Genomic DNA, 72,089 nt, shown 5'->3' with positions numbered 1-72,089 from the left:
TGTAAAGTATTTGTGCAATAAATCATACAATACCACCATATAGCACCACGAAAATACACCACACAGTGTTTAGAAAAATATATAATATTTATCTGGATAAATGAAAGCCAAAACGATCAAAGATGCAATAAGTAAATGTAGAGATATCACTGAAAAGTGATATAAAGTGTCTTAAGTCTTTTAAAAGCAAACAGAGTCTCTTTCAAGCACAAAGTACCTGGTTTGCATGAAAAATCTCCGCAAAGGACCGCAGAGGAGGAGAAGCATTGAAACAAAAGGGTGTGTGTCGATTTCTCAGGCCGCACGCGGTGATGCGTTGTTTAGTTTCCATGCAGGGACAGCTGTGCATCAATTTCCGGCGCTCAGTAATGGATCCTCTTCGGGTTATGGGGTTTTCAGACGCCCCGGGGACGGTGCATGGATTTCCTGCACTGGCAGGACGAAGTCACAGGAGCTGCGTTGATCCGGTGGGCGTTGCGTCAAATGTTTGACCGCATGGCAGGCGCTGCGTCGATTCCTCTCTGGAAGTCAGGTTGCATCATTCCGGCTTGGCTATGCATCAATCCAGTGGCTTGTGCGTCTAATTTCCGGTCGCTACGCTGGCACTGCATCGATCTTCTTGTTGCAAAGTTGGGCTGCGTCGTTCCGGTTTGGCGTGCAGTGAAATTTTCACCACGGTGCAGACTGTGCGTCATTTCTGCCAGGCTGTGAGTCGAATTTCACCACACAAGGACTCCTTCTTGAAGAGATGAAGGCGGTCATTCCGACCCTGGCGGTCATAGACCGCCAGGGCCGGGGACCGCGGATGCACCGCCAACAGGCTGGCGGTGCATCCAGGCCAATTCTGACCGCGGCGGTAAAGCCGCGGTCAGAAAAGGGAAACCGGCGGTTTCCCGCCGGTTTTCCCCTGGCCTGAAGAATCCTCCATGGCGGCGCTGCCTGCAGGGGATTCCGACCCCCTTCCCGCCAGCCTGGTTCTGGCGGTTTTGACCGCCAGAACCTGGCTGGCGGGAACGGGTGTCGTGGGGCCCCTGGGGGCCCCTGCAGTGCCCATGCCAATGTCATGGGCACTGCAGGGGCCCCCTAACAGGGCCCCACAAAGATTTTCAGTGTCTGCATAGCAGACACTGAAAATCGCGACGGGTGCAACTGCACCCGTCGCTCCCATTCGGAGCCGGCATCCCCGTGGAAGGGGGTTTCCCGCTGGGCGGGCGGGCGGCCTTCTGGCGGTCGCCCGCCAGCCCAGCGGGAAACTCAGAATGACCGCCGCGGTCTTTTGACCGCGGTACGGTCTTCTGGCGGATCAGAATGACCCCCGAAGTCTTTTTGGGCCTGAGACTTCAGGGAACGGGAGGCAAGCTCTATCCAAGCCCCTGGACAGCACTTCTTCACCTCAGCCAGAGAGCAGCAAGGCAGCAGGGCAACAGCAAGGCAGCAGTCCTTCACAGAAAGCAGTCAGGTGAGTCCTTTGGGCAGCCAGGCAGTTCTTGGCAGGATGCAGGTTCTGGTTACAAGTTTCTTTTCCCGGAAGTGTCTGAGTTGGTAGGGGCAGAGGCCCTTTTTACATACCCGAATGGGCCTTTGAAGTGGAGGAGACTTCAAAGAGTGGCTTAGAAGTGCACTAGGTCCCATTTCAGTTCAATCCTGTCTGCCAGGGTCCCAGTAGGGGGTGTGGAAGTCCTTTATGTGAAAGCAGGCCCTCCACCTTCCCAGCCCAGGAAGACCCATTCAAAATGCAGATGTATGCAAGTGAGGCTGAGTAACCTGTGTTTGGGGTGTGTCTGAGTGAATGCACAAGGAGCTGTCAACTAAACCCAGCCAGACGTAGATTGTAAGGCACAGAAAGATTTAGTGCAGAGAAATGCTCACTTTCCAAAAGTTGCATTTCTAAAATAGTAATATTAAATCCAACTTCATCAGTCAGCAAGATTTAATGTCACCATTCTGGCCATACTAAATATGACCTTCCTACTCCTTTCAGATTAGCAGCTACCACTCAACCAATGTATGAGGGCAGCCCCAGTGTTAGCCTGTGTAGGGGCAGGCCTCACAGCAGTGTAAAAATGAATTTAGGAGTTTTATACTACCAGGCCATGTAAACTACTTAGGTACATGTTCTGCCTTTTGCCCACATAGCACCATGCCCTATGGGTTACCTAGGGCATACCTTATGGGTGTCTTATATGTAGAAAAAGGGGAGTTTTAGGCTTGGCAAGTACTTTCAAATGCCAAGTCGAATTGGCAGTGAAACTGCACACACAGGCCTTGCAATGGCAGACCTGAGCCAAGTGTAAGGGGCTACTGAAGTGGGTGGCACAATCAGTGCTGCAGGCCCACTAGTAGCATTTAATCTACAGGCCCTGGGCACAGATACTGCACTTTACTAGGGACTTATAAGTAAATTAAATAGTCCAATTGGATATGATCCAATGTTACCATGTTTAAAGGGAGAGAGCATATGCACTTTAGCACTGGTTAGCAGTGGTAAAGTGCGCAGAGTCTTAAAATCAGCAAAAACAGTGTCTAAAAAGTGGAGTGAGGCAGGCAAAAAGTTAGGGGTGACCATCCTAAGACTGTCAGGTCTAACAGTTACAATTTTGAAAACTTCCTTTTTACAAAGTTGGCATTTTTCTGCTCTTAGCTCTGTGTGCCTGCAGCCTGTCTCCAACCTGCCTGGGTTGGGGTGGGGTGACATTCCCTCTAGAATCCCACACACAAAGGAAGCTTATTTGTGACTGATGGACCACTAACATCCTGATGGGCCATCCCGGGGCAGGATGGAAGGAAGACATTGCCTCACACTTACACCTGAATAGGCTGTGTCCTGTCCCCACGCAGACTTCTTAACCCCCTGTAGTAAGTCTGGAGCAGACTTCAAAGGCACCACTGGGTATAAGAAATGGACTTCTGACCCTTCCAACACAGCTACTTCTGGACCCATGGATACTCTGACAGGAAGATGGACTGCTGTGGTGCTACAAGGACCGCTACTTTGCTGAACTGCTGCAATGGAAGAACTGCTTTCTTGGTGTGCTGACCTGCCGCCTGCTGCCCTCCTTGGCTGGGTGAGAAGGACTGGACCCACATCACTTGATCCCAGAACCATAGTGATTCCAGGGGCTTGCTGCCTTGCATCCTGTTTTCTGAAGTCTAAGGGGCACAAAGACTGACGTAAAGCTGTATGGTCCAATTCTATTTTACGTAGGTCCAGACTCCATATTGGATAACAGAGATTGCCATCTTCTCAATCTTAGACAGTGGAAATCACCATGTTCCCTGATTTATGCAGAATCATTATCATGTCTGCCATTGAAAGCAGATATCACCTGACCTTATCTTTCTTGAAACTATGAAAGCTTTAAGCCATTTGATTAACAACATAAATACAACACTTAATGCAACCTTCGTCTTGGTCAAATGTTTACTTTTTATCAGGTCAAGGTTGAAAAGAACACATACAATCATTTAGCCAAATATTGTAGTGTGAATTGATGTCATTTTACCGTATATGTTCGTATGTGCTCGACCTGCTAAGCGTCATTTAAAACCTCAAAATGACAATGAGGCTGTTGTTAAAGTTAAAGAGAAGTCTACAATGGAAAGAAAGAAAAAATTATAAACACAAACATAAAGGCCACTGGATCAACCGCTTCTCAGGAGTCCGGCAGAGGGGGTTATAACTTAAAGAGACCACAAAAATTAAAAAGCCTGAATGTATCAATATCTTTATAGCTTCTCTACACATTCTTTTGAAGACACTGGCAGTAATAGAACGGAAAGGGGGAGTCAGTCGCAGTACCACAGAAAGGAGAAGTACAGTAGGACAAGTGAAACATGATGCAACACTGATGCCATCCTAAAGGGGGACTAGAAATTATTAAATTCCATTCTAATCACTTAGTAAAGAAGAAAATTGCATTTTGTGACACCCCCTGCCACCAAGGTTTCTGACTGTCAGCCCAGTGGGAAAGGTGCAGCAGCGTTGCCACAGGCTCATAAGAGAGCCTGCAGCAATGCTGTCACACGCAGGGGGCACCAGTACCCTTGAAATGTGCACTGTATGTCCAGCAGACAGTTCGGATTTCAAGGGTGCATGGGCAAGGGCAGTGCAGGAGCCCCCATGTGGAACTGCCATGAAAAGGCTGGTGGAGAACAAGGTTGTGTTCAGCAGTGCGGCACTGAGTTCAGTGCTGCCCTGGCTGATTACAACCAACACACTTGTCAGCCAACTGGGATCTAGGATTCTGGCGGGAATGGCGGTAGGTTGTCCGATCTGCCTGCCAATCTCATAATGTGGCGGTCGGACGCCACAGCTGCGGCTGTCCGACCACCACTGCGGGTCTGGCGGTCCTATGACTGCCAGACTCATAATCGAGCCCTAAATCTTATAACAGACATATACATATAAACACTCAATAAACAACGAATATTGGACTTCAAAATGCATTCCCATGAAATTCATTGCAAGAATCAGTTCAATTATTTAAAGGCGTATATATTGCATATAACCTGAGGATGATTTGACGATTTCTCTGCCAATTACCTAACTTGTATGCTCTTAATCCCTGGTTAATGCCCCTAGAAGGACTCAATATCTAGGTGTCAAACAAATTGCATAACTTCTTGTTTTGTTTTAAATTTTCAATCAATTTTTATGCAAAACCAGAAAAAGAAAGCAAGCAGAAGAGAGAGCATAACTAAAAGTATACAGTAGTGTTTTACCACATTCTAATCCCAAATAGATATTTTAAAAAACACATACCAAAGGTTTTTATGAAAAAAATTAATTCAATGTGACTTCTTTCCTGATGTACAAACCCATCAACATCATTGTTCTGTTGTACTGCTTCACAAGACTGAGATTATATAGAATCACAATGTGATGTCCAGCCAAGTTATTTAATCTGAAAATGCAAGAACATTTATTTAAACATTAAACGAAATATTAAAGAACAAATCAGCTTCAGTAACGTCTATTCCTTAAAACATAATGTAGCACAAGAACATCTCCGTTAGTGTGTCGCTATTCTCTAACTTAAAATGTAGCATTCCCTCAATTACCTAATGGTACAAATTGTATAACAAATTATATCCCACTTTTTCAAACAAAGAAAGACCTTGTGTTAGAAATATCATTTACTGTTGACTGAAGCAATCAATATTGGTGAGTTCACAACACTGCCTACTCCAACAATTAACACACAACTATAGAACTCAGAAACAAAAGTTACCAGTTGAGTAGGTTCTGGGATTAGCACTGGTGTTGTCCGGTGCGACAATCTTTTTTGGTGGCCTCTATAACCTCCTTCTTGGATTCCCTCACTACCACCTGGCAAAAGTACCCCTGATCTCTCCATAGCCCATCTCTCCCATACATTTCATTTGTTTTTAAGCACAGGTAAAGGTTGGCTCTACTAATCCACTCAGCTATCCACCTAAGATAAACATATGTTCTTTGCAGCAGGCATATTAACCGTCTGCGCTACTTTATGGTGAGATAAAATTGCCACTAGACAAAACTCCATCTCTGTCTCTAGCAGGAACATTAATTAGCAGAATGTTCTTGACCTTTTTAGTGCCACTGGAAAGCTGTACGCACAAGGAACTCCACAGCATGTGCTTTTGAAATTGTGAGTTATTGCTAAACATAGCGCCCACCCTCAGACCAGTACCCCCACACCACCACCACTAGGGCAGCACCCATTGCGACCACACTCGTCATACCGCCCCAAAGCTGGCCCTGCAGAAATCAGTTAAACTACATGAACCACTCCTATGCAGTAATGCACTGAAAGAGCGTAGCTTATATAACCTATATTAACATGAGATGATTATAAAATAGTGTGCAATAATGCTGCATAGAAACTCTATCAGTAAGTTTTGCTTAAACGTGTATCTGAAATGTGATCACAGGGAGTGGCCGTCAATGTATACCTGGACTAATGAAAATGACTAATGTTTATGAATTATATATTAGAGGATAGTTTTACACTAATTATTAATGATTATGTTATTGAGGTTTTGCTAATAAACCTTGTAGGCCTTAAGTTAGCATGAGCCGAAGCTTAGCTGCCTGGCTCTCATATTAAATGTATTTTTCCTAACGTGCAGTGTGCTGACTCGCAAAAGGACATGACCTCTTGTTTTCTTCAAACTAGAAGCTGAATGTAACCATAGTAGATCCGTTCTCATGAAATTCATATTGCTTGTAGAAAGGTGTTAGCTAAAATGCAACAGTGTAGATTAATGTAGTGTACAAGGTCGCTCAAACAGGTACAGACAATGGAGCTACTGACCAAAAGATGTGCAAAGAATTACAGAAGGATGAAATCATACCGGACGTGCTACCTCTGAAGACGTCAATCATATGGACCAATAAACTGTCTGTGAACTAATGTGGGGTGAAAGATTTTATGACATAATCCGTTTCTCATTGGCTAAAGATAGTGGGGTACAACATCCATCCAATTAAGTTTTAGGGGAATGTACAACGAAAAAGGGATAAAAACCCATGACACGGGGAGCCATTAGAGAATTCGTTAGGGAAATGCTATTGATTTGATCCAGAAACTTTGTCACTCTGTTTGGTGACTCATTGGTTTTACTTAAACTATCCTTTTCCTTAGATTGCCCATTCTACACTGTACCTCCTTATGAGGGAAGTGCCCGTTTTTCACTGGGAGCTGAGTTTTGGCTGATGGCGAATCAACTGATGTCCTGAAGACTGAACCTGAGTGCTGACCCAAACCTTGGAGGGTAACTATGACAATGAAATTGTAATTTGTATGTTTGCTTTTCCTTTCTAGGTACCAACTGCTTAATTTTGACAGAGACCATAGCTAGATGTTTTCCAAATTGGTGTTCTAAATTGTTTTGCATGAAGCCCAACATGCTTATGCTAATCAGTGGTTAGGACAGGGGTTCACTATACCGATGCAAATAGACAAAGACTGAATCTATGCTTTGTTGAACTGACGCGTTGATGACACTCTGCTGAAATCGACCTATGTTGACGCTGTGTTATGTTCTAATAATTGCGTTCCTTGCTTTGATGAAGTCTTATTCGAGTTGCCAAATGATGACAATATTATTGAGTGTTTTGGTTTTGAGATTAACACACATGCTTTTAGAATTGTAATCAATAGGGAAGAAACTTCATAAAATTCTACTAAACTGGTGTGGTTATTCATGACTGCAAGGTCATGGTAGCGTCTTGGGTTGATTAATGTCTTTGACTAAAGTGAAATGTATTGTTGTAATAAATATTGATGATATTATTGACGTATTGATTGACATATTGATTAGCTATCTCGTCCTAAGGTATCTCTCAACTGGGTCAAAAGATTCACGCGGTTTTCTAAATCGCCTGAGACTGCCGTAGCGGGTCACACAACTCTGAATACTTGTATACGCTACGTCCTAAATAATTAATCTACTTATTTCAACTTTGCCGTATTTCGGCTACAGCAGACGAGTCATGTTTTCTCTGTTTCCAAGTAAATAACTCGTCATGGTCACTACTCTGGTCCATCTAAAAATAAAAAAGAAATAAAAAATAAAAATAAAAAATTATTTTTTTACCTATTCTATCACTTTTAGATTAATTTCTCCACAGCTAAGCTGCTCCTGTTTAACCTTTTCACTATCCATTGTTTGTTACATGAGATGGACTACATTAAAAAAGTTACCACTAGGGGGTTACCATGTTTCTACACACCGCCTGTTTTAGCATTCGCCCTTTTTTCTTTTCACACAGGCTTACCATGGTCCTCAGACATTTCGTTCATCAATCGCTATATTAACTTACAAGACAGTAGCATTTTTCTGGCATTTTGGAACATCGAGTGAAATTCTTAGCTTTAGGTATGCTCTTCCCTCCATCACCTAGTACTTAATCCACTATATTTTTCTCGTCCTTGTGTTTATGCTATACATGCTTCCGACTTCGCATGTCTTTTTCTTGATAAATCAATATCTTCGCTACACGCTCATTCTGATACACGGTTTTTCCTTAATCTTTTGCATCACACAAGCACTGCGGTTTCTTTTGCTTTTTCTTTGATTCTGGAACCCTGACCCGGGTGGGTTCCCCGATGCTGGCAGGAGCGCTCTAAAGCAGTTTGCGCCCGACCACTGGTCCGTGTGGTCCCAGGAAGCGCGTTTCCTGATAGGGAGGGCTGACTCTGCTTTGGGAATCGGTTTGCACACGAGAGAGACGAGAGACGAGAGAGACGAGAGACGAGAGGAGCTCAGGCGTACGGCGCTGGTGCCGGGTGGCTCGCGTCGCGGTTGGCTCACCGCGAGTGCAAGTGTGAGCGCGAGGTGCGCGGCGTCCGGCGTCCAGCGCACACGGTCTGGGGGCACTCCCCGTGTTAACAGGAGAAAACAGCCGCGGGAAGCCGGGAAGCTGAGAAGCCGAGTGACCACGGTCCGGGGTGCAGAAGCTGCTGGCAGGGGGAGCAGCTTCCGCGAGCAGGCGAGTGCGACCAGGGCTGCTGCCTGTTTTTCACCAGCGCCGTCACGGTGCGGACTACGGCGTGGTCACTAAGTAAGCCAGTAAGCCAGTAAGCCAGAAGGCAGAAGCCAGAAGGCAGTAAGCCAGAAGGAGCACCAGAGGAGTACCGGAGTCCCAGAGCACGAGAGGAGCACTAGAGGGGTACCAGAGGAGCTTGGAGCTTGGAGTTGCTCCCCTGCCCTGCCCTGACCTGCCCTGCCCTGCCATCACATGGACTAGGTGAAGCCAAGGAGATTATTAAACTAGTCAGAGGGAGCCAGAAGGAAGGCCGTCCCCCTGTGGACCTCCTGTGACCTCCAACAGCCCCCTCCTGGAAAAAGACGCTGAGTGGGAGAACAGACCGGGTGAGACCAGGACTGAGACCAGGACTGACCAGGAGAGACCGGGTAAGCAGACTTCGTGGGAAGGGGGGGGGTCCCTGTCCACCATCCCGGCCATTGAACCCCTCTCCCTCTCCCTGCTCCTGCCCTCGGCTCCGGCATCGGCGCCACGTCGTCTCACCCAGCCTTACCCAGCCACGGCCACGGCCACAGCCACAGCAACAGCTCTAGCCATAGCCCTAGTTGGCCTTTGGCCTTGGATTGGGATTTGGACTGGGACTTGCCGTTGTTGATTGGTGGTCTCTTCTAAGACCAAGCAAGGAAGGAAGGAACCCAGTAAGGAACCAAGGAGCCAAGGGGAGGGGTGCGGTGAGTGGTGGGTGGTGAACGGTGAGCAGTGAGCAGTGAACGGTAACCGGAGGATGGTTGGGACAAGAGGAAAAACAAAGAAGGCTAGGGAGGCCAATAAGGCGTTCACTCACCTAGCGGATTCCCAAAGACCAGAGCAGGAGCAGGAGCTCAAAGTCTACAAAGTCTAGGGTTAGACCAGAACCAGGATCAGGATCAGGACCAGGACCAGGACCTGGACCAGGACCCCAGAACCATCCAGCAATCCCAGGGGGGATTCGCAAACCTAGGTGAGGACACAGCAGACACAGCAGAGGGTGTCCAATTCGGGTCTCCCGCCAACAAAAGCGATTCCGAGCCAGGAGAAGAGTCAGGCGGGACATTAGAAGTGGTGACACTGCCTTGCTTGCCAGCCCATACTGACTCTGACGATACAGGGGGTGCCCTACCGAATGCAGGAGAAACTGTAGGCGGAACTGTGGGGGGCCTTCTAAGTCCTCTGTGCAGGGGACATAAGTATACACCGACACACCCGGGCCCGGGTGGATCTACGGGAGTAAGGAAAACTAGACCAAAAACAAACACTATCACTAACTATTACAACCAAGTGAACTCGAACTCAGAACAGCCGCAAACGCAAAGTCCCAGAGCCAGTGGCCTCCGATCACAGCCACCGGGGGAAGTGGGTGGCTACAACATGGGGGGGGGTGAACTGGAGCTACCAGCGACCAGGCTCCAGGATACTCGCCCACTTCAGCAGCAACAGCAACCGGCTGGTTTATCGCAATTATTCTGCCCAATGAGTAATCCTCTTGGGGATGGTGAAGTGGAGTTAAATAACCCCCCAAAGTGGAGCAACTTTTTGGGAGAGCAAAGAAAAAGCAACGATTCACCTTATCCTGACCCCCAAACGGGACTATTGAACTCCGGGAATTTTTCACTAACATCCTCTCCACAATGTGCCCAAGCAGAATTCACAGCACTCCAAAATGTAATGGGTCCAGAAACAGACTGCTCACCATCTAAACAGACCCATAAAACCCCAGCGCCACAGCTTCACTGCGGAAGACAAATTGTTAAAACTAACTCAATGCTGGGCAGACTCAACAGTAGTTCTTTCAGTCTGGAGCTGTCCTCACTCGACAACTCCGTTATTGGCAACACAGACCCTCAACTAAACAGCATAACATCAGAAGATCTAAACTTCCTGGAAGGTAGTATAATCATAGGCCACAGAGGAAAGGAAGGTAAAAATCCAGAAGGTCAGATAACCAACGAACAAAGTGGCATTGGAGACGACCTCTCACTAGACCAACCAATTCTTAGTATCATGAAAGTTATATGTGCAACACTGGGCTCAATCGCAACAACAATCATGGCCCAGTCTCAAAAATTTGATGATCAACTTGAACTGACCAAACAACTTACATCCTCAATACAGTCTATAGATTACAGGATGGCCCTAGTAGAGGGCGTAATTAGGGAAAACCTGTTGCACCAAGCAGTGGCCGATAAAATGGACAAGTTGGATGGACAAGTTTGTGGACCACTGCTGGAAAAACTATTGGAAGTCCCAAAAGTAATCAAGGACATAATCGAAGACTGCAAACATAACCTTAAAAGCACACAGGGGTGCATTCACGAGTTAGGAAAAACAGAATCTAGTTTAATTGAAGGGCCAGCAGACAAAGAAAATATAGAAAGTCACTTCGGCCCAGGACGAGAGAACTACCCAGATGTAAAAAATCAGACACCTAAGAGGGAGAGAACAAATGGAAGTCCTGAATTTGGAAGCAAAGTCCCAAATACAGTAGAAAAAAGGCCACCGGGTAAAAGGCCTCAACTAACAGGCAGATGGAAAAACACATGGAAGAAAGCTAGAGGAAAAAAAAAAGCACCAGCAGGAAAGGCCTTAAATATGTTACAACAGATAGGCCTAATAGGAGAAATAAGGAACACAGGTGACGAGAGCGCCCAACATCAGTATAAAGATAAAATCATTAAGTCGGAGATCTTTGAGAAACCTACTGATAAAGTGTTTAACTTTATAAATAAAAATCCCGGATTATTGTGCGACAAAAGTTGCACTCACCATTCCCATATAAACCGCATACCCACTGGCCCCAGGGGACACCAAGCATCTGGGTATGACTTAGACAAAGAAAGGTGGTCCGGAAAAAACCCTGGAACAAATCATGGGATAAATGAGGTAAATGATCCTCCAGCCAACGAACAACCCAAATGGAGCCCAGGAACATCCAAACCCAGCATTTGTATCGATAAGCACATCCCAGCTACAAAAACTGAACATTTAGTTCAGGTACACTACTCAAACATAGTAGAAGACCACTACGGAAAATACCAGCAGCCTCCGAACCCCCTTAGTGAGGGGGCAGAACAAGATAATAGCAAAGGCGAAAATAGAAGGGCAGAGACCCCAGAGTATATACGAAACGGACAAAGTATAAGAACAACCATGCGCGTGGACAACACAACAGCCCCAGTTCCCGCACCCCGGACAAAGGCAAAATATTGTTCTCAGGGCAGCCCTGGAAATTATAATCTCAGCAACCAGCCTGGGTGGATCACTGATTCGCCTGCACCATCGCGCCCAGCACTGGACCTGGAAACCAATGAAATCAAAGGAAAAAGGGACAATTGGCCTCCAAAAAGGCAACCCTACGAAGAACAAAGGAACAAAGAAGTGCAACAGGGGAGGGAAAAAGGCCAGGTAAATCGAATATCTACTAGTCGGGCAGTTACCACCCAAGACAGACAAAATGAGAACACCCAACTCCAAGGTAGACTGTCGCAGGAAGGTGGCGGGCACACTGTGATCCGGTCTGAAACAACTAAAAACCCCGAAGCCACGATCTTGTTTATGCCTGAGTACTCCTCAAGAGGAAGTCACGACATCCTGAATAGGTCTAACATCTTATGTCTTGTTAACTCCCTGCCAGCCTTACAGAATGTAACAACTAAAGATCTCCTTTCAGTAAGATTCATACCAAAAAAAGAATTAGAGAACGGGGAATTAACAGAAACAGTCTGGGCCTCACCTTGGATAGCAGAACAGATCTTAAAATGTTCAAACACGATGAAGACCTGGGGAATATCCATTGCTACTCCGCAAAAAGAACTATTTCCAACAATACTTCTTGAAAAAGCTACAGACCGAAACATGATGCGTAGGCAAGAGGCAAAAGGCAATTTCGGCTCGATACTTCAGGGAGCAATCAGCTCCAAACAACAACTCCCTGAACGAATAAACTTGAGTAACATGAGGTTCTGCCTGGTAGCTAATTCCCCTAGAAACAGTAGGGGTAATTCCCCACAGTTACAGAATTGCAAAGAGCAATCATTTAAAAGCTCGTAGCAAAAAATGGATAACTCGAACATAAAAAATAAAACCAGTCCCATATTAAAAATTCTAAGCTGGAACATAGCAGGTTTAAAAAACAAAATGGAAGATAAAGACTGGGTTGAATTCATTAAAAAACAAGACATCAGCTGCTTCCAAGAAACTTGGTCTACACTTGCTATTGACCTAGATGGGTTCGCCACCTTCCACTCACCTGCAATTAAGCAAAAAAAAGGAAGACCCTCGGGAGGTCTGAGTATTTGGATTAGAACTTCATTACTGAGGAACTCCGTAGTAACTCACACCGTACAAAGCAAGGGAATCCAGACGCTCGCAGTCAAATACGAGGAATGGTCACTTGAAATAGTAAATGTGTACTTCCCACCTATCAGCCGGGCTCAAGTTACGCCAGGGGTGCGGCTCCTTAAAGAACATATCCTAAACAAAAGAACTATGGATCGGAGGAACCTAGTACCAGGTCACATGAACAATCGCTCTCTCCAACCTTGTAAAACCTTTTTATTGATATGTGGTGACTTCAACACTAAACCTCATTCTATCCTCTGGGATGAACAAGTAGCAGAGGAAGATTATGCTTGGAATATCCCAACGCCTCTTATCCAACGTTGTAATGACTCCAAGAAAGGAGAATTAATCTTTGAAGCATTAATAGAAGGAGGACTTCGCACATTAAATGGGAGAACAAAGTCAGATAAAACCTTTAAATCTACCTTTCGAACTGGAAAAAGGCAAAGCATAATTGACTATATGGCAATAAACATCGAAGCCTGGCATTACGTCATCGATATGGAAATAAGGGACAGAATCGAGAGTGATCACGACCCACTGCTAATGGAGATAGTCCATCCGGACACGAGCCCAGGGAAGGCGGAGTCTCCATTCAACGGAAATAGCCTAACAATAACTATGAGACCAAACAGGAAAAACATATTAAGGTCAAATGAGGATGAACCTTATATGAGTGTTCCCAGCCAAACCTGGTTGTCATCACTTAGCACGTTCTTAAACCCATCAGATAATGACGCTATACCCCTCCTGCATAACTTTAATAATTTGCTACTGCAAACAAAAAAGGAAAAGATCAAGCATCCTCAAATCAATCCTAAAATGATGGAGGGCTGGTTCGATGAAGAGTGTTTAAAGCTAAAAAAGACCTTATCACAAGCACTGAAGAACCGGCACTTGAATGATTCCAACGAGCAACATTTTCATGGATGTAGGCAACAGTACAAAAAATTATTAAGATACAAAAGGAAGATATTTCCACATAAACTTTGGAAAACTTTACTGCAAGCAATAACGGCAGGGAACTCCAAAAAGTTTTGGGAGATAGTCAGGTGGGGATGCGAAGGCCCCCCGAAAAACCTAGAACTGAATATTAACCCTCAACTTTGGGTAAAGCACTTTACTGCCTTGTATCAGGAAGCGGCCAAGACAGAACCAGGGATGACCATTAACTCAAACATCCTCACTCAAGGGCTGGGAGGCAGAAATCAAAGATCAAGCAAAGTATCTCCTCTTCAAAAGACCCACGCAGCATCTTCAAATTGTCTTTTTAGATTGGTAAACGGAACCCAGAATGTACTAGTCTCTAACGAATTTTCCAGCACAAATTCCACGCAAGTAGCCCACGTCATTCCACGTGCAATGAAGTTAATACCGGAATTTAGTGAAAAAGAGATTAAACAAGTTATCCTCCTTCAAAAGCCGCATAAGGCTGCAGGCCCAGATGGCATCCCTTCAGATGCTTACCGTAACCAGCTAACGTTATGGTTACCTGCTCTAGCCCGTCTATTCAACAGTGTTTGGCATTACGAGGTAATCCCTCCTTCTTGGAAGGAATCAATAATCGTTCCAATTCACAAAAAAGGGCCTCGGGACATGGTGAGCAATTATAGACCTATCTCACTGCTTGATAGTGTTGGAAAGATTTTTGCCAAATTGATTCAGTCGCGTCTAGACCAATGGCTAGAGGACGGAGATTTAATATCAACACACCAAGCTGGTTTTAGGAGAGGCCAAAGTACAACAGACCAACTTTTTAAGCTAAACATGATCTGTGCTAAATACGCCACCCTTAAAAACAGTCCATTATACCTGGTCTTTGTGGATCTCCAAACAGCCTTCGACAGCGTAAATCGCCAAACATTATGGCAGCTATTGTCGGACATGGGCATACAGGGAAAAATCTTAAGGCTGCTAATTCTATTGCATACAGGAAACACTGCCAGGGTCAGATATTCTACGAGAAATTATTATACAGCCAAAATTCCAATTGAGCGAGGTGTAAAACAAGGCTGCGTTTTGGCCCCAACCTTATTCAATTGTTATATAAATAAAGTAAGTCAAGTTTTGAAGGAATTAAATCTGGACGTGCCAAAACTAGCCAATGAAAGTATACCTATCTTGCTCTTTGCTGATGACGCCGTATTACTGGCAAGAACAGAGATAGCAATGCATGGTCTACTTAGGGGCTTCGAATCTTTCTGTACCTCAAGGAGCATGGTAATCAATGAGGGGAAAACAAAGTTTATGATTCTCAACCAAAAACAGACGTTGCAATCGACTTTTAGGGTAAATAATAAGCCTTTGGCCCGAGTGGCCTCCTATGATTACCTGGGCTGCAGATTAGATGAAAAACAGACATGGAAACCACAAATCTACAAAAGCAGAATTTCCTTGGCCCAACAAGCCGGAGCAGTACTCAGATTTGCAAAGGCTACAGGCAATCACTCCGTGAGCTCTGCGCTGCTTGCATACAAAACAAAAGCAAGAGCCGCAGCACTTTACAGCGCAGAGATCTGGGGATTCAGAAAGATTCCATCAATACAAGTAACCGAGAACAAATTCTTACGCCAATTACTTTGTCTAGGTAATGCTACACCAATGAACGCAATAAGAATTGATCTACAGATGAGAAAGGTTGAGGACTACATCGCTCTGGCTCCAGTAAGATACTGGATCCGTATTTGGACAAAAGAGGCTCTCAAACCATTCAGAGACGTACTTAAGGATATCATGAAACTGCAAAACCATCGGAAACTGCCCTGGTTCAAACATATTTCAACTATCCTGGCTGCTATTGGCCAGGATGACTTTTGGCTCCATCCTGAAAAAATCGGAAGGCCTAGTCTTGCTGTCATAAAAAAGGCATATTGGGAGCGAAAGACAGAGATTATGTGCGAGTCATTTAGCCCTTTATTCAAGCGGTATATTTTGTTTAACCAAGAGCTTAAACCAGCAATATTCATAGACAGTATTTATCCGGAGGAAAAAAGGGCTCTCTACTTTAAATTCCGTACGGGCACACTACCAGTGACAGCGGTGGTCAACAGATGGCAATCCGCTCCTCCGGGTAGTTTAGAATGTTGTCCATGTCTTCATGGTGGTCCGGAAACACTTTCCCATTTCCTTTTACTATGTCACTTTACGCTCAGACTCCGTAAATTGTACCTTCGTCCACTTTTCAGAACTTTCGGAGTTAGGAAGTGCAAGGAGGCGGAAGCGCTATGTATGCGTTCAGATGAGAAATACATTGTGACAAAGGTCTCAACTTATATCTTGGAAGCATGGAAATTACGTCTATCAATGCACCTACAGTTGGCACAGGCACAATAGCCTATGTTATCCCGTACCTATTTAGCTTGGGAAATCTGTGCAGGGCAATGTAAACTGGGTTAGGCCTCGGTCTTTTATTAAATGACTGGAAGGCAATGCAAGGCCCCAAATGACTCGTCCCATAATAAGACATTTTAAATATTAGATTCATAATGTTTTTCTAGAATAAGTTAAGTTTTTATGTAAATTATGGTCAAATCAGGTTTTACGATAATGCATGGTAAATTGGATACATTTTGGCACATGTTAAATCTAAAATTCAAGCATAGTTCCTTTTATTGAGATGTTTTATCTTAATGTGATTTTTATTGAGTTCGAGGGATTGATATCTATTGTGTGATTATTGTTAAGGCCGGATAGGCTAATAACAATTAAATAAATGGTAAATGGCTTTTTCTTTCCTTTTTTCTTGTCTTTTCCCCCTAACTCTTTCCATTTTTTCCTTTTTTTCTCTGATAGGTTTGCTTTAGATCACTAAGGTTTTACTGGCACTCTTTGGTGTTACACGTTATAACATAATATTGATAGGCTTATCGTTATCTTTTATGGTTTGTCACATTTTCGTGGTAAAAATTCGGGCTTTCTCATCCATTCATGAATCTCTCTTTTGGTAGTAAATATATTTCTCTCAACACAAATAACATCAGTGTTTGATATATTATTTTTGTACATGTCCACAGCCTTGATAAAGTCTAACCAGACGAAACACGTGTCGGCTGTTGTCCATTTGAAAATGAATTCTGTTGTCACCGTTTGACTCTGGGCCCAGGATGTCTGATTGGGCCAGATGCCATTTGTTCATCTAAAGACATTACAAAGGAATAAATTGGAACTTTTCAACTTTCTAGGATGTGCTGTGGTTTTTCCATTTTCCTAGCTATGTACAACAGTAGGCCACATGTACCTAGGTTCTTTTTTGGTAGCAGAATCAGGCTGTCTGCAACCAAGAAAAGGCATGTTCCTATATACAAAATCCTACTTTGCCATTTGGTAGCCTGTTACCAATTTGCAAAATGGGTTTGCGACTTGCTATTAGGAAGGGGTGTGACAAGGGCATCCCTTCCTAATAGCAACTTAGAGGGTGATGTATGATTGTTTTGCTACCATGAATGCGGTCACAAAACAATCGCAGCTACCACCAATTTCAAATTGGTGGTAACCCATTCGCAAATGGGAAGAGGTCACCAAGGGACCCCTTCCCTTTTGTGAATGGAGGCACCACATTTTTTCAGAGCAGGCAGTGGTCTCACAGCCATTTTATTGGCCAAAAAAATTATGAGTCATTTTCATTTAGGGCCAGATAAACAAAGCTTTTTTCAGCTCGCAAACAGGCCATTCTCAGAATCGGGCTGTTTGTGACCAGAAAAAAAGCATTTTCCTATGTACCAAATCCCATGTTGCGATTGGCTAACCTATTACCAAATCGCAAAATGGGTTAGCGATTTGGTATTAGGAAGGGTCTTGTTAATGTCGTCCCTTTTAGCAACGCCCAGTGGTATGTAGGAATGTTTTGTGATGAAAATGCTGTTGCAGAACATTAATTTTTTCACACCAAATTAAATTTGGTGGTAACCCATTTGGAAACAGTAGGGGCTCCCCAAGGGACCCCATCCCCTTTGTGAATGGTTGTAAAAATGTTTTTCAAGAGCAGGCAGTGGTCCTTTGGACCACTGCCTAATCTCAAACAAGCATTTGCAATGCAATAGGTCTCACATTAGCAAGAGTTAGAGTTGTTGGCGTTGTAAATGATAATGACAACCTCGCATTTCGGACCTTATGAAGATTTAGTATTTGTGCATTGCACACTCGGTATTAGACTGTAATGGTCTGAACAGCCTCTACAGAGCACCACAGTAAAAATAGCATTTGAAAGAAACGTGGTCATGTAAACATATATTCAGCCCATACAGGGCATGATCATATAAAAAGGAATGATAAACAATATTGCATTGTAACCAAATAGTCAGCCCCTGAAGGCATAGTATATTACACATTTCAGGCCTAGCAGGCCTTTTAAATACCATTTAACTGTGGAGTCAGAGGCACAAGGGTGCAGTGCCACAGTTCATTACAAGATCCCCTTATAGAGTCAGCAGCAGAGGGGCAGTGCCACTGGTGGTGCTAGATGTTCCTTTAGAGTCAATTGCAGAAGGTGCAGTACCACTGTCTGTGGCTAGATGTTCCTGTAGAGTCAACTGCAGAAGGTGCAGTACCACTGTTTGTGGCTAGATGTCCCTGTGGAGGCAAAAGCACTCAGAGTACAGTTTAACAGAACAAAGCCAGAACTTTTTCTGACATCAGAAGCTCAGAATGTCCCCAAACCGGGAAACGACTGAAGAAGTACCAGGTCCTCAGTGAAATGGCTGAAATATTTAGCCATGCTGTACATTAAACCTTTATCAGAAATAAACTGTGTTTGTGCATTAGCAGAAGGTGCAATACCATTGGTTGTGGCTAGATGTCACTGTGGAGCCTACTGGGTTAGTAGTGTCTTGAATAAATTATTCAGCCCTGGGAGAGCACAATGCGTTACACATTTGCAGGCTGAGCAAGGCTGTCAGAATATTATTACAAACAAGGCCCTTAGAACACAAACTCCTCTCAGCTGTAAAAAAAAAAAAAGTTCCAACTATAAGAGAGCTTACATATGCATTGACTGGTGGAAGAGGTTATGATTTCTGGCCCCCTTCTAATCTAGTGTGACACACAGGATTGCCTGGACAGAAGGAGCACATCGTTCTGAATGTTTTAGTGGTGGTCCTATTGCCCTAGGACCACCACAGGGGGAGTTTTGGGCAAATATGTGTTGTGAAAGAAATGCCTGCAAACCATTATGGGGGAGTTTGCCCGAGTGCACTGAATCAGCTCTCCTTGCCCAGCTGTTGAAGATTCTTTCCTGGTTTGATTTCATGCTAGATAAAGCCACACGAAAATGTACAAAACACACCCACGACACAACTAGTTATAATTACTGATTATGTAAACTAAGGACAAAGTGAAGGGCAAAACGAACTGCACGTGTGAACGCAAGTGCTTACTGACAAACACAAGAGGCAGGTAACAATGAAAAATAGTCCGTCCAAGCAACAGAAAAACATTACAGGCATAATTAAACTCTACTTGGCCGGTGCTCCTCAGCCAATTACAGGAAGTGAGGTATCATCTGCCAAACCAGCTAAGAAGCAGCAAACCAAGAGCGACACTGCCTTCAAGCTATAGTAAACGGCAGGCAGCGGCAGGCAGGGGCAAAGTCCTGTACTCCACCCAAAAGGGCTTGCAGACGGCGCATGCATGCTGTCTAGGCTCGACCTAAAAATGAAAAGAAAACTTTTAATTTTTGTTTTTAAAACGAATCCTGTTTTCCTTTAAGGAACCCACAGACTCCTGCTGCTCTAAAAAAATAAAATGGAAACTTCATTTATTTTTGTAGTGCATCACAGTTTCTTTTAATGTAAATAGGTTGCATTTAAAAAAAAAAAAACTTTATTTAAAAAGCAGTCATAGACATGGCTGTCTGATGGCCCCATCAGGCCACCATCCCTGTGAGTTTCGGTCATTCCCAAATCAGTCGCAAACTGTGACCTGCCTCATGAATATTAATGAGGCAGGTCCCTTCCAAACCATTTATGAATTGCTAACAGTGTCTAAGACACTGTTGTACATCAGGTTTTGTGACTCACAAATTGCGATTCGCTAAATATCGCAATTTGCGAGTCACAAAACCTGACATTTGTACATGTGGCCCACTGTGTTTTACACTGTTTGTGATTCCCATTGGGTCGCAATTGACCTACCTCATTAATATTCATGAGGTAGGTTACAATTTGCGACTCATTGGGAATCACTAAAAACACAGGGATGGTGTCCTGCTGGAGACAGCAGACCACCATGTCTGTGTTTGCTTTTAAATAAAGCAGTGTTTTTTTTAGTGCAGCCCATTTTCCTTAATGGAAAATAGGATGCATTTAAAAAACAAAAATTAAAAGTTTTCTTTTCATTTTTTAAGAACAGGCAGTAGTCCATGTTTTTACGACCATTCACAAAGGGGAAGGGGTCCCTTGGAGTCACCTTATAGTTTCTGAATGGATTACCACTAAATTGAATTTGGTGTTAAAAAGGGAATGTTTTGCGACTGCATTTCGGTTGCAAAACATTCATACATACCACTGCGAGTTGCCACTAGGAAGGGAAGCCCTTAACACGCCCCTTCCTTATACTGAATCACTAATCCCTTTTGTGATTTGGTGATAGGTTACTGAATCACAATATAGGGTTTGGTACATAGGAAAATACTTTTTTTCCAGTCACAAATGGCATGATTCTAGGAAGCAGCCCGTTTGCGAGCTGAAAAAAGCTTTGAACATCTGACCCTAAATGAAAACACCCCATTATTTTATTAGGCAATATTATGTTATGTGCAAACAATGTAAACTGAGCTTTGATCTGTGCCAGCACTGCAGGGGGAAATTAGTACAATTCATAGACTGCTAGAAGAAGCCAACATCGAACTACCAACCTGGCGTCTTCTGCAAATTAATAAGACAATGTCTAAACCTCAGGTGTACTTTCTGATACATCAAGAAGAATACAATAACTCCACTGAACGTTTAGAGAAAACAAATGACCAACATTAACTTCCTTTTTATCTATGTCCTACTTAAGGTATGGTAGGGTAATAGTTTGTTCTTTCAGTCAATAAAAACAGTAATGGGATAAATATATGCACACAGTAAAATACGAGATAAAACAATCACAAAAACATACAGATTAAGAATCTATAGGGTACCTCAGGTCATACCAGGTACTTGTTATCTGTTCCACCAGGCACTCTAGTAGGTCTGTAAGGAAGTCACCAAGGAAGTGTTTGCACTACTTTAACCCTTTCACTGCTAGACCTCCCCCGTCCATGCTTAGCCTTTTTTGGTTATTTGGGGTAGTTTGTGCTTAGACCCCCATAACCTTTTGTCCACATAAGGTATCCTAAGGATTCTAAAGGTACCCAGGGTTTGTGGATTGCCTTGGAGAGGACTAAGAAATTAGCTAAAATACAGCAACATTTCAGTTTTTGGGTAAAGATGGGGAAAAGTGCTGCAGAGGGAAGCTTATGTTGTTTTCCCTGCAAATGGCATATATGAAGGGTTTGTGGTGCTAAAATTACCATCTCCCTAGCTTTCAGGGACAGACAGACTTGAATCACAAAACCACATTCTTCAACACACTATTGGCATTTTAGTGGGACATAGCCAATTTTTCCTATTTTTTGTGCTTTCAACCTTCTTAGTGGAAAAAATGGGTGTGAAACCAATGGTGGATCATGGAAAGCTATACATTTCTGAAATGTAAACAAAATTCTGAGTTCAGCAAAGGATCATTTGTGTAAATCTGCTGCTTCTAAACTCCATATCTTATGCCCATTTGGGAAATACGTAGGTTTCCTTGATATCTTTTTTCACTCTTTATATTTTACCAAATGAATTTCTGTAAACCTGGTGCACAGTGAAAAACCATTGCAAGGTGCAGTTCATTTATTGGCTCTGGGTACCTTGGGTTCTGGGTGAACCTACAGAACTTATATATCCCGCAACTAGGAAAGTCCAGGAGAATTAACGGTATATTGCTTTTAAAAATCTACCATAGTTGGAAAAAGTTACCGAAGAAAATGTAGAATGAAATGGCAGTTTTTTTCAGCTCAAATTAAATATTTGTTCATTTCAACTTTCTGAAAATCTTGAAGAATCTACACAAATTACCACTTTCTGAATTCAGAATGTTGTCTACTTTTCAGAGAACCAACAAACTCTTGGTACATTTACAATCCCCCGAATGTTGGAAAAAAGGGCACAACATTGGTGTGGATAGCTTATGTGGACAAAAAGTTATGGGAGCATTATTGCGAACTACCCCAAATAGCCAAAAAAGGGCTCAACTCTGGGGGGCGAAAGGCCCAGCAGCTAAGGAGTTAAAAGAGTCTTATTTGGGTAATTGCATTTATTTGGTTAAAGACAATGTGGCCCACTTTACCTCTAGAGAGGCATTTGGGTGTCCATGAAGGTATAATGACATAGAGGTAGGATTATGGTCCTTAAATTAGCGGTCATTTTGAGTTGGGAAACTTCAATGAACTACGTAAGGAAACAATTCCCCACTGGGAATACATCACAGAACACCTGAAAAACCTCCACTGGCTCACCATCGAGAAAAGGATTGACTTCAGATTCCTCGTAGATGGCTACAGAGCCCTCCATGAAAGCAGACCCAGCTACCTCAACCACCACATCACCTGGTACTCTCCTTCCAGACCTCTCCGCTCATCCCAGCAGTTGCTCGCCAAAGTCCTCGGCTGGAGGAAGATCTTTTGCATACCTGGCAGCAAAAGGTTGGAACACCTTACCTCCTCACCTCAGACAAACGCCATCACTGCCTCATTTCAGGAAGGACCTCTAGACCTGGATCAACTGATCTCTGATGAAAACACCCCTCTGCCCCTTGAGAACCTACAGGTGAGTAGTGCTCTCTAAAAATATATGATTGATTGATTTTAAAATAATTGTTTTAGGTTGGTTGGCTTTGAAAGTGTGGGAGGAAAATTCCTTACATTTCTTCTTACATTTTTAAAATAATTCTCAGCTTGATTTATTACTCGGAAGGAGCCCAGAGGTGCCCTCCCATGCCCCCAGGGACCCCCCCTGTCACCCTTGCCCACCCCAGGAGGACGCCTAAGGATGGAGGGACCCATCGCAGGGACATTAAGGTAAGTTCAGGTAAGTGTTTTTAAAAAAAAAAAATTGTGGCATAGGGGGGCCTGATTTGTGCCCCCCTACATGCCACTATGCCCAATGACCATGCCCAGGGGACATAAGTCCCCTGGGCATGGCCATTGGGCAAGGGGGCATGACTCCTGTCTTTGCTAAGACAGGAGTCATTTCTATGGGGGTTGGGAGTCGAAAAAAATGGCGCAAATCGCGTTGAGGCGAAAAATTTGCCTCAACCTGACTTGCCCCATTTTTTAACGCCCAAGCCCCATATCCCCCTACACCGGCACTGCCTGGTGTACGTCGTTTTTTTCCACGCACACCAGGCAGCGCCGGCGGCTAACGCCGGCTAACGTCATTGATTAAATACGGCGCCCGCATGGCGCTTCAGAATGGCGTTAGCCGGCGCTAATTTTTTTGACGCAAAACTGCGTTAGCGCAGTTTTGCGTCAAAAAGTATAAATATGGGCCTTGGTTGGAGACCAGATCCAGGGCCAGAAGCAATAGACCTTTTTTACAGGATTGGCAGAAAAATGCAGCATATGCTTTTCCCACTTTTTCAATGATGCAAACGTCTTCCTACAGTTGGAGAAAGACCAAGGAAATCTGGTGCTGATTACTGCATGGTGGTCAGCTCAGGCATGGTTCCTTATAGCAATGCTGCTTTCAGGTCAGATTGCCCTAGTAATTCCCATATTTTCAGAACTTTTGAGAAATGCTCAAAGCAAGTTTCACAAGTGAGTGTTGACAGGATGGTTACAGTTGATGGCATGGATGATTTCAGGCGTTCCTATGGAATCAGTGGCCTTTCAAGAGAAGGTCCAGTATTGGTGAAAGAGGATTGGGCACAGGGCACAGTTAGGTATGTAAACTGATGAAGCGTATTCTCTTGAGGAGAGGCCCTACAGGCATCTGTTCTCTGTTGTGGGATGTTAATGTGGTTTTACATTTGTTAGAAAGTTGGCCACATAATGTCACGGTTTTCAATGGTCTTACCGTCGAAGCTGAGAGGCGTAGGGGAACGGTCCTTGTTCCGGCGGGTTCTGCTCTGGCCGAGGTAGGGGCGACCCCTTCCAGTAGCCACGGTGCTGTTTGGTATGAGCGAACCACTACAGTCCGTGCCCTCCAGAAGGAGTCCCAGAGGAAAAACCCCAGTAGGGTAAAAAACCTCCACAGGAACTCCCTGAAACGAAAGGAGGACACCAGGGCGTTAGAACCGAAGTTCAGGAAGACTGGAAAACAAGGCAGGTCAAGAACACACAGGATTCGCAGGAGGAAATCAATCAGAGCGTGACTACCACCAAGGAGTGTTGCAACGCAATGGACAAGCAGTTGAGATCCCCTTATATACCCCTAAACAGGAAGTAGGAAACAGGAAGTAGAAATACCACCATCTTGGATTGGGGAAAAGAAAACAATAGTGAATCAGGTATGTGCGTCTAACAATGCATGCTGGGCAGAGAGGAAGTGGTCAGCATGCTGGGAAGAAAGAAGGCAAGTATAAAGTACACCAAGTGCAAGGGTTCGGTTTTGTTCTAAGGATATCGGTAAGTGGTGGGCAGGTAATGTACATGCAAGCAAATAAACGTTAAGCGCATAATGCGCTGTATGCGGCCATGCCCGAAACCCCCTCGGGGTCTGAGGCCCTGCCGCGTCTGCCTTTATGGCAGAACTTGAAATAAGGGAAGCGGCGAGTGCCGCGACCCTTAGACCGGCTCCTAGGAGCCTCCATGGCTCTCGCTCGAGCCGCGGCATCCCCCGCGACCCGAGCGTCGGCCGCGGCATTTACCGTGACCCGAGCGCCGGCCTCGGCGCTCTCCGCGACCCGGGCGCCGGCCGCGGCGAAACTAACATGCCGCGCCGCGGCAACCTGAGCCCGCGGCCGCGGCGAGTGCCGCGGCGAGCGCCGCGGCATAACAGTATGCCCCCCCCCGAGGCCCCGGGTTTGTGAGGGAAGAGCCGAAAAAAGCAGCGGATCAAAAGAGGAGCATGAACTGAAGAGGCATCCTCCCAGGAACACTCACTCATAGGGTATCCCTTCCAATGAATAAGATTTTGGAGGCGCCCATGGAAAAACCGAGAGTCACAGATCTCTTGAACTTCGTACTCAGGCACATTGTCAACCAACAGAGGAGGGGGACAGGGTAACTGCCTATGAAAAGGATCGGGACGATAAGGTTTCAGTTGCGAGACATGGAACACCGGGTGGATCTTCCACGTCCGAGGTAGGCGAAGACGCACAGACACTGGGTTGATTTTCTTGAGAATTAGAAAGGGACCATAAAAGCGGGGTTTGAATTTGTTTTGAATGAGTCGGAGAGGTAGGAATCTAGAGGAGAGCCAGACTTTATCATGGACCTGATATGGAGGAGCCGCACAGCGTCTCCTATCTGCTATTTTCTTCATGCGGGACTTGGTGGACACAAGGTTGGAATGGATAATTCGTTGTATACCCCGTAGCTGTCGAACGTAGGAGGAGATGGCAGGAAGATTGGAGTTATCTCTCAGGGGAGTTGGGAAAGCCCTGGGATGGAAACCGTAGGAGCCATAGAAAGGAGAGACCTTTGAGGCACTGTGTAGGGAATTGTTATAGGAGAATTCTGCAAGCGGTAAGTAGGGAGCCCAATTAGTTTGTGTAGCATTGCAGAAGCTACGTAAGTACTGTTCGAGACCCTGATTGAGTCGTTCCGTTTGTCCATTGGTTTGAGGGTGGAACCCGGATGATAATGCCACCTTGATCCCCAAGGTCTTACAGAATTGATTCCAGAATCGGGAGATATATTGAGGACCCCTGTCCGATATAATGACTTGGGGTAACCCATGTAGCCTGAAGATTTCTTGAGTAAAGATCTGCCCTAATTCTTTTGCTGTTGGTAACTTTCTTAAGGCCGTGAAATGGGCCATCTTGGTGAAGGAGTCCACAGTTACCATTATGACGTGGTTTCCCATTGAGGAAGGTAATGCGCACATAAAATCGGTGGATATGGTATGCCACGGGCCTGGGGGAACAGGTAATGGGCGAAGTAATCCCACAGGTCTGGTTCGGGGTGTCTTGGCTTGAGCACATGTAGGACAGGATAACACATATGCCTCAGTGTCCGCCTTGAGAGTAGGCCACCAGAAGGAGCGAAGCAAAAGATCTTGAGTGGCCTTCATTCCTCGATGACCTGCGATAGGGGAATCATGGCACATACGTAAGGCTTCGGTTTGCACTGTTTTAGTGGGTAAAAACAGGGCCTTATCATGATAATAATAGTCATGATCTGTGTGCAGCTGCGGACGTAACTTTTTTAGTTCTGTTTCGTGTAGACGGGCATATTCGGACTTGACTTGATCTAAAAAAGTCTGTGCTACCCCTATGATCTTATTGTTGTCAAATAAGTTTTGAACAGTGGAATCACCGCACTCAGGATAACGTCGGGACAAGGCATCTGCCAGGATGTTCTGAGAACCCGGGATGTAGGTGATATAGAAGTCATATTGGCTGAAGAAGAAGGCCCATCGAGCCTGCCGGCTATTTTGACACTGAAAGTTTCTTAAGCACTGTAGATTTCTGTGATCGGTCCGGGCTTCAAAGGGTTCCTTTGATCCCATCAAAAAGTGTCTCCATTCTGTGCACGCGACTTTCAAGGCGAGTAATTCGCGTTCTAGCACGGAATAGTTTCGCTCAGAATCAGATAGAATGTGTGATAGATAAAATACAGGATGTTCTAGATCATCATCGTCTTGTTTTTGCAACAAGGCAGCCCCAATGGCTCTTTCTGAGGCGTCTGTGACAACAATGAATTGTTTGCTGGTGTCTGGGTGTCGGAGAATAGGGGCTTGAATAAAGGCTTTCTTTAATTCCTGAAAGGCTGACTCTGCGCCTGGTGTCCAACAAAAACCTTTCTTTAGATGTTCTTTTTTAAGGGTTTGAGTAATGTAGCTGGTTCTCTGGGCAAAGTCTGCTATGAACTGTCGGTAGAAGTTGGTTAGTCCCAGAAAACATTGAGTCTCCTTGATGGAAGAAGGAGATGGCCAATTCAATATAGCCTGTACCTTGTCTGAGTCCATGGCAACTCCGGTTTGGTTTATGCAGTATCCCAAGTATTTTACTTCTAACTGATCAAACTCGCATTTTTCAGGTTTGCAGAACAAATGATGTTGTCGGAGTCTCTCTAAGACTTGGCGAACGTGCTTGGAATGTTCTTCTGGATGAACCGAATAGATTAGGATATCGTCAAGATACACCACCACTGTTTGTTGCAAAAGATCAGAAAAGATAGAATCCATGAATATTTGAAAGATGGACGGGGCATTAGTGAGTCCGAATGGCATTACTCTATATTCGTAGTGACCAAAAGGGGTTCTAAAGGCGGTCTTCCACTCATCACCTTCTCTTATTCTTAGTAGATGATAGGCTCCTCAGAGATCCAGCTTGGTGAATCTCTTGGCTCCTCTGACTGCTTCTAAGATGTCCTTTATAAGGGGTAACGGATACCGATCTTTAATAGTGATCCTGTTTAATCCCCTGAAATCGATACAAGGACGCAAATCTTTGGTTTTCTTTGGTACAAAGAAAAGAGGAGCCCCGGCGGGTGAAGAGGAGGGAGTAATCAACCCACTTTGTAGGTTCTCATCTAGGTACTCCTTCAAAACCTGTTTCTCTGGTTCTGTGAGAGAGTACATCCGCCCAAAAGGAACCACTGTGTCTGGTTCTAAAGGGATGGCACAGTCGTATTCTCTGTGGGGTGGCAGTTCAGGCTTTTCAGGCTTCTGGAACACATCGGCATAATCCTGGTAATGTCTGGGAACTCCCTGTAGGACAGTAATGGATCCTCCCACCTGAGAAGGTGCTGTTGAGAGACTTTTTGGGGACCAATAATCCCCGGCGGAATAGCAGTGGTGTTGACAAAACTGGGAGGACAACAAAATGGTTTTTGTTTCCCAGTTGATGTAAGGATTGTGCCGTGTAAGCCATGGAATTCCCAGGATCATGACATGGTGTGGTGATGAAATTAAGTCAAACGAAAGATTTTCTTGGTGTTTTCCAAACTGTAAACAGAAGGTAGGGGTGGTATATTGTACAGGTCCAGAGGCCAGGAGTGACCCATCTATGGTATGCACCTGTTCTGGTACTTCCTTGGGTATTTGTGTTATCTGTCGTTCTTTGGCCCAGGTTTCATCTAAATAGAGGCCACTGGCTCCGCAGTCTAATAAGGCCAAGGTTCTTTCTTCCCGACCATCAGTTAAATGGAGGATAACTGGTAAGAGAAAAAGAGCAGTTCCTTCCTCCCTGGAAGAGCAAACAGAAGGTATATCACGATATCCCGTCCTCACCCTTCTTACTGAGGACGGGAGTTGGCGTTTCCCAAGGGCTTGGTTGGACGAATGGGGCAAGCGCGAATTAGGTGACCAGCTGAACCACAATATAGACAAAGCCCCTTCCTTCGTCTATGTTCCCTTTCACTGGCGGATAAAGGTCCTCGAGCCGTGTCAATCTGCATGGGCTCTTCCTCAGTATTCCCTTTGGGTTCAGGACGGACTTCCTCGGTACGATGAGGGAAGGAGCGAGATGGTGCTGAGTGAGATGGCAAACGACTCTTCTTTTTCTCCATTCTTCATTCATTCAACCGATATTCTATCGTCAGTGCCTGGTCCATTAATCCTTTGAGGTTTTCTATTCTAGCAGAGTGCACTAGTTCATCTTTAATGTCCTCTCTGAGACCTCTACGGAAGAGTGTCACCAAGGTACGTTCCACCCAGGTTGTTTCTGCTGCTAATTGTCTGAAACGGGTGATGTATTGTAATACATCTTGACTCCCTTGTTGGACTTCGCAAAGAGCCTCTTCTGCTGACGCCTCGAGTCCAGGGCGTTCAAACATCTGTTTAAAAGTAGTGATAAAGGTGGAATAATTAGATAGACAGGGATCGTTTCTGGTTACTAGAGGTGTGGCCCAAGCCAAGGCTGGCCCTGATAAGGCACTAATCAAATACCCCACCTTGGTCTTATCTTGTGCAAATTGCGAGGGGCGAAAGGCAAAATACACCGTCAAGGCATCCAGGAATTCTTTTAATTTGGTAGGATCCCCGGAAAAACGAGGTGTAGTGGCAGCTACTGCAGGGACATCTGTGGTCCTGGAGGTAAAGGCTTGTTGATAAACAGTATTTTCAGTACGTAACTGGTGGAGTTCTTGCGCCTGTTGTTGTATCGTCACCAGCAGGTCCTGGTTAGTAGGTTCCGTGCTTGCCACTGGATTATCCATAGTACCAGGCTGCAACTGGAGTTTTGGGCGTTGCAATCTGTCACGGTTTTCAATGGTCTTACCGTCGAAGCTGAGAGGCGTAGGGGAACGGTCCTTGTTCCGGCGGGTTCTGCTCTGGCCGAGGTAGGGGCGACCCCTTCCGGTAGCCACGGTGCTGTTTGGTATGAGCGAACCACTACAGTCCGTGCCCTCCAGAAGGAGTCCCAGAGGAAAAAACACCCAGTAGGGTAAAAAACCTCCACAGGAACTCCCTGAAACGAAAGGAGGACACCAGGGCGTTAGAACCGAAGATCAGGAAGACTGGAAAACAAGGCAGGTCAAGAACACACAGGATTCGCAAGAGGAAATCAATCAGAGCGTGACTACCACCAAGGAGTGTTGCAACGCAATGGACAAGCAGTTGAGATCCCCTTATATACCCCTAAACTAGGAAGTAGGAAACAGGAAGTAGAAATACCACCATCTTGGATTGGGGAAAAGAAAACAATAGTGAATCAGGTATGTGCGTCTAACAATGCATGCTGGGCAGAGAGGAAGTGGTCAGCATGCTGGGAAGAAAGAAGGCAAGTATAAAGTACACCAAGTGCAAGGGTTCGGTTTTGTTCTAAGGATATAGGTAAGTGGTGGGCAGGTAATGTACATGCAAGCAAATAAACGTTAAGCGCATAATGCGCTGTATGCGGCCATGCCCAAAACCCCCTCGGGGTCTCAGGCCCTGCCGCGTCTGCCTTTATGGCAGAACTTGAAATAAGGGAAGCGGCGAGTGCCGCGACCCTTAGACCGGCTCCTAGGAGCCTCCATGGCTCTCGCTCGAGCCGCGGCATCCCCCGCGACCCGAGCGTCGGCCGCGGCGTTTACCGCGACCCGAGCGCTGGCCTCGCGCTCTCCGCCACCCGGGCGCCGGCCGCGGCGAAACTAACGTGTCGCGCCGCGGCAACCTGAGCCCGCGGCCGCGGCGAGAGCCGCGGCATAACACATAATGAATGATTTGACAATAATATTGTTGTCTAGGGAGGTATTAGGACAAAATGTCTAATTTGAAATATAGAGATACCGAAATATCGAGGTTTAAATATCGTAATCCACAAATATTGTAATGCAGGAATATCGTTGACAAGAATATCAGTTTTAGAGGTAAGCAATATTTATGTTGAAAATATCTATTTTGTAAATATCAATGTAAAAACATATCTATGTTGCTAGTATCATTTACAAAAATATCTATGTTGTTATTATCGATGTTAAAAATATTGATGTTGTTAATATCCTTTGCAAAAATATCATTGTCAATAATATCATTTTGAGATTATTTGTATGTGTTTTAGTATATGTTTTAATTGTATATGTTATAAATTGTTTACATAAACATTGTTAATGTTCTTAATATAGTTTGTACATTTTTAGTTGATTTTAAATGTAATTTAATTGTTTATTGTCATTTTTAGTGTTGTAGAGGATTGGGGTTTTTGTATGAGTATAGAGTGGGAAGTAATTCAATTACAATTATTTATTAATTATTTTTTATCATTAATGATTTAATTGATAATTTATTAATTCATGTTTTAAAGTTAATTTGTAGTTGCAGATTTTGGGTTTGTAGTGGTATAGAATGGATGGTAATTTAATTATAATTGAATAATAATCCATTTTTAATTATTATCAATTATTTAATTAAAAATAATTATGTAAGTTATCTAATTAATTTATTTTTTCAAATACATTTGAGGTATTTAGGGGTATAGGGCGGGAAATAATTTAATTATAATTTTATAATTACTTAATAACTAATTTTTAATTATTAGTAATTGTTTAATTGATAATTCATTATGGAAATTCTCAAATTAATTAATTTTAATTTAATTTAATATTAAGTTATGTTTTAGGTGTGAGTTGTGAAGTTTATAGGGTTACAGGGCGGGAAGTAAATTAATTATAATAATTAATAATGAATGGTTAAGTTATATTTTAGGTGTCTGTTGATTAGTTTGTGCAGTGATGGGGGACAGTATTTAAGTAATTATAGATTTAAAAAAAAGGTTTTACATTTTTGCAAAAATTCTTTTTCAATTATTTCATAGGTCAATTGTGTTAGACTTTATTTTGTATTACATTTTAATTGTTGCCTGTTATGTATGTATGAATATAGTGTGGTATTTTAATTATATTAATAATATTTGTGTTAATTGTAATAGTTATGTTATTCTTATACATTTTTGTTAAAACTAAGATGCTTAGATCCCGATTGCGAGTCTGGTGGTCTCCTGGTGAGCAGACCGCAGCGGAGCTGGCAGCCTCCCTACCAGCCCCATTATAAGGTTTCGACGGGGCAGACTGGCGGAAACCAAGGTTTCTGCTGGTCAGCCCAGTGGAAACTGTGTAGCGACATTGGTGTCAGATCAACATGGAGCCGAGGCCAATGCGTTATACGGGGGGGCCCCCAGCACCCTCGGAATGCGCACTGTCTGCTAAGCAGACAGTGCACATCCTGATGATGCTGGGCAGGGGGTTCCCTACACTGCCCATGCAAAGGGCATGGGCAGTGCAGGGGCCACCCTGTGGCACCAGCACTGGCTTACTGCCAGACTTTTCATGGGGGTCAGAAGGACATGGAAAGGCTGGCGGTAAGTAGAGTTGTAATCAGCCAGGCAGCACTGAACTCAGGGCCGCCCTGGCTGAGTACAACTCAGACCACTGTTGGATCAGCGGGACCATGTTGCCCGCAGGGGTGGCAGCCCCCTGGTGGTCTGACTGCTAGGGTCGTAATGTGGCGGTCTGACCGCCACAGTTGAAGTAGTCCTACTGTCCAAGACTGCAAGGCTGGCGGTTCTTGGACTGACAGTCTTGTAAGGAGGACCATAGTGGCTGATTATGACTTCTGCATTTTTGGGATCACCACAACCATCAACATTTGAGCTCAGCAGAGGTAGGCACAGAGGCTGTCAATGGTGGCGGTGCCGGCGTTGGCACCAATGTGTATTATGATCTGCCTTTCTGCTGAACTTTTCATGGCGGGGACTCCGCCATTAAAAGTTCAGCAGAAAGGCAGGTAAAGGGCAAGTAAGCCCATGTGGATTGAAGTTGGCCCCATGCTGTTCCCCCCATGCCTGCAATGTCGGTGCACGCACTGTTTGCCATGCACAACGTGGTGCATGGAAACAGTGCACCCGAGTTGCTGGAGGCCCGGCATGTAGGTGGTATGTACTTCAGTATATTTATTATTGCTATAGTTCAATAAGTTTATTAATATTGTTTGTAGAAAAAAAATATATATATATATATAATGTGTTTGTGTATTTAATTTAATATTATTTATATGTATAAATAAATGTATGTATTATTTAACCCCTTCGCTGCCAGGCCTTTTCCCCCTCCTGTGCCAAGCCTTTTTTTGGCTATTTGGGGCAGTTCGCGCTTAGGCCCTCATAACTTTTTGTTCACATAAGCTACCCACGCCAAATTTGCGTCCTTTTTTTCCAACATCCTAGGGATTCTAGAGGTACCCAGACTTTGTGGGTTCCCCAGAAGGCGGCCAAGAAATTAGCCAAAATACAGTGAAAATTTCATTTTTTTCAAACAAATGGGAAAAAGGGGCTGCTGAAGAAGGCTTGTGATATTTTCCCTGAAAAGGGCATCAACAAAGGGTTTGCGGTGCTAACATCACCAGCTTCCCAGCTTTCAGGAACAGTCAGACTTGAATCAGAAAACCCATTTTTTCAACACAATTTTGGCATTTTACTGGGACGTACCCCATTTTTACAATTTTTTGTGCTTTCAGCCTCCTTCCAGTCAGTGACAGAAATGGGCATGAAACTAATGCTGGATCCCAGAAACCACAACATTTATGAAAAGTAGACAATATTCTGAATTCAGCAAGGGGTAATTTGTGTAGATCCTACAAGGGTTTCCCACAGAAAATAACAACTGAAAAAGAAAAATATTGAAATTGAGGTGAAAAAAACATAAATTTTTCTCTACGTTTTACTCTGTAACTTTTTTCTGCAATGTCAGATTTTCGAAAGCAATATACCGTTACGTCTGCTGGACTCCTCTGGTTGCGGGGATATATAGGGTTTGTAGGTTCATCAAGAACCCTAGGTACCCAGAGCCAATAAGTGAGCTGCACCCTGCAGTGCGTTTTCATTCTATACCGGGTATACAGCAATTCATTTGCTGAAATATAAAAAGTGAAAAATAGCTATCAAGAAAACCTTTGTATTTCCAAAAAGGGCACAAGATAAGGTGTTGAGGAGCAGTGGGTATTTGCACATCTCTGAATTCCGGGGTGACCATACTAGCATGTGAATTACAGGGCATTTCTCAAATAGATGTCTTTTTTAACACTATCTTATATTTGGAAGGAAAAAATGTAGAGAAAGATAAGGGGCAATAACACTTGTTTTGCTAATCTTTGTTCCCCCAAGTCTCCCGATAAAAATGATACCTCACTTGTGTGGGTAGGCGTAGCGCCCGCGACAGGAAACGCCCCAAAACGCAACGTGGACACATCACATTTTTTTAAAGAAAACAGACGTGTTTTTTGCAAAGTTCCTACCTGTAGATTTTGGACTCTAGCTCAGCCGGCACCTAGGGAAACCTACCAAACCTGTGCAATTTTGAAAAGTAGAGACCTAGGGGAATCGAAGATGGGGTGACTTGTGGGGCTCTGACCAGGTTCTGTTACCCAGAATCCTTTGCAAACCTCAAACTTTGGCTAAAAAAACACATTTTCCTCACATTTTGGTGACAGAAAGTACTGGAATCAGAGAAGAGCCACAAATTTCCTTCCACCCAGCGTTCCCCCAAGTCTCCCGATAAAAATGATACCTCACTTGTGTGGGTAGGCCTAGCGCCCGCAACATGAAATGCCCCAAAACGCAACGTGGACACATTAAATTTTTTGAAAGAAAACAGAGGTGTTTTTTGCAAAGTGCCTACCTGTAGATTTTTGCCTCTAGCTCAGCCGGTACCTAGGGAAACCTACCAAACCTGTGCATTTTTGAAAACTCGAGACCTAGGGGAATCCATGATGGGGTGACTTGTGGGGCTCTGACCAGGTTCTGTTACTCCGAATCCTTTCCAAACCTCAAAATCTGGCTAAAAAAACACATTTTCCTCACATTATGGTGACAGAAAGTTCTGGAATCTGAGAGGAGCCACAAATTATCTTCCACCCAGCGTTCCTCCAAGTCTCCCGATAAAAATGATACCTCACTTGTGTGGGTAGGCCTAGCGCACGTGACAAGAAACGCCCCAAAACACAACGTGGACAAATCACATTTTTTTTAAAGAAAACAGAGGTGTTTTTTGCAAAGTGCCTACCTGTAGATTGTGGCCTCTAGCTCAGCCGGCACCTAGGGAAACCTACCAAATCTGTGCATTTTTTAAAACTAGAGGCCTAGGGGAATCCAAGATGGGGTGACTTGTGGGGCTCTGACCAGGTTCTGTTACCCAGAATCCTTTGCAAACCTCAAAATTTGGCTAAAAAAAATCCTCACATTATGGTGACAGAAAGTTCTGGAAGCTGAGAGGAGCCACACATTTCCTTCCACCCAGCGTTCCCCCACGTCTCCCGATAAAAATGGTAGCTCACTTGTGTGGGTAGGCCTAGCGCCCGTGACAGGATATGCCCCAAAACACAACGTGGACACATCCCATTTTTTCACAGAAAACAGAGCTGTTTTTTGCAAAGTGCCTACCTGTAGATTGTGGCCTCTAGCTCAGCCGGCACCTAGGGAAACCTACCAAACCTGTGCATTTTTGAAAACTAGAGACCTAGGGGAATCCAAGATGGGGTGACTTGTGGGGCTCTGACCAGGTTCTGTTACCCAGAATCCTTAGCAAACCTCAAAATGTGGCTAAAAAAACACATTTTCAACACATTATGGTGACAGAAAGTTCTGGAATCTGAGAGGAGCCACAAATGTACTTCCACCCAGCGTTCCCCCAAGTCTGCCGATAAAAATGATACCTGACTTGTGTGGGTAGGCCTAGCGCCCGCAACAGGAAATGTCCCAAAACACAACGTGGACACATCCCATTTTTTGACAGAAAACAGAGCTGTTTTTTGCCAAGTGCCTACCTGTAGATTTTGGCCTCCAGCTCAGCCGGCACCTAGGGAAACCTACCAAACCTGTGCATTTTTGAAAACTAGAGACCTAGGGCAATCCGAGATGGGTGACTTGTGGGGCTCTGACCAGGTTCTGTTACCCAGAATCCTTTGCAAACCTTAAAATTTGGTTAAGAAAACACATTTTCCTCACATTATGGTGACAGAAAGTTCTGGAATCTGAGAGGAGCCACAAATTTCCTTCCACCCAGCGTTCCCCCAAGCCTCCTGATGAAAATGATACCTCACTTGTGTGGGTAGGCCTAGTGCCCGTGACAGGAAATGGCCCAAAACACAACGTGGACACATCACATTTTTTCATAGAAAACAGTGCCTACCTGTGGATTTTGGCCTCCAGCTCAGCCGGCACCTAGGGAAACCTACCAAACCTGTGCATTTTTGAAAACTAGAGACCTAGGGGAATCCGAGATGGGTGACTTGTGGGGCTCTGACCAGGTTCTGTTACCCAGAATCCTTTGCAAACCTCAAAATTTGGTTAAGAAAACACATTTTCCTCACATTATGGTGACAGAAAGTTCTGGAATCTGAGAGGAGCCACAAATTTCCTTCCACCCAGCGTTCCCCCAAGTCTGCCGATAAAAATGATACCTAACTTGTGTGGTTAGGCCTAGCGCCCGCGACAGGAAATGTCCCAAAACACAACGTGGACACATCCCATTTTTTCACAGAAAACAGAGCTGTTTTTTGTAAAGTGCCTACCTGTAGATTTTGGCCTCTATCTCAGCCGGCACCTAGGGAAACCTACCAAACCTGTGCATTTTTGAAAACTAGAGACCTAGGGGAATCCAAGATGGGGTGACTTGTGGGGCTCTGACGAGGTTCTGTTACCCAGAATCCTTTGCAAGCCTCAAAATTTGGCCAAAAAAAAGCACATTTTCCTCACATTATGGTGACAGAAAGTTCTGGAATCTGAGAGGAGCCACAAATTTCTTTCCACCCAGCGTTCCCCCAAGTCTCCCGATATAAATGATACCTCACTTGTGTGGGTAGGCCTAGCGCCCGTGACAGGAAATGGCCCAAAACACAATGTGGACACATCCCATTTTTTGACAGAAAACAGAGCTGTTTTTTGCAAAGTGCCTACCTGTAGATTTTGGCCTCTAGCTCAGCCAGCACCTAGGGAAACCTACCAAACCTGTGCATTTTTGAAAACTAGAGACCTAGGGGAATCCAAGATGGGGTAACATGTGGGGCTCTGACGAGGTTCTGTTACCCAGAATCCTTTGCAAACCTCAAAATTTGGCTTAAAAAAAACACATTTTCCTCACATTATGGTGACAGAAAGTTCTGGAATCTGAGAGGAGGGACAATTTCCTTCCACCCAGCGTTCCCCCAAGTCTCCTGATAAAAATGGTACCTCACTTGTGTGGGTAGGCCTAGCGCCTGCGACAGGAAACGTCCCAAAACACAACGTGTACACATCACATTTTTTCACAGAAAACAGAGCTGTTTTTTGCAAAGTGCCTACCTGTAGATTTTGGCCTCTAGCTCAGCCGGCACCTAGGGAAACCTACCAAACCTGTGCATTTATGAAAACTAGAGGCCTAGGGGAATCCAAGATGGGGTGACTTGTGGGGCTCTGACCAGGTTCTGTTACCCAGAATCATTTGCAAACCTCAAAATTTGGCTAAAAAAAACACATTTTCCACACATTATGGTGACAGAAAGTTCTGGAATCTGGGAGGAGCCATAAATGTCCTTCCACCCAGCGTTCCCCTAAGTCTCCCGATAAAAATGATACCTCACTTGTGTGGGTAGGCCTAGCGCCTGCAACAGGAAATGTCCCAAAACACAACATGGACACATCCCATTTTTTGACAGAAAACAGAGCTGTTTTTTGCAAAGTGCCAACCTGTAGATTTTGGCCTCCAGCTCAGCCGGCACCTAGGGAAACCTACCAAACCTGTGCATTTTTGAAAACTAGAGACCTAGGGGAATCTGAGATGGGTGACTTGTGGGGCTCTGACCAGGTTCTGTTACCCAGAATCCTTTGCAAACCTCAAACTTTGGTTAAAAAACACATTTTCCTCACATTATGGTGACAGAAAGTTCTGGAATCTGAGAGGAGCCACAAATTTCCTTCCACCCAGCGTTCCCCCAAGTCTGCCGATAAAAATGATACCTCACTTGTGTGGTTAGGCCTAGCGCCCAGCGACAGGAAATGTCCCAAAACACAACATGGACACATCCCATTTTTTGACAGAAAACAGAGCTGTTTTTTGCAAAGTGCCTACCTGAAGATTTTGGCCTCTAGCTCAGCCGGCACCTAGGGAAAACTAACAAACCTGTGCATTTTTTTAAACTAGGGACCTAGGGGAATCCAAGATGGGTTGACTTGTGGGGCTCTGACGAGGTTCTGTTACCCAGAATCCTTTGCAAGCCTCAAAATTTGGCCAAAAAAAAGCACATTTTCCTCACATTATGGTGACAGAAAGTTCTGGAATCTGAGAGGAGCCACAAATTTCTTTCCACCCAGCGTTCCCCCAAGTCTCCCGATATAAATGATACCTCACTTGTGTGGGTAGGCCTAGCGCCCGTGACAGGAAATGGCCCAAAACACAATGTGGACACATCCCATTTTTTGACAGAAAACAGAGCTGTTTTTTGCAAAGTGCCTACCTGTAGATTTTGGCCTCTAGCTCAGCCAGCACCTAGGGAAACCTACCAAACCTGTGCATTTTTGAAAACTAGAGACCTAGGGGAATCCAAGATGGGGTAACATGTGGGGCTCTGACGAGGTTCTGTTACCCAGAATCCTTTGCAAACCTCAAAATTTGGCTTAAAAAAAACACATTTTCCTCACATTATGGTGACAGAAAGTTCTGGAATCTGAGAGGAGGGACAAATTTCCTTCCACCCAGCGTTCCCCCAAGTCTCCTGATAAAAATGGTACCTCACTTGTGTGGGTAGGCCTAGCGCCTGCGACAGGAAACGTCCCAAAACACAACGTGTACACATCACATTTTTTCACAGAAAACAGAGCTGTTTTTTGCAAAGTGCCTACCTGTAGATTTTGGCCTCTAGCTCAGCCGGCACCTAGGGAAACCTACCAAACCTGTGCATTTATGAAAACTAGAGGCCTAGGGGAATCCAAGATGGGGTGACTTGTGGGGCTCTGACCAGGTTCTGTTACCCAGAATCCTTTGCAAACCTCAAAATTTGGCTAAAAAAAACACATTTTCCTCACATTATGGTGACAGAAAGTTCTGGAATCTGGGAGGAGCCACAAATGTCCTTCCACCCAGCGTTCCCCTAAGTCTCCCGATAAAAATGATACCTCACTTGTGTGGGTAGGCCTAGCGCCTGCAACAGGAAATGTCCCAAAACACAACATGGACACATCCCATTTTTTGACAGAAAACAGAGCTGTTTTTTGCAAAGTGCCAACCTGTAGATTTTGGCCTCCAGCTCAGCCGGCACCTAGGGAAACCTACCAAACCTGTGCATTTTTGAAAACTAGAGACCTAGGGGAATCTGAGATGGGTGACTTGTGGGGCTCTGACCAGGTTCTGTTACCCAGAATCCTTTGCAAACCTCAAACTTTGGTTAAAAAACACATTTTCCTCACATTATGGTGACAGAAAGTTCTGGAATCTGAGAGGAGCCACAAATTTCCTTCCACCCAGCGTTCCCCCAAGTCTGCCGATAAAAATGATACCTCACTTGTGTGGTTAGGCCTAGCGCCCAGCGACAGGAAATGTCCCAAAACACAACATGGACACATCCCATTTTTTTACAGAAAACAGAGCTGTTTTTTGCAAAGTGCCTACCTGAAGATTTTGACCTCTAGCTCAGCCGGCACCTAGGGAAAACTAACAAACCTGTGCATTTTTTTAAACTAGGGACCTAGGGGAATCCAAGATGGGTTGACTTGTGGGGCCCTGACGAGGTTCTGTTACCCAGAATCCTTTGCAAGCCTCAAAATTTGGCCAAAAAAAAGCACATTTTCCTCACATTATGGTGACAGAAAGTTCTGGAATCTGAGAGGAGCCACAAATTTCTTTCCACCCAGCGTTCCCCCAAGTCTCCCGATATAAATGATACCTCACTTGTGTGGGTAGGCCTAGCGCCCGTGACAGGAAATGGCCCAAAACACAATGTGGACACATCCCATTTTTTGACAGAAAACAGAGCTGTTTTTTGCAAAGTGCCTACCTGTAGATTTTGGCCTCTAGCTCAGCCAGCACCTAGGGAAACCTACCAAACCTGTGCATTTTTGAAAACTAGAGACCTAGGGGAATCCAAGATGGGGTAACATGTGGGGCTCTGACGAGGTTCTGTTACCCAGAATCCTTTGCAAACCTCAAAATTTGGCTTAAAAAAAACACATTTTCCTCACATTATAGTGACAGAAAGTTCTGGAATCTGAGAGGAGGGACAAATTTCCTTCCACCCAGCGTTCCCCCAAGTCTCCTGATAAAAATGGTACCTCACTTGTGTGGGTAGGCCTAGCGCCTGCGACAGGAAACGTCCCAAAACACAACGTGGACACATCACATTTTTTCACAGAAAACAGAGCTGTTTTTTGCAAAGTGCCTACCTGTAGATTTTGGCCTCTAGCTCAGCCGGCACCTAGGGAAACCTACCAAACCTGTGCATTTATGAAAACTAGAGGCCTAGGGGAATCCAAGATGGGGTGACTTGTGGGGCTCTGACCAGGTTCTGTTACCCAGAATCCTTTGCAAACCTCAAAATTTGGCTAAAAAAAACACATTTTCCTCACATTATGGTGACAGAAAGTTCTGGAATCTGGGAGGAGCCACAAATGTCCTTCCACCCAGCGTTCCCCTAAGTCTCCCGATAAAAATGATACCTCACTTGTGTGGGTAGGCCTAGCGCCTGCAACAGGAAATGTCCCAAAACACAACATGGACACATCCCATTTTTTGACAGAAAACAGAGCTGTTTTTTGCAAAGTGCCAACCTGTAGATTTTGGCCTTCAGTTCAGCCGGCACCTAGGGAAACCTACCAAACCTGTGCATTTTTGAAAACTAGAGACCTAGGGGAATCTGAGATGGGTGAGTTGTGGGGCTCTGACCAGGTTCTGTTACCCAGAATCCTTTGCAAACCTCAAACTTTGGTTAAAAAACACATTTTCCTCACATTATGGTGACAGAAAGTTCTGGAATCTGAGAGGAGCCACAAATTTCCTTCCACCCAGCGTTCCCCCAAGTCTGCCGATAAAAATGATACCTCACTTGTGTGGTTAGGCCTAGCGCCCAGCGACAGGAAATGTCCCAAAACACAACATGGACACATCCCATTTTTTGACAGAAAACAGAGCTGTTTTTTGCAAAGTGCCTACCTGAAGATTTTGGCCTCTAGCTCAGCCGGCACCTAGGGAAAACTAACAAACCTGTGCATTTTTTTAAACTAGGGACCTAGGGGAATCCAAGATGGGTTGACTTGTGGGGCTCTGACCAGGTTCTGTTACCCAGAATCCTTTGCATACCTCAAAATATGGCTAAAAAAAAACAAATTTTCCTCACATTATGGTGACAGAAAGTTCTGGAATCTGAAGGAGCCACAAATTTCCTTCCACCCAGCGTTCCCCCAAGTCTCCCGATGAAAATAATACCTCACTTGTGTGGGTAGGCCTAGCGCCCGTGACAGGAAATGGCCCAAAACACAACGTGGACACATCACATTTTTTCATAGAAAACAGTGCCTACCTGTGGATTTTGGCCTCTAGCTCAGCCGGCACCTAGGGAAACCTACCAAACCTGTGCATTTTATGAAACTAGAGACCTAGGGGAATCCACGATGGGGTGACTTGTGGCGCTCTGACCAGGTTCTGTTACCCAGAATCCTTTGAAAACCTCAAAATTTGGCTAAAAACAAAATTTTCCTCACTTTATGGTGACAGAAAGTTCTGGAATCTGAGAGGAGCCACAAATGTCCTTCCACCCAGCTTTCCCCTAAGTCTGCCGATAAAAATGATACCTCACTTGTGTGGGCAGGCCTAGCGCCCGCGACAGGAAATGTCCCAAAACACAACGTGGACACATCCCATTTTTTGACAGAAAACAGAGCTGTTTTTTGCAAAGTGCCTACCTGTAGATTTTGGCCTCTAGCTCAGCCGGCACCTAGGGAAATCTACCAAACCTGTGCATTTTTGAAAACTAGAGGCCTAGGGGATTCCAAGATGGGGTGACTTGTGGGGCTCTGACAACGGTTCTGTTACCCAGAATCCTTTGAAAACCTCAAAATTTGGCTAAAAAAAACACATTTTCCTCACATTATGGTGACAGAAAGTTCTGGAATCTGGGAGGAGCCACAAATGTCGTTCCACCCAGCGTTCCCCTAAGTCTCCCGATAAAAAGTATACCTCACTTGTGTGGGTAGGCCTAGCGCCCGCAACAGGAAATGTCCCAAAACACAACATGGACACATCCCATTTTTCGACAGAAAACAGAGCTGGTTTTTGCAAAGTGCCTACCTGTAGATTTTGGCCTCTAGCTCAGCCGGCACCTAGGGAAACCTACCAAACCTGTGCATTTTTGAAAACTAGAGACCTAGGGGAATCTGAGATGGGTGACTTGTGGGGCTCTGACCAGGTTCTGTTACCCAGAGTCCTTTGCAAACCTCAAACTTTGGTTAAAAAACACATTTTCCTCACATTATGGTGACAGAAAGTTCTGGAATCTGAGAGGAGCCACAAATTTCCTTCCACCCAGCGTTCCCCCAAGTCTGCCGATAAAAATGATACCTCACTTGTGTGGTTAGGCCTAGCGCCCAGCGACAGGAAATGTCCCAAAACACAACATGGACACATCCCATTTTTTGACAGAAAACAGAGCTGTTTTTTGCAAAGTGCCTACCTGAAGATTTTGGCCTCTAGCTCAGCGGGCACCTAGGGAAAACTAACAAACCTGTGCATTTTTTTAAACTAGGGACCTAGGGGAATCCAAGATGGGTTGACTTGTGGGGCTCTGACCAGGTTCTGTTACCCAGAATCCTTTGCAAACCTCAAAATATGGCTAAAAAAAAACAAATTTTCCTCACATTATGGTGACAGAAAGTTCTGGAATCTGAAGGAGCCACAAATTTCCTTCCACCCAGCGTTCCCCCAAGTCTCCCGATGAAAATGATACCTCACTTGTGTGGGTAGGCCTAGCGCCCGTGACAGGAAATGGCCCAAAACACAATGTGGACACATCACATTTTTTCATAGAAAACAGTGCCTACCTGTGGATTTTGGCCTCCAGCTCAGCCGGCACCAAGGGAAACCTACCAAACCTGTGCATTTTATAAAACTAGAGACCTAGGGGAATCCACGATGGGGTGACTTGTGGCGCTCTGACCAGGTTCTGTTACCCAGAATCCTTTGCAAACCTCAAAATTTGGCTAAAAACAAAATTTTCCTCACTTTATGGTGACAGAAAGTTCTGGAATCTGAGAGGAGCCACAAATTTCCTTCCACCCAGCTTTCCCCCAAGTCTGCCGATAAAAATGATACCTCACTTGTGTGGGCAGGCCTAGCGCCCGCGACAGGAAATGTCCCAAAACACCACGTGGACACTTCCCATTTTTTGACAGAAAACAGAGCTGTTTTTTGCAAAGTGCCAACCTGTAGATTTTGGCCTCCAGCTCACCCGGCACCTAGGGAAACCTACCAAACCTGTGCATTTTTGAAAACTAGAGACCTAGGGGAATCCAAGATGGGTGACTTGTGGGGCTCTGACCAGGTTCTGTTACCCTGAATCCTTTGCAAACCTCAAAATTTGGCTTAAAAAAACACATTTTCCTCACATTATGGTGACAGAAAGTTCTGGAATCTGAGTGGAGCCAAAAATGTACTTCCACCCAGCGTTCCCCCAAGTCTGCAGATAAAAATGATACCTCATTTGTGTGGGTAGGCCTAGCGCCCGCGACAGGAAATGTCCCAAAACACAACGTGGACCCATCCCATTTTTTTACAGAAAACAGAGCTGTTTTTTGCAAAGTGCCTACCTGTAGATTTTGGCCTCTAGCTCAGCTGGCACCTAGGGAATCCTACCAAACCTGTGCATTTTTGAAAACTAGATACCTAGGGGAATCCAAGATGGGGTGCCTTGTGGGGCTCTGACGAGGTTCTGTTACCCAGAATCCTTTGCAAACCTCAAAATGTGGCTAAAAAAACACATTTTCTTCACATTTTGGTGACAGAAAGTTCTGGAAGCTGAGAGGAGCCACAAATTTCCTTCCACCCAGCGTTCCCCAAAGTCTCCCGATAAAAATGGTACCTCACTTGTGTGGGTAGGCCTAGCACCCGTGACAGGATATGCCCCAAAACACAACGTGTACACATCCCATTTTTTCACAGAAAACAGAGCTGTTTTTTGCAAAGTGCCTTGCTGTAGATTTTGGCCTCTAGCTCAGCCGGCACCTAGGCAAATCTACCAAACCTGTGCATTTTATGAAACTAGAGACCTAGGGGAATCCAAGATGGGGTGACTTGTGGGGCTCTGACCACGTTCTGTTACCCAGAATCCTTTACAAACCTCAAAATGTGGCTAAAAAAACAATTTTCCTCACATTATGGTGACAGAAAGTTCTGGAATCTGAGAGGAGCCACAAATTTCCTTTCACCCAGCGTTCCCCCAAGTCTCCCGATATAAATGATACCTCACTTGTGTGGGTAGGCCTAGCGCCCGTGACAGGAAATGGCCCAAAACACAATGTGGACACATCCCATTTTTTGACAGAAAACAGAGCTGTTTTTTGCAAAGTGCCTACCTGTAGATTTTGGCCTCTAGCTCAGCCGGCACCTAGGGAAACCTACCAAACCTGTGCATTTTTGAAAACTAGAGACCTAGGGGAATCCAAGATGGGTGACTTGTAGGGCTCTGACCAGGTTCTGTTACCCAGAATCCTTTGCAAACCTCAAAATTTGGCTTAAAAAAACACATTTTCCTCACATTATGGTGACAGAAAGTTCTGGAATCTGAGTGGAGCCAAAAATGTACTTCCACCCAGCGTTCCCCCAAGTCTGCAGATAAAAATGATACCTCATTTGTGTGGGTAGGCCTAGCGCCCACGACAGGAAATGTCCCAAAACACAACGTGGACACATCCCATTTTTTGACAGAAAACAGAGCTGTTTTTTGCAAAGTGCCTACCTGTAGATTTTGGCCTCTAGCTCAGCTGGCACCTAGGGAAACCTACCAAACCTGTGCATTTTTGAAAACTAGAGACCTAGGGGAATCCAAGATGGGGTGCCTTGTGGGGCTCTGACGAGGTTCTGTTACCCAGAATCCTTTGCAAACCTCAAAATGTGGCTAAAAAAACACATTTTCCTCACATTATGGTGACAGAAAGTTCTGGATTCTAAGAGGAGCCACAAATTTCCTTCCACCCAGCGTTCCCCCACGTCTGCCAATAAAAATGATACCTCACTTGTGTGTGTAGGCCTAGCGCCCGCAACAGGAAATGTCCCAAAACACAACCTGGACACATCCCATTTTTCGACAGAAAACAGAGCTGGTTTTTGCTAAGTGCCTACCTGTAGATTTTGGCCTCTAGCTCAGCCGGCACCTAGGGAAACCTACCAAACCTGTGCATGTTTGAAAACTAGAGACCTAGGGGAATCCAAGATGGGGTGACTTGTGGGGCTTTGACCAGGTTCTGTTACCCAGAATCCTTTGCAAACCTCAAAATTTGGCTAAAAAACCCACATTTTCCTCACATTATGGTGACAGAAAGTTCTGGAATCTGAGAGGAGCCACAAATTTCCTTCCACCCAGCGTTCCCTCAAGTCTCCCGATAAAAATGATACCTAACTTGTGTGGGTAGGCCAGCGCCCGTGACAGGAAATGGCCCAAAACACAACGTGGACACATCACATTTTTTCATAGAAAACAGTGCCTACCTGTGGATTTTGGCCTCTAGCTCAGCCGGCACCTAGGGAAACCTACCAAACCTGTACATCTGAGAGGAGCCACAAATTTCCTTCCACCCAGCGTTCCCCCAAGTCTCCCGGTAAAAATGATACCTCACTTGTGTGGGTGGGCCAGGTGCCTGCAACAGAATAAGGCCCAAAACTTGTAGAGATAGAGGGGAAAGCACAGCGAGTATATAAGGACATATTCTTTGATACATCTTTAGACTGACTCTGCTTTGGGGACCCACAAAAGTGAGGTGTCATTTTACTTGGGAGACTGAGGGGAACACTGGGGAATAGGAATTTTGTGCTGTAGCGGTGATCCTAAGAAAAAGTCAGGAAAATATGCTTTTTTAAGCAAATTTTGAGGTTTACAGAGGAGTCTGGGTAAGAAATTGTTGGGGGATCCACGCAAGACACTCCTCCCTAGACTCCTTGGGGTGTCTAGTTTTAAAAAATGTCTGGGTTTGGTAGGTTTCCCTAGATGAAGGCCGCACCCAGGACCAAAAACATAGGTGCCCCCTCCCCCCCAAACACAGGTAGTTTTGTAATATATCATTTTGATGTGTCCACATATGTCCGTGATGTGCCAAACACTAAAATTGTGAAAAGAAATGCACTTAGGTTATGTGAAAAAGACCCGTCACCCACCAACCAAGTTGGTGGCATGCTTCATCATCGGGGTCCCACCCGAGGCACCTAGTGTGTCACAGGTGTGCTGCGACGCCTGATTACAGCGGAGCAGGTTTTGTCATTTTTACCACACATACTGGTTGGATTTGGCACGAGGGTGAGTGATGGTTCAGTGGATCAAATTTTATTAACAAGAGATTTCACAAAAATGAAATGCACTGTTAATAACTGAAAGGCAAAAAACTGAACCAATGACTCACAGCTCGTGAGCTGTAAAGCCGTGACAAGACACCAACCGCTTTACAGTCCATTCACACACCTTTCATACATGACACGCACAAGACCATTCACACCGCCAGCCACGGGCCCAGCACATTACAACACTCACATCGACAGACAGCGCCACTCAAGGGCCCATCACTTACATACGCCCACATGCCTGATACAACAATCACACCAGCTGATGGGAGTGTGTGGACTGGTGTCTGGCTGGCAGTGTGTTGCAGTAGCCAACAGCAAGTCAATATGTACACTCTCAGCCAAGCCCCACTCCACACACAATGGCATCTTTTTTTTTTTTTTTTTTAAACAGAGGAACCCCTAACTAAGTAGAAAGAATGACAAAACTACAAACACAAAAGCTCTAACTAAGTACATGACAGAAATGCTAACCACGAAACTGAACACATGAAAATACAAAACAGGCATGAGTTTACACTCATGGTTGTTCCCAGAAATTCTTCTGGGTGTGGTAATTCTTAAAACAACCACCCACACACAGCCCAGGCTTTGAAGGACAGTCTGGGCAGTACATTCGAGTCTCCCTCCGGATACCTCTTCGAAAACACACTCTACATTTCTTAGCTGGAAATTCTTTTTTGGGTGTGGGAGGAATGTGCTCAGCAAAGTGGCGATCTTTCAATCTAGCCACATCCTCCACCACTGCTTCTCTAGGAACTCTGGCCTGTTCTACCACAATGAGGCTCCCTATCACTGACTCCTGAAATTTCACAAATGTCATCTTTGACTCTGGAGACCTATCCCTAAACACAAAAAAGCACTAAAGGTTGCTAAGTGGAAGAGGTGAATTGATAACTTCTTATACCAAACGTAAGACTTACAAATAGCAGTATAAGGTTCCAAACTCTGATCAACTCTATCTACACCTCCCATGTGCTTAATATAATGTAAAATGCACACAGGTTTGCGCACTTCAGCAACCTGGCCCCAAACAGTCACGGGGGAAGTACTCTCATCATGGATGGTACTTAGCATGTAGACATCCCTCTTGTCTGAAAATTTCAAAGCTAGCAGCTCATCATTCCGCAAGGCACAGCACTGTCCCCTCTCAAGTTTTTTACAAACAAGCTCCCTTGGATAGGCTTTCCGGTTACAACGAATTGTGCCACAAGCAACAGTGTCCACTTTAAACAATTACTTGAACAACTGCACTCCAGTGTAGAAGTTATCTACATACAAATGGTGTTGAACAGTCGTCTACCAAGATCCCACACAATTTTCTCAGTAACTCCAAAAGTGGGAGGACAACCAGGGGGGTCAATATTGGAATCCCTACCAGTGTAGACACGGAAACTATACACATATCCTGTACTACTTTCAGACAGCATATACAATTTAATTCCATATCATGCCCTTTTGCTAGCAATGTACTGCCTAAAAACCAAACGACCCTTGAAGAGGACCAAAGACTCGTCCACACTTATCTCTTTGCCTGGAACATAGACCTCCGAAAACCGATCTACAAAATGATCAAGGACAGGCCTAATCTTAAAAAGACGGTCAGAATCTGGGTGATCTTGTGGCAAGGCTAATGCATTGTCAACAAAATGCAGCATCCTAAGAAGAAGCAAATACCGATTACGACTCATGGTCACAGGAAATATAGCTGTTGCCATCAAGGGACTAGTAGACCAATAAGAAGCCAGTGACGTCTTCCTTATCAACCCCATCAAAAAAGTCAAACCCAAAAACTTTTTTATCTCCTCCAAATTTGTGGTAATCCACTGGGCAGCTCTAGAGTGTGGCCTAAGTCTAGCAGCGTTGTCCCTCAAATGCTGCTCCGCATACAAATTAGTCTGCTCAACAATCTCTTCCAAAAACACATCATCCATGAATAACTCAAAGAAATTGATAGGCAAAAAGTTCTCTGTATTGGCGCTACACCCCGGGAGACCAGTAAAGGCAGGCAACTCTGGCTGCTCCATGTTTGGGGCAACCCAGAGATCAGGTCTTATAACGGGAAACCTTTCAGCCCCAGGTTGTTGCACTAATGGCACATCAGTGTCCTCCTCTAAAATAGGCCCTTCATCTGCACTGAGGGGGTGATTCCAACTCTGGCGGGCGGCTACTGCCGCCCGCCAGACGGAAACCGCCATTTGGCCGCCACGCGGGCAAAATTCCGCGGCCCCCATTGTGACATTCCCGCTGGGCCGGCAGGCGCTAACCTAGTTAGCGCCCGCCGGCCCAGCGGGAATGAGGCCGCAACACAGGAGCTGGCTCCGAATGGAGCCGGCGGTGTTGCGGCAGTGCGACGGGTGCAGTTGCACCCGTCGCGCTTTTCACTGTCTGCCATACAGACAGTGAAAAGCAGGCCGGGGCCCTGTTAGGGGGCCCCTGAACTGCCCATGCCAGTGGCATGGGCAGTGCAGGGGCCCCCAGGGGCCCCAGGACACCCGTTACCGCCAGCCTCTTCCTGGCGGTGAAAACCACCAGAAACAGGCTAGCGGTACGGTGGTCAGAATCCCCAGGGCAGCGCTGCTTGCAGCGCTGCCCTGGCGGATTCTCCCAGCCGGGGTAAAAACGGCGGATGACCGCCGGCCCCGGCAATCCGACCACGGCTTTAACGCTGCGGTCGGAATGGGGATTGAAGCACTGCCAGCCTGTTGGCGGTGCTTCCGTCATTCGTGGCCCTGGCGTTCCAAGACCGCCAGGGTCAGAATAACCCCCTGAGTGTGGCTTCCTCATCAGAAGATTCCCCTCCAACAGAAACATCACTGCCAGAATCTCTCACTTCCTCCTCTGCCTCAGATGCAGAGTCCGTCTCATAATCATGATCAGACAATGACTCAAAAAGCATACCAACCACCTGCTGAGCGGTCATCCTGCAGCTAGCCATGATCTTTCCTACTAAAATTAACTGGACAAATTCACCACCAACAACCAGCACTGTGTAAGACAAGTAACAAAGTGTAGCTTTGTTAGTAAGAGTTATAAACTCAAAAACTATACTGCTCACTTGCCTGTAAAAGCTTGATTCACCAGCAACTACTCTGCACAGACACAGCAATCACCAATGATATCCCACTAAAAAGAAAGAAAGGCAAATTAGAAATAAAACAAAACAAATATCATTGTGCACAAATCTAAGGACAATTTCACACACAATCCTGCATTTAGTACACCCCCTACAAACATGCCATTCATGCATGGCAACAATACTCCTTTGGAGTAAATTGTTTTTACTTACCTAAAACATGCAACTGTGCAAACTGCAGGTCAACCACCGCCAAAACCGCAAGGAGCCACAGCAAATAAAGCAAAAGCTTTGAACTAGAACAAAAAGGAGGAAAACATTTTTTATCACAAATGCAAATACTTCATCAGTTGACAAACACCCCACATTCAAACATTTAGAAATTGGTGCCTAAGTGGATTCTGCCACAGGGGCAGATGGGCCTACTAAAAAAATAGGCCTATCTGCCCCAAGGAGGGCAGAAAATACCTTTAGTAGTGTGTCCCCATGGGGAGCGACCCTTGCCCAAGGGGACAGCCCCCAAACAAAAAAAACAAAAAAACACACACAACACTATCCCTGGTGCCTAAGTGGCTTCTGCCCCCCTTGGGTCAGATGGGCCTAAAAATAATAGGCCGATCTGTCCCCAAGAGGTGCAGAAATGGCCTTGATACATGTGCCCCCAAAGGGGGGGCACCCTTGCCCAAGGCCCCCCACCCCCATCCACTAACACACACACACACACAAACACTATCCCTGGTGTCTAAGTGGCTTCTGCCCCCCCTTGGGGGCAGATGGGCCTAAAAAAATAGGCCCATCTGCCCCCAAGGGGGGCAGAAATGGGCAACAGGTCAATGCCCCCCTTGGGGGGGCGCCCCATGCCCAAGGGGACGCACCCCCACAAAAAAAAAAAAAAAAAAATCCCTGGCGTTCTAGTGGTTTCTGCCCCCCTTGGGGGCAGATCAGTCTAAAAATAATAGGCCGATCTGTCCCCAAGGGGTGCAGAAATGCCTTGATACATGTGCCCCCAAAGGGGGGGGCGACCCTTGCCCAAGGCCCCCCCATCCACTAACACACACACACACTATCCCTGGTGTCTCAGTGGCTTCTGCCCCCCTTGGGGCAGATGGGCCTAAAAAAATAGGCCCATCTGCCCCAATGGCCAACAGGTCAATGCCCCCCTTGGGGGGGCGCCCCGTGCCCAAGGGGACGCCCCCCACAAAAATAAACAAATTTAAACAAATCCCTGGCGTTCTAGTGGTTTCTGCCCCCCTTGGGGGCAGATCAGCCTAAAAATAATAAGCCGATCCGTCTCCAAGGGGTGCAGAAATGGCCTCGGTACATGTGCCCCCAAAGGGGGGGCGACCCTTGCCCAAGGCCCCCCACCCCCCCATCCACTAACACACAAACACACACTATCCCTGGTGGCTAAGTGCCTAAAAAAATAGGCCCATCTGCCCCCAAGGGGGGCAGAAATGGCCAACAGGTCAATGCCCCCCTTGGGGGGGGGGGCGCCCCGTGCCTCCACAAAAATAAACAAATTAAAAAAAAATCCCTGGCGTTCTAGTGGTTTCTGCCCCCTTGGGGCAGATCAGCCTAAAAATAATAGGCTGATCTGCCCCCAAGGGGGGCAGAAATGGCCCTAAAAGACATGCCCCCCAAAGGGGAGCGACCCTTGCCCAAGGGGCCGCCCCCCCATCCACTACACACACAATCCCTGGTGCCTAAGTGGCTTCTGCCCCCCTTGGGCAGATGGGCCTAAAAAAGGGGGGCAGAAAAGGCCAACAGTTCTATGTCCCCTTGGGGGGGCGCCCCTTGCCCCCCACATAAATACACAAATAAAACAACATTCCTGGCGTTCCACTGGTTTCTGCCCCCCTTGGGGGCAGTTCTGCCTAAAATAGTAGGCCAATCTGCCCCCAAGGGGGGTAGAAATGGCCGTAATTAGTTGCCCCCAAAAGGGGAACAACCCTTGCCCAAGGGGCCGCTCCCTGACAGTAAAATCACATTTGGAACAAAAAAAAAAAAAATCCCTGGCATCTAGTGGGCATTCCTGCTGCCCGATCGCAATGCGATCGGGCAGCAGGAATGCTCAAAGAGACACCGGGGGAAAGGAAAACCCTTTCCTTTCCCCCGGTGCCTCTTTCTGCAAACCCCCCACCCACCGGGAAGAGAAACTTACCTCTTCCACTCTCGCCGTACAGGAAGCAAATGGCTTCCTGTGCGACGGGCACCCGATAATGAAGTCAGCGCGCGATCGCGTACTGACGTCGTTATGGGGGGGTGGGGGTATCGGGGCTGGAAGGGGAAGGGCTTCCCCTTACATCCCTGCCTGTGGGGGGTTGGGGGTAAGCACACAGAGGGAGCGAGAGCGCTCCCTCTGGGCTGTGTGCCGAGGACGTAGTGGTTACGTCCTCGGCACAGCAGCACTGTGCCGAAGGACATAACCACTAGGTCCTCGGCACAGAAGGGGTTAACATATGTTTAGTTAAAGGTATTTTTATCTATTGTTTACTTCTTATATATAAACAAATTGGAAATGTTTAAATATATTTGCAGTTTATTTGTTATATTTGTATTTGTTATGTTTATATAAATATAAATATACACATATATATGTATGTGTATGTTAAAATACATGAAATTAACATTTGTTATAACAGTTTTATAAAAAAGTATATATTTATATAGTTTACATATTACTTAAATATATTTAATTTACATTATATTTATCGTAGGGGCCTCATTACGAGTGGTCGGGACCACTGCTGATTATGTGGTCTGAACGCTACATTACAACCCTGGTGATCAGACCGCCAGGGAACCACACCTGGTGGTGGTGGAGATCGTAATCAGCCAGGGCAGCTACCAGATTTACGACCCTGTTCTCTGCCATGAAAAGGCTGGTGGAGAACAGGAGCAGGCGGCCACAAGAGGTCCCCTGCACTGCCCATGCACTTGTCATGGGCAGGTCAGGAGCTCTCCTGCCCAGAACCATCGTAATGTTCACTGTCTGCTTTGTGAACATTGCGAGGGTGCTGGTGCACCCTGCTGGCTACAGCATTGCCGCCGGCTCAATTACGAGCCGGAGACAATGCTGTAGCCAGTTTCCTGCTAGGCTGGAGTGCCTAGCAGGAAACTCCTAATAACTCTGGTGGGGAGGTCGCCACAAAGGTGGAGGACACCCTTTCAGGAGTTTGGAAGATGGGCTTTCCCAGATATTTAAAAAAACATTTTTTTCGATATTAGTGTTAAACTGTTTTTGGATATTTTTATACTTACCATTATAAGTACATTATGTGTATAGGAAAATTATATTTTTGTGATTGATATTATTGACATGATATTTCTGTATCACAATATTTGAGGTCATAGGACTGTTTAGGGACTCTCAATGTTGCTTTGTTTAATTTATTTTAGCTGAGTCTCTGATGTGAGTGCGTTAGGCATATCTACAGTGTACTAACGCACCGGAGAGGATAGTTTTTAATATAACTAGAAAAGCAAAAACAACTTCTAGAGTTGTGACTCACCCAATCTTTTGAGGACAAGCAAAATTATTTGTGGTGAAATGTGTTAAGGAATATGAAGTAGGAACACTTGAGGTGTGACAATGCAATGTGCATCAACGACTGATTTTGTTATGTAAAACCTTTCAGGCCAGTAGCAGTGGCTACTATAGCCAGATGGGTTAGAAGTATGATGGAATAAGCTGATATGGATGTAAAGAAGATTGCTGCACATTCATTAGGAGGTGTTATGGCTGCTAAAGCATGTGCGACAGGTGGATAATTAGAGGAAACTTTGCATTCTGCTGATTGGTCGAATGTGTCCACATTCACAACATTTTATCTAAAACTGACTGCACATATGTCTGAGTTGTTGTGGGAGATCTTTTGAAGTTCCCTATAAGTCTCTGGTTGTGCCATAAAATTGTGATTTTTTTTAAATGTGTGTGTAAACAAAATTGAGATTTTATTAAAGACATGGAGGCTCAGATTATTCCCCTCAGTTTCTCCCATCCAGTTTTATATCATTTGAGTGACAGAATGTTTTTGATAAGGGAGATATTGCTGTATCAGTATTTGATATGGCTAATATATGATTTATTTGAGAGTTATTTTTTAAATGGTAATAGTAACATTTGGTAATTCCAGGCAATGCAGAAAGATTATCCCATGGCCGTCTGTATAAAAACAATGAATAATAATAGTTCATCTTTGATTTTCAGATAAATAAAGTCACACCTTTGTTAGTGAGGACAGCATTAAAGAGATTGCGTTCCTAAAGTTCTGGAATGTTGTTGGTCCTAATGTTCTTGAGGCAATGGTAATTTCCTACCCACGGGGAAAGTATCTCGCTCTGTGCTTTTCTTGTTGACTGAAAATGTAGCTCCCTTGTTGAGCATCTCCTGGCTTGAGCATCCTGGCATAATTTTGTTCTTTGCTCCCATCGCTATAGTTTCTCTCTTTCTTTCTTTAGTTCTTTCTTTCTTTCGAGTCCACAACACAGTCAATTTGACTACCCTAGTTTCCCATAGCTTAACTGTTTTGCTGCCATCTACTCGGAGCAGTGAGGTTTTTTTTCATTTCTTTTACTCTGAGCTGAAGTGATTTATTGTGCTGCAGAATTGAGTGGGGGATTAGCTGTACTTGTTGTCTCTTCCTGATTTTCCTATGTGCTTTTCCTAGAAGGTGCAGGTGACTTGTTGAGTATTTCTTCAGTGTTCTTTTTACTGCTAGCGTGAGCATCCTGCTGCCATTTTCTGCTTTCAGTGTTCAATGTTATAGCTTCTTTTCCTCTTCTGAACAGAAGCAGAGCACCAGGGTTCCTTAAATTTGACCCTGTGGTGTGGTCTTGTCACTGGCCAACATCTTGGCCACTCACTACACATACTCAATGAGAAGCCTTTTAGACGTCAATTCCAAGGTTTGTGCTGAAGCCTCTGAGATCTTGCCCTTATTTGATTGGTTAGGCCTTCGTACAGAAGGGCTTTGTGAATTATCCTCTCTTGGAACTTTCACTGCCCTAAACTCCAACAGTGGCCCATGTTTGGCAGTGGGATAATTAAACCCCCTGTTGCCCCCTGCACCTGTTCCCTGCCAGCTTTTCCATGGGGGTGAAACCAGGTCGTAATCTGCAGGGTGGAGCTGACTTCAGCACCACCTTAGCTGATTCCGACCTCCGCCACCGTTCGATCCCGGCAGAGATGACGGTAGGTTGGCGGGGCTGCCCGCCAACCTCATAATGTGGCAGTCAGACCACCACAACTGTGGCGGTCTGACAGCCACCGTGAGTGTTGCGTCCGAGGACTGCCACACTCCTAATTAGGCCCATAATACTGAGCAATCAAACATGATTCCAACTTCATTCAACCACAGAACTGATAATGCTATTCCACATGGTCGTAAAATTCTGCATACAGACCAAGCGGGTACTCAAGAAAAAAGTGTATCAATGATTTACAAGTAAAGACTCACATGCAAGTATGACATTTCTTTGATTATCCAGAGATTGTAGTTTGTCACAGCTGAGATCCTGCTAATATCTATATAGTCAATCTGACCCAGGATGCAGGCTCAGACTACTTGAAAAGGTTTACGAAGTGATTGGACAGACCCTTTTACAGGATTCCAAGGTCATCATTATTGGAGAGATTTACTTACACCTAGAAAACCAGTCAGTTGAGGGCTTACAAAAAATCTTGCATTTCCTCAGCTTATTCATTTAGTCAAAAGGCACACATGTAAAATGATACATACTAGTCCAGGTTGTTATGCCATTCGACTCAGGAATAGTATCGAATGTTAATCTGCCAACATGGATTGATCATTATTTAACGTAATTTCAGATTCACACCTCTAGGAAAACTACCATAGACCTTCCTTGTTCTGAGGCTTAGAAAAGGTAGCTAAGTGGGTAGGAGAAGACCTGGATGAGTTTAAAAATAACCTTCAGGGAGTACTTAACAAAGATATCACTGTTACAAAACCAAGTGCATGTCATCTACTGAACATGTGATAGCAGAGTAACTGAAACCTTACCACATTTGATCGTGCTAGATTGGTCTAAGTCAAAAGTTAAGGCTGACTGCATGGATCACCATTTGTGTGCAAGGATCAAGTGGGGTTTGATGCTGATGTGGTGCTGAAGAGCAGCATCCTGGCGCGGTCATTCATGGTGGCTGGAAAGCTCTGAGCAGGCAAAGGCCATTCAAAGAAAGTCATTGATGTCAATTGGTTGCTGCTCAGCATCAGTCCCAATAAAGTCCTGTATGTTCAGACTTATGTGTCTGAAGTCACAGCTTCTTAAGTGGTGCAAACCTGCATGAGGGTGACTAGCAATTTGACATTGACAGCTGCAGCTTCAATGTGATCCCAGTCTCTGTCAGTTCTCCAGGCAGAAAGTTGGGAAAAAGTTTCAAATTTCCACTTCTTGCAGTTTGGGGAGAGGATGTAACATAAGTGCACAGCCAAGATAAAATTCTGCAGAGCAATCTTGTGGGAGTAAGACAAGAATATAAGAAGCTAATTCCCTATGCCACCTGAAGCCATGTAACCGCTGGAGAATCAGAAGATACCCTCAAAGTGACAAAGGTAACCGGGGGGGAGGAAGAAGTGGAAAAAACACAAAGATGGTAATTCCTGGGTCCTGTCAAGGTAACTTCATCAATCCATGACACTAGGGGTTCCTTCGATGTTCTGGATTCGAAATAGGCATGAAAAAACTAAGAATTAGGAGCCTTCACCTCTTACCCCTAAAGCATTAGTAACTCAGAACAATAACTAGAAGGGTGTGTTTCTTAACTAACACCAACCAGTTTTCCACTTGTATTTTAGAGGCCAGAACCCAGTGTATTGTAGTGTTCCCTAGGAGAAGGAAGTAGCACAGGACACAAATTAATGCGAATATTGTACACCTTTGTTGTTTAAACCCCTTGTATAGTCCAATAATACCTAGATGCCTAGAAGATGGGACCTTAAGGGAATTACACAGATTTAATTACTTTATTTCTTCAGAGTCTCTCAGAAAATAATCCATCCCACTTCTGAGAATGGGAACGTTCCCAAAAAGTTACTTAACTCAAGTTTTAGAAAAAAACACTAATTAAGTCGTATGCCAAATCATAGCAAACAGCATATAGAATGTCCATTAGTAGTTTTTTTCTTTCTTTCCTAGGGGGTACATATGTCAACAATCCGAAAAAAAACAATCTGCTCTTATTTTTTGTAGAATCCAAGGGCATGCTTCTATTAAAGTCTTGGAATTCAAATGAAGAACGGCGAGTATATGAAAGTGATTGTATGCATGCATCTAATGAAATAGAGGATCATTCAGCTGTTTGTAACTGCTTTATATACTTAACTTTAGAGGTGCATAAAGAACAAGCAGAATTCCAAATGAACAACAGAGGTATCAGCAACAACCTCAGCAGCACCAGAGCAGGTAGAAGGACTTAAGAAAACCCCCTCAAGGGTCACAAGGCAAAGCAGCAGTATTTTCTGGGAAAATGGAAACAGCAGCGATAAGACCAACAATTGATCAGGGTAAGGACAGCATTAGGTAAGTAATTACAAGCAACCCTAGATTCCCAAGTGAGGCATTTATACAGCTGCACTCAGAACCTTACAACTGCGAATTGCGGCTTTTGGGAGAGGGGAGGCTGATGCAGGGGAGTGCTTGTAACAACTAGGCTGTGCCCCCTGCCTTAGGCTTCCTCATCACTTCTGGATTTTCAGTTGCACCGCATACCCTAAGCATGAATATGTGGCTGTAAGCGTGGCACAGGAGGCGTACACACTAATACCAACCAAGGGTCCAGGACCTCAGTGGTACCAATTTGCAGTTAGGACTCACTCCAGCACAGGCGAGTAGCAGGGTTGAGGGTAGGTCCAGGTGGTACTTGTCAGTTGGGCAGTTGCACAGAGAAGCCCTCTGGAATATTCTTGTGGCCCTGTAGCTCACACAGGAGGTCAGCCACTCGAGCCTTGCAATTAGGGTAGTACTTCCTCTAATTCATGATAGGTCCAGGAGGATTTTGAGGAGGGATCTGTGATGTCCACCTTTATGCCCAGTGCCAGCTTGCCAATGGAGGGCGAGCCTTTGTCTACCCCCCAAACCAGTTATGGCCAGTTTTCCTACTCCAGCTGGGTTATGTCTTGCCTGACTAGAGATACAAAGGCGAAGTGTTAAACGTGATATCTGTGGAATTGTATTCCTCAAAACGTTTTACCTTCACCCCCTGATTTTTGCTCAACTTGGTTGTGTTGGCATTAGGACTTCGTACACTTTACCCCTGCTAAAGTGCTTCTGTTCTCTTCTTCAGACATGGTAAAATTGAACTAATTGACACATTTACAGTACTTTACTTGTAAGTCCCTAGTAAATGGCACTCAATGTACGCAAGTCCAGTAAATTAAGTGCTGCTAGTGGGGAGCAGCACTCATTGTGGTACCCATTAAAGTACCACTGTAAAATATCTTTCAGGTTTGCTATGGCAGGCTGTGGTGCAGTGTTATATTGTCATTTTGACCTGGCAAAATAAACCTTTCACCAGGCCTACACCTTCCTTTTAATACATATTAGTTACCCATAAGGCAGGCCCCTGAGACTCATAAGTCGGGTGAATCGTATTTGAAAGGTAGGACACGTGGTTTTAAGTTTTACATGTCCTGGTAGTGAAAAACTCCTATAGTTGTTTTTCACTTGTGTAAGGTCTATCTCTTCCATAGGCTAACACTTTTAAAAAGTTGGCATTTTCCTGCCCTAAGATTCTGGGGCCTTTCTAGGCGTTTCGAACTGCATGGGCCTGTTAATAGTTGCCTCGTCAAGGGGCATATTTATACTCCGTTTGCGCCGGAATTGCGTCGTTTTTTTAACGCAATTCCGACGCGAAACTAACTCCATATTTATACTTTGGCGTTAGACGCGTCTAGCGCCAAAGTCCATGGAGTTAGCGTCATTTTTTAGCGTGGACACCTACTTTGCGTTAATTATATGCAAGGTAGGCGTTCCCGTCTAAAAAATCGACTCCGAGGCATGTGCGTCGGATTTATACTCCCGAGCAAAATTCACGCCCGGGAGTGGGCGGGTCAAAAAAAATGACGTACGGCCGCTTTTGCGCCGTTTTTTAGCGCCTGCAAAAGGCAGGCGTTAAGGGACCTGTGGGCTCTGAAGGAGCCCAGAGGTGCCCTCCCATGCCCCCAGGGACACCCCCTGTCACCCTTGCCCACCCCAGGAGGACACCCAAGGCTGGAAGGACCCATCCCAGGGACAATAAGGTAAGTTCAGGTACGTTTTTTTTTTTTTGTGGCATAGGGGGGCCTGATTTGTGCCCCCCTACATGCCACTATGCCCAATGACCATGCCCAGGGGACAGAAGTCCCCTGGGCATGGCCATTGGGCAAGGGGGCATGACTCCTGTCTTTGCTAAGACAGGAGTCATTTCTATGGGGGTTGGGAGTGAAAAAAAAATGGCGCAAATCGGGTTGAGGCGCAAAAATTGCCTCAACCTGACTTGCCCCATTTCTAGACCCCCAAGCTCCATTTTCCCCTACGCCGGCGCTGCCTGGTGTACGTCGTTTTTTTTAACGCACACCAGACGGCGCCGGCGGCTAACGCCGGCTAACGTCATTCAATAAATACGGCACCCGCATGGCGCTTCAGAATGGCGTTAGCCGGCGCTAATTTTTTTGACGCAAAACTGCGTTAGCGCAGTTTTGCATCAAAAAGTATAAATATGGGCCCAAGTATCTTCAGTGGTACTATATAGTGAACAATGGAACCTGGGTGTAGCTGGGAGATGGCCTTCCTGCCAGGTTTACTGGGGAGGAGATGTACTCTGTCCTGGTTACATGTCAATGGACATTTCCCACAGCACACTCAAATGGACCTGATACCAGGCCTGCCCTGCCTTTTATTACCCTAGACTGTTTGGGAGGGGAAGAACTGACCTGAACCAGCTTTATTTTGTATGTAGACCAGGGAATTCTCCACTCAAGGCTTGCACCAGGTATAAGAAGTGGATCCTCAGAATCACTGATCAGAACACTCCTGCACCATTGAAATATTCAGAAACATATTCAGAAAAGGACTCCCCTGCTGCCAGAAGGACTGCCTAGCTGCTTTAAGGTCTGCATTGCTATCTGAAAAATGAAGTTTGGATCTACTTGCATTGATCCCAGGGTACCCGGAGTGACTCCAAGGGTCAGTTGGCTGACCTGTGGGAGCTACCGGTACACAACAAGCTTCCAGGGCCCCCCCGGCAACGCTGATCACCTGTAACTGGACCTGCCTGAGTCCTGCTGCTGGCCTCTGCTGGAGTGAGTCCTGATACCCAAGACAGTCCTGGAACCTTGGCTGTCATCAGTGTGAAATCCTTCATAAGGACAAGTTGAAAATCCTGAAGTTTGGGCTGTTCCTGACCACAAACGGCCTGTTTGTGCTGAAACAGTGCAGCTAGCAACAAACACCAACACAAAGCTCCAGTGAGGCCTGGTCTTTACACTGAACAGAACTATCCATGACAATCAGCAAGACCTGCACTTTGTGCCAACAGCAACCAGCAATGACCGTCTGTGACACACGACCTGCACTTCACAGCAAAAACCTCCTCCTCGTGGCCTCCTCTAATCCAATCAGAACTCTCTATGCTGGACTTGAGAAAGTAACTCTTCAGTGGAACTAAGCTAGTCCCTGGATCCTGTCCGCGCTCCTTTGTGGTTGGCCTGAACTTTTGACTTTGCCCCTATCTAGTCCAACCAGACTAGTGTAGCTTTTGTGACAGCCATCCTTGCCACAGTGAAAAAAGACTTTGGGGTGGAGCCACAAGCCAACCACAATGGCCAATAGCTGTTAAAGTTCAGCTATAGCACCTCTGGTCCCCATACCTTAACAGTCCATCAGGGCATGCTAATGTTTCTTTTCGGGCAGTGGACACATCCCTGGTGGTCTTAAAGCAATGAGAAGGCACACAGCTCATATCATGGAGCTGTATTGGTCGACTGACAGACTCACCTGGGCCATAGTTGCTTGAATTGGGCTTCTTTGGGAGAACATACTTAGTCTGTTTCTCTGCCTTCCACAGCCTGCTTGCCTACACCCCTTTTGAAACCTTTTCCCAGAGTCCACACATCGCCATGATGGTCCCACACAGGTAGGAGCACTCTGCCTGCAAACTCACTACCGGATGTTATACTTTGCTGTTGGGCCCCTTTAGAAAGTCAGGAGTTTGGAACCATACCCTGCTGTGGAGTGACTGCCTAATTCACCCCACTGTATGGTGGGGCCAATAATGTCTAGGTAAAGAGGAATTCCCCTCCCTCTATTTCAATGAAGCTACTGCCTGCAGGGGGATCCTCTCTCTTGACAATTTCTTTTGGCTACAGTGGACACTGCATCATTAGGGCTCAGAGTGGAGTGGAGCGACTCAAGGTTGCTAATGCATGACTCCATGCTCTTCTCAGACCTCTCTCTCAATCTTTATTGCCTCTATGGGCCAAATGCACATTCAGAGAACAAAGCAGTACCATTGTCTCTGCCCCACATCGGCATGAGCCATCCCAGTCATACTATGATGTCACTCAAACTCACAGTTCACCAACTGCTATTTTCAGAAGTGGTAACCTGCCCTAAAACCAAGCCAGGCAACGACTACCACTGCACCTTTGGCCCACGAGACGGAATTTGCTACTGAAAGAGATTGCAGCCATAAGTACAACTCTATTAGCTATGGCCTCCAAAATGACAGTCCTCACAGCAGAGGTGAAATCCATGTGAGAGTAGGTCTCCACCTTCCAGACCAGAGTGAACACGGTAGAACGATGACTAGATGATGTGGTGTTGTGATATGATGCTCTACCTGACTCTGGGAGGAACATTTAATTTCTGATGCGCAAGGTCAGTGAAATAAAAGATTGTGCGCAGCTTGCAACTTTTGCATATATGGTGTTCCAGAGGTTGACGTAAAGGAGGGCACAGTGCTTATCCTTCAGGAGATGCAATAGCATCTCCTATGTATCCAAATCATAAATCTCTGGAGTTCCAGGCATCCCCTCGCCCAATTGTTAGACCTGTCAGCCTAAGGGTGGTCTTCCCCCAAACCTTTTGCTTTCCACCTCCCTTTTGCTCATCTTGTTTCTGCTGGCCTTAGGACTCTGTGCACTTTACCACTGCTAACCAGTTCTAAGGTGCATATGCTCCCTCCTCAAAACATGGTATTATTGGCCTATCCCCAATTGTCCTACCTAATTTGCTCATAAGTCCCTATTAAAGTGGGAGTACATGCACCCAGGGCTTGTAAATTGAATACTACTAGTGGGCCTGCAGCACAGATTGTACCACCCACTTAACTAGTCCCTTTAAATTGCCGTTTCGACCTGGCAAAATAAAAATGTTGCCCCTCACAAACCTACTTATTTAATACATGTAAGGCAATCTTATGGACTGCACAATGCACAGGGCAGGGTCCGTTGTCCTTAAAAAAGTTGGAGATGTACTTTTAGGTTTTGCATGTCCTGGTAGTGAAAAACTCTTAAGTTTGTTTTTCACCACTGCAAGGCCTACCTCTCCCACAGGATAACATTGGAGCTCCCTAATTACTTTTAAAAAGCTCAAATTCCTGGTGTCTTTGGAATTATAATGACAAATCCTAACTTATGGTGAAGTCAGATTTTATTGAATTTTGAAAATGCAACATTTAGAAAGTTGGCATTTTTCTTCATTAGCCATTAAAGGCCAGATGTATCAAACTGTTTTGCGATTGCAAAAACTGCATTTTGGTATGTAACAAATCCAATTTGCAATTCGATTACTTGTTACCGAATCACAACAAGTTTGATTTACGACTACATACCGATTCGGTATTAGGAAGGGGCATGACAAGGGGGTCCCTTCCTAATACCGAATTTCAGAGGTATGTCGGATTGTTTCGTCACCGTGAATGCAGTCGCAAAACATTCGCAGTTACCACCAATTTCAAATTGGTGGTAACCCATTCGCAAAGGAGAAGGAGTCCCCAAGAGACCCCTTCCCCTTTGTGAATGCATGCAAAAACATTTTTTAAGAGCAGGCAGTGGACCACTGCCTGCTCTTAAAAATGAAAAGAAAACTTTTCATTTTTCTTTTTTAAACGCATCCCAATTTCCCTTTAAGGAAATACAATCACAGACATGGTGGTCTGCTGAGCCCAGCAGGCCGCCATCCCTGTGACTGTAGCCATTCGCAATGGGTCGCAAATTGCGACCTAGCTCATGAGTATTAATGAGGTAGGTCCATTTGCAAGCTCTTGTGAATCACAATATGAAACTCCTGGAGTTTCATACATTCCAATAGCGATTGCTTAAATGCGATTTGCAAAAAATCGCACTTAGGTAATCGCTATTGGAAATAATGATACATCTGGCCCTCAGTGCCTCTAGCCTGTCTCTGGGTCATGAGACCGGGCGTATCTAACAGTTGACCTTTGTGTATTCCTCCTAGACATCCATGCAATATAGAGCTTAAATCTGGCTGGATAGGCTGTTGTGTAGCCATTTTAGTTATAGCTCCATACACGTTATTTTAGCAAACTAAGCCTTCCGCTGTGCACTCTAACCTAGACTTATTTTATTCAGCTTTGTTTATTATTTTTACAATAGCCACATTTGAAGTCTTGTTTTATTTCTCTCTATCAAGCTGTTCTTTGCCTAGGACTTTGCCTGAAACAAGACATTTCATTCACTCTGTGCTTTTCTCAAGGCTGCAGTAAGATAGGTTGCTGGTCAACATGGTAATGCTTTGTCTCTAGTGTTCATAGAAACATACACATCCTTACATACGGGCATTTTCTCAGAACACCAGCTGTTTTATTATAAAAACACTTCTCTGTCAGATACACGTTAGAGGGAAATTCCAGCCAGATGACCATGGCTGTATGCTGACTGCTGAACGCTTTGCTACAGCTGCTTATGTAGACTACAGGCCTCTTGCTCAGGTATGAGGGATGATGTCTTCCCAGGGGAACCTGAAGGGCAGAAATAGAGCTTAACATGCTGTGATCTAACATAGCCTAGGTAGGAATTATCTTAAGGATTCTAATGACAATATGTTAGCGTTATTTTTATGCTTTACTCTCCTTGTCACAACTTTAATCCTGTCATGCTTCATCGTCCTAGTTATTGCAGTGCATGCTTTATTATCTAAGATGCAGTTGCTTCATTAAAACCTTATTAAAACATATACTGCCTCTGATTGTCCTTGTATATGTGTGACTAATGTAACTGAGAGAAATGGATGCGATCTGAGTGACCATCATTTCTCTGAGGAGGCAATTGTGTTATGCGCTCGGCTGGCCAATCATCCCTGCTCTTGGGTAGAGATGAGGCACTGCTAGATAGCCGGAGCAAAATGTGGATTCGGCCGACAGGTGTCACCTGTAGTGGGTTCATATTCAGTCCCCCACAGCGCAAGTGATTCTGCCACCCAAATCCAGGAGACATTAGAATAATGAGAGCTTACGTGACATGGCGCCGCCAAGGTTTGGTCAGGCTTTAATTTTTAGGTCCTCCTGAGTATCTCTGTCTCACTATATACAAAGACACCTCAGTACTATAAACGGAGATGTCCGTAGTATTGAGGATTTTCCTCCTCAGCTAAATAGGGAGTACCTAACTAACGCTGTAGGTTGTTCAAGCTTAAATCATTAAAAGGATAATCCCCATTTGCTGTGCTTATCTGTGAACAAAACTCACCATTCATTATGGCGAACCCGCAATAGGTAGCAATTGCAGTTAATATGCGACCACCCCTTACTGCACATTTATTGGCACATGGCCTAACGGCCTAGGGCGGTCCAGTCACATTTGTTTTTGAGGCTCATCCAGCCTATAGAAAATAAATTTTTTAATCTAGGATCACATTTCAAGCAGCTGATGGGAACACAAATACATTTCATCACTATACACCTGCAAATATACCTGCACAATACAGAGCATATGCATATCTAGAAATACCTCTATCTTTTCAAGAACATAATAATTGGCTTGATGGCGACCTACCCCATACAATTCTACATGTTAGGTTATGTCCTCTAAGTAATGATGGTCCTACCTGGCCTTTATTGGCCACATATACACCTCACCCCGCTGCAGTGAAACTAACGGCAGGTGAATCAGTCGCTTATATGCTGAGTTTACGGCAATAGACAGTCGATTAGTACAGTTTGTAATGTAAACATTAAACACAAACCCAGCACGTGCTGCTCTGGTGCAACCACATGCAATAACACCAGGATTTAATCCTGCAACTGTAAATTCGATTAAGGGTAAGGTACCCGCCAACCGAGAAGAGATTCCATTTTGTTTAGCTCAAAAAATAAACACACTGGAAGCAGTATTTCCCCATACGGGTACTCAGGGTAAGCATAGAATATGAACTATGTGCTTGACATTTGGGATGGTTCCCACTATAGATAACTGCAATACATGGGGCACGGTATTTGCCACGCTCTATACTACTGCACATGGTACACCGACACTTGCCAATTTACCGGAAGTGTTGACACAAATTCAAGACGAATACGGGGCTGCCCCATCCCTGGACTTGGGGAGGAAACTAATGGGCAATTTAGCCACAGTATCCTCAAATATATTAAGTACCCTTAAAGGGGAAGCAGTTGCACTAGCAGTGCACATGCGGCTCCGGGATGTTCCTCTACAGTATCAAGAACATGAGCTGCTAAAGATTATTGTGGAGACCTTCTCTAGCATTGGTCGAGATAGTCTGTGGGCCAGACAAACAAAACCACAATTCCAGAGTAAATCTAATAAAGATTTTACCAAGCAAGCTCCTGAGGGTACTATGAAACGTTGGGATAAAAAACAACAAACACCTAAAAAAGAGAGGGGAGAATCTCCGCGTAAGGAGCCCCCACAAAATAGATATAATCTCAGAAATAGAGATAATATAAAAACACCTGACAGATATCAATATACTGATACACACCAATCTTGTTACTTTTAGGACTCACTGGAAAAATGCAGTGAAAGAGGTGGGGACTCAGAGCAAAGAACTGAGTACGTGAAACCGAGACACGAAACACAACGTTGCAGTTCATCATGCCACTCAAGAAGAGGCCTCTATTGAAGAACAAGAAGTGGGCATTAGCACTATTAGACAAAGCGGCAGAGGTCACAATAGTTTGCCGGAATCTTCTAGAGCATCTGGAGGTAAAAGCAACTGATGATTTCCTACAAGTTGAAACTGCGGACATGCGTGTCTCCACGCCTGATAAGGTGTACAAAGTAACGTTTCAGTTAGAAGGAGACATTGAACAAACAATCTATGCAATCTTTTGGGACTGTGTCGTAAACATATATGATATTCTACTGCCAGAAAGGGATTGGCCATCTGAATTTGTCCGTACTTGCCCATATGGTGAAGATGTTTTCAAACCTTCTTTCTCGCCCCTTGTTCCCGATGAGCGCGCAGAATCCTATGCCATCGATTGGGCATTGGCACAGGCACCCGCCTTATATCTCAACCACATAGGGTGGGATAAAGAATCGCTCCTTTCCACTGCGACCAGGGCCCGGCTTTTGCCTCAAGGGCATTCAGGGATGCCATGGCTTCATTAGGGGTCCAACTCCATTACTCGTCTCCATTTCATCCCTAGGGAAATAGTGTTGTGGAGCGACGAAACTGTGATTTAGAGCAGTCCTTAACAGCCAGAGTATTAGGTACGGGTCGTAGTTGGCTTAACCACCTATATGGAGTCCAGAGAGCACTTAACAACCTGCCTAGAAGGTCTCTGGGGTCGTACTTCATATAAGTGCCTGCCTGGAACTCAAATGTATGTTCCAAATCTTGACGGTCCTGGCATGGAGGCGGCAGAAACACCTTTTGACACCTTGGAGGAATTACAACAGTTCTGTGACGATAACGCTGCTGCCAGTGCTGTCTCCACAGGAATTAAGGATGTACCAATAATATCCACCTGGTGGATTCCAAAAGTTGGGGATCTACTACGTGAAAGGGTTGCTGTGAAAAAAGGAGTTTGGTCTTACTTATTGTGCACCGGTCCCAGTTTTGGGAATACATGATACCAGAACTGTCATTCTACCACCGTTGGCTGGTGCTAAAGAAAACCACTTTGTATCTATCAACAATGTCAAGTAACACCATGTGGCCGATCCTGCGCAGCAGACCAAGAGGAGCAGCCAGTAGTTCCCAAATCCCTCTCATTACTGGTTAAGACATCCCTCTACAAGTTTTGAGCAGCAACGCTGATACCTCTCTGAGCTTGGGGAGGGTGGAAAATGATCTTGCATTAGTTCCACTAACATCTGTTACAGCAAATGATATAAAAATCACTGATTGATTTGAAACAACTTCAACACAGACGGATGCCATCATTTACTGTGAACCACAGTGGGAGACCTCTACCAGTTCTCCTCCTTCAAATACGGCTCCAGCTTTTGCACGAAGTACTTCTGGATACTTTGCTGACATCAACGACTCCTTCTCTGACTTATTTGCCTGTTCTACATCTGAATTGCCAAAAACACGTAAGCTGATAAACTGGCTTAAAACAAATTATTTTATTCTCCCATGGAACTATCTGTGGCTTTCCTTGACTTTGTTAGCTTTCCTTCTTTGGATTGGCTTTGTCATAAAAAATTTTCTACTACTACATGGTCATGTTCTTCCTGAAAGATCAACAATTGAACTGGTGGATGAGATCCTAAAACCCCATTTTTCTTCTCACAAGGTCCGCAGAGACTTGTCTTTCGTGAACATTTCCGCTATACCAATTTCTGACGGGATTGTTCGGGACAAAGTCACATTTGATATGTACGGCCCCATGGAGGTCATTCCAATACAATATGTGTTTAAACTTTCAATTAACAATAACACCCGGAGTTGTTTGTGATGACTGGGATGTGAAAACAGTTGATTCTTTGATGACTGAATTGCATTATTTCACTGTATTTGAAAATAAAGATGTTTATCAATCTAAAGAGAATTGTGGTGATATGGTTTGCTATAATTACTATGGACACCATTTCATTCACAGAGCTAGTACCCCAAAGAGTATTTTTAATTACACACAATGGGAATAGTGTCCAACTCCACCACAAGGGAGTTCTAAAATATATTCTGAAAAAATTGCATATTTTTCTGGGCACAACGTAAACAATTCTGAGTCATATTTTTTCAAATTGGCATTGATGGAAAATGTACATATATTGTTGACAGATACGAAATTCATTTATTTGGATTCCTTTGTTTCCCAGTTGGCTATAGAAGGGTATGAGTATTGGCTGAAGTCGATTCACTTAAAAAGTGTGTGGGGAACGAGAAATTGGCAAATAAGGGGAAGGAAGCTTTATTCAGAGCATGCCTGATACCTGTTCAAATGATATTGTTAAATGAAACTGTACAACAGACAAGCTGTTTAGGCTTGGCAACGATTAAGGAATTGAATGCGTCCAGTATTCCTGCCCCTGCAAAATTTTACGAATGGCAAAAGTATATAAATGCAACTGAAGACCAGCTCGATGAATGGGTCCAGAATGGCACATTTAACGCCTCACTGTCACGTCCTAGCGGGTGGTTATTGTGGCCAATAGATACCAATGGGTGTCATATGCGTTTTATAAACTCCACGGGGGTTTTTAGAGCAAGTAGGCCAGACCCTCGTTATGTGTCATCCGAACATGCACGTATAGTAACAACATACAGTGTAGGGAAACTATGCCAGCAATGGTTGAAGAGTTCCTCACTAGATGCTGTTAGAGAACACCTCAGTCTCCTGTCTAATAACACTGACTTACAGGATTTCCTCTTAGGCCCCAGAAAACAATGCAGAAAGCACTTCTTATATGCGGTTTATAATGACATTTGGAAGCTACCCCAGCAAGAAGCTGCTGCCCGGTTAAGACAAATGGATCAGGAAAACTTACAGAAGGCATTAGCTGTTGTAGGTAATGAGATTAATACCCTGTCCGACTGGATATACACCTTAAATAGCATTGTTTCTTCTGCAATAGACATAATACAAAGTGGCATGTCTTTTCTACACTATGGACAGAATCAACTAAGGTCCATTATGCAGTTGGGTTGGACATTACAAACATTGAAGGCAGGTCGCGTTCCCTGGCAACACGTTAGCGCAAGGGATATATTTTCCACATTTAATTTAACATGACACCAACAACTAATGGCTAAGAAGGAAGCGACTTATGCCATATTAAATATTGAAAAGTTAGAAAAGTTGCCTTTTACTGTGTCTGAAATACCATCTGCTGGGTGGTTAATACAAGGGGTCATTAGTCTGCCTATTTCAACACTTCGGCTCACGTCCAGCTTAAAACACATTTCAGTAGGCAGATATGAAAGGCCACAAGACAGTTACATCCATGAGGTGAGGGAGCTACCCTTCTCGTACAAGTGTCTTAGTGGCATGAAAGAGGTCTTTCTTAGTGGTAGTGAGTGCAAGACTGTCTGCCATTCGATGGTTTGTAAACAGCTGTCACTGCAGGGGACATGTAACGCTTCGGTAGCGAACTTGGCTTGTTATCTAAAGGGAGTTCCAGTCCCCTTGATTAGACCTGCGTTCCAGGTGCTCTCCAATGGCAGCTATGTCCTCCTCAATAGTGAAAACTGTTGTTGGAATAGTTTATGTTGTTTCGGTCTCTAAGATTGTTACATGCTGTGGGAAAGTACTTTTTTCTACTACAAGACAGAGGGAAGTAGTTGAGATTTTGCCACATATCGCTACTTCAAATGTGAATTTTTTTTACAAGTTGAGCAGACTCAAGGCTTTACTGTTTCAAAAAGATATGGGGGCATATTTATACTCTGTTTGCGCCGGAATTGTGTCATTTTTTTTGACGCAATTCCGACGCAAAACTAACTCCATATTTATACTTTGGCGTTAGACGCGTCTAGCGCCAAAGTCCATGGAGTTAGCGTCATTTTTTAGCGTGGACACCTACTTTGCGTTAATTATATGCAAGGTAGGCGTTCCCGTCTAAAAAATCGACTACGAGGCATGTGCGTCGGATTTATACTCCCGGGCAAAATTCATGCCCGGGAGTGGGCGGGTCCAAAAAAATTACATACGCCCGCTTTTGCGCCGTTTTTTAGCGCCTGCAAAAGGCAGGCGTTAAGGGACCTGTGGGCTCTGAAGGAGCCCAGAGGTACCCTCCCATGCCCCCAGGGACACCCCCTGTCACCCTTGCCCACCCCAGGAGGACACCCAAGGCTGGAGGGACCCATCCCAGGGACATTAAGGTAAGTTCAGGTAAGTGTTTTTTTTTTTTTAAATGGTGGCATAGGGGGGCCTGATTTGTGCCCCCCTACATGCCACTATGCCCAATGACCATGCCCAGGGGACAGAAGTCCCCTGGGCATGGCCATTGGGCAAGGGGGCATGACTCCTGTCTTTGCTAAGACAGGAGTCATTTCTATGGGGGTTGGGAGTGAAAAAAAATGGTGCAAATCGGGTTGAGGCGAAAAAATTGCCTTAACCTGACTTGCCCCATTTCTTGACGCCCAAGCCCCATATCCCCCTACGCCGGCGCTGCCTGGTGTACGTCGTTTCTTTTAACGCACACCAGAAGGCGCCGGCGGCTAACGCCGGCTAACGTCATTCGATAAATACGGCGCCCGCATGGCGATTCAGAATGCGTTAGCCGGCGCAAATTTTTTTGACTCAAAACTGCATTAGCGCAGTTTTGCGTCAAAACGTATAAATATGGGCCGTGGTGCTCACATCTGCATGCAAGACCTATGCGCTTCAGGTGGCAAGGTCATCAGCAGAGATACAGTCCCTTTTAAGTGCTAACTTTCCGAGACACTTTGGTGAGCTCGTGGAACGAATATTTAATGCGTCCAGTACTACTGGAAGCACACATTTCTTTAAGGCTGTTGGTTCTGGTTTCATGCACACCTTCTCCTCTATATTCGGTTTAATACCATCAGCCATCCACTCAATATTCTCCAGTAATTTCAGGGGATTTCAGATAACTTTAATGGCATCTTGCTATTGCTACTTTTTCTGCGCAATGGCTGTCCCACCATAACAAAGAGGATTGAAAGCGCTCCCACCAGTGCAGCTGTGTCGTGAACGCATGATGCAGTACTTTAGAGCAACACTCCTGGAGCAGTTGGAGTGTAACTGGTCTCTGTCATTCAGGCCGTTTTTGCATTGTGTGCAGCCTGTGTTTTGGTGCCTCTGGTGCTTGTTCAAACATGGACTGAAAGTTTGTCTTTCTACGCTGTGCTTGCTTTCATTGGACGCAGATCTGTTGATGTTCTCGCTGAGGGCTCATTACCAGACATGCATGTTGAGGGTGTGTTTGCTACGGGAAGCTGCTTATGAGTTGCACTTCGTGGAGGATGCAGCTCTAAACTCATTGTTGGGCACACAACAGAATGCTGCTGCCTTGGCTGGAGCTCAGGCTTTGGAACACAAATGCTCCTTGGTTTTTCTTCGGAATGAACTTTCTACTTTACCACCTACCGAAGTGGAAGATTTCCTGTCTTCAATTATCCCGGATTCGATTGGCAACTTCCAAAATGACTCTGACTCTTGAAATTCTGCCTTTTTTACGCCACAGTTAACATTTTTTAATTGTGCTTTTTCTACATGCTCAAGTGTCTTTTTAACTTGTCAATATTGACATTCTTATATATATGCCTTAGGTTGAATTTTAATAGCTTTTATATATTATTAGGCTTTGAACCACCTTTGAACCGGCAAGGGGAGGGTGTTGTGTAGGCATTTTAGCTATAGCTCCATACACGTTATTTTAGCAAACTATGCCTGCCCCTGTGCACTTTAACCTAGACATATTTTATTCAGCTTTGTTTATTATTTTTACAATAGCCACATTTTAGGTCTTGTTTTACTTCTCTCTATCTAGCTGTTCTTTTTCCTAGGTCAGCACTGTGTTCTTAAACAAGACATTTCTTTCACTCTGTGCTTTTCTCAAGACTGCAGTAAGATAGGTTGCCGGTAAACATGGTAACGCTTTGTCTCTAGTGTTCATAGAAACATACACATCCTTACATACGGACATTTTCTCAGAACATCAGCTATTTTATCATAAAAACACTTCTATGTCCCATACAGGTTAGAGGGAGATTCCAGCCAGATGACCACGACTGTATGCTGACTGCTGAATGCTTTGCTACAGCTGTTTATGTAGCCTACAGGCCTCTTGCTCAGGTATGTGGGATGATGTCTTCCCAGGGGAACCTGAAGGCAGAAATAGAGCTTAACATGCTGTGCTCTAACATAGTCTAGGTAGGAATTATCTTAATGATTCTAATGACAATATCGTAGCGTTATTTTTATGCTTTACTCTCCTTATCACAATTTTAATCATGGCATGCTTCATCGTCCTAGTTATTGCAGTACATGCTTTATTATCTAAGATGCAATTGCTTCATTAAAACCTTATTGAAACATATACTGCCTCTGATTGTCCTTGTATATGTGTGACTAATGTAACTGAGAGAAACGGATGCGATCTGAGTGACCATGATTTCACTGAGGAGTCAATTGTGTCATGCGCTCAGCTGCCCAATCATCCCTGCTTTTGGGTAGAGATGAGGCACTGGTAGTTAGCCGGAGCAAAACCAGGATTAGGCCGACAGGTGTCACCTGTAGTGGGTTAATACTCAGTCCCCCACAGCGCAAGTGATTCTGCCACCCAAATCCAATAGTCTTATTGGAATAATGAGAGCCTATGTGACAGGCCATCACTGGCAGGATGGGAGGGTGGAGCTAGGCCCAGCCCTACTTACACATGAATAGGATGTGTCCTTCCTAGGCGCAAAGGGCTGCAAAACTCCTGTAGATAGTCTGGAGCCAGATCAGGGAAGGAAGGATGCCTGGGGACTTCAAAGGGAATTTCTAGAAACTTTTACCACCTTTCAGAGGAAGGGCACCAGGTGTAAATACTGAAGCTCAGACAGTACTCTTCAGTACACTTCGGGACCTGTGGATAGAAAAAGGACTGATTTGCTGCTGAAAAACTGACATT

This window comes from Pleurodeles waltl, chromosome 6 (assembly GCF_031143425.1).
Source record: "Pleurodeles waltl isolate 20211129_DDA chromosome 6, aPleWal1.hap1.20221129, whole genome shotgun sequence".
NCBI classification, from domain to species: domain Eukaryota; kingdom Metazoa; phylum Chordata; class Amphibia; order Caudata; family Salamandridae; genus Pleurodeles; species Pleurodeles waltl.
This window is presented reverse-complemented; position numbering follows the sequence as displayed.